The sequence below is a fragment of the Bufo gargarizans genome, unplaced genomic scaffold, assembly GCF_014858855.1.
Source record: "Bufo gargarizans isolate SCDJY-AF-19 unplaced genomic scaffold, ASM1485885v1 original_scaffold_820_pilon, whole genome shotgun sequence".
In the NCBI taxonomy this organism is placed as follows: Eukaryota; Metazoa; Chordata; class Amphibia; order Anura; family Bufonidae; genus Bufo; species Bufo gargarizans.
Window position 1 is genome coordinate 170624 of NW_025334710.1, and position 72089 is coordinate 242712.

The following is a 72089-nucleotide window of genomic DNA, read 5'->3' on the forward strand; positions in this document are numbered from 1 at the left end:
TCTCCCCTGCTATTCGTACTGGTTATGGAATCCTTGCTGCAGGCTATTAGGAGAGAGGGGGGAATTCAAGGGGTCCGGGTAGGAAGATTTGAGCACAAGGCCGCAGCCTTCGCTGATGACCTACTTATTATGTTTACAAACCCGGCCTCAGCCCTCCCCCACATATACCGTATAATTGAACAATTCGGTACCCTTTCAAATTTTTTAATTAATACAAAGAAAACCCATGCTCTTAATATTGGCTTTCCCTCATCAACGATACAAAAACTTAAGTCTAACTCCCCTTATAACTGGGATACCCGACATATTACGTATTTGGGAATTAAAAAATGTAAGATGGTGAAGGGGATACATAGTGGCTGTTGGTAAGCAAATCACCTAGATTTTTTGAGCGTCGCCATGTCACCTGGGGATAATCCTGAAAAGTTGCCCGCAGGTCACTATCCGAGAGCAGTATTGGCCAGTGTTTTGTTAGTATTTTGCGTATTTTTCGCCACTGCATGTTGAAAGGGGTAATAAAACGACAACCAGTATTGTCAATTTTAGATCTACTACTAATTAGGAGGGAGTCCCTATTTGCAGATTTGGCCCGTGTATAGCCTTTCTTGATGTCTGCCTGATTATAGGCCCTATTACGAAACCTCCTAGATAGCTCCCCAGATTGTGCCTCGAATTTTTGATCACTGGAACAAACTCGTCAGAGGCGCAAAAATTGTCCGACCGGAATGGCCCTCACTGTCTGCGGGTAGTGTGCAGATTTCGCATGTAGCAAGGTGTTGGTGGAGGTGGGCTTTCTGAATAGGTCCGTGGAGACCCGGCCGTCCCTCTCCCTGCAAATGAGAATGTCCAAAAATTCCATCTCATTTGCAGGGAGAGGGACGGCCGGGTCTCCACGGACCTATTCAGAAAGCCCACCTCCACCAACACCTTGCTACATGCGAAATCTGCACACTACCCGCAGACAGTGAGGGCCATTCCGGTCGGGCAATTTTTGCGCCTCCGACGAGTTTGTTCCAGTGATCAAAAATTCGAGGCACAATCTGGGGAGCTGTCTAGGAGGTTTCGTAATAGGGCCTATAATCAGGCAGACATCAAGAAAGGCTATACACGGGCCAAATCTGCAAATAGGGACTCCCTCCTAATTAGTAGTAGATCTAAAATTGACAATACTGGTTGTCGTTTTATTACCCCTTTCAACATGCAGTGGCGAAAAATGCGCAAAATACTAACAAAACACTGGCCAATACTGCTCTCGGATAGTGACCTGCGGGCAACTCTTCAGGATTATCCCCAGGTGACATGGCGACGCTCAAAAAATCTAGGTGATTTGCTTACCAACAGCCACTATGTATCCCCTTCACCATCTTACATTTTTGGCAGTAAAGGGCCAAAGTGGGGCTCCTATCCGTGTAATAATTGTCAGGCGTGTAGGTATATGATCCGGTCTTCTACATTTGGGGACTCCGAGGGCAGACGTGAATACCAAATTGTGCAACATATCACATGCAGGACTGCCTCTGTGATTTATCTTATCACCTGCCCTTGCAAGCTCCTGTATGTTGGGATGACCACCAGGGAGTTGCGTGTTAGGATTTTTGATCATGCAAGCAAAATGCGTCAGGCAGCCACTACTACACAGGAGGAGGGGAGCCAGTTCCAACCCATAGCCCTACATTTTAGGGATCACCACGAGGGGGACCCTCGTGGGCTACAATGTATGGGTATTGATAGGGTGTCTTTGGGCTGCCGTGGAGGGGATATCAAGAAACGCCTTTTGCAGCTGGATACCAAGTGGATTGTGTTGCTTAAGGCCTCATGCACACGACCTTTGTGTGCATCCGTGGCCGTTGTGCCGTTTTCAGTTTTTTTTCGCGGACCCATTGACTTTCAATGGGTCCGTGGAAAAATCGGAAAATGCACCGTTTTGCAGCCGAGACCGTGATCCGTGTATCCTGTCCGTCCAAAAAATATGACCTGTCCTATTTTTTTGACGGACAACGGTTCACGGACCCATTCAAGTCAATGGGTCCGTGAAAGAACACGGATGCACACAAGATTGGCATCCGTGTCCGTGATCCGTGGCCGTAGGTTACTTTCATACAGACGGATCCGAAGATCCGTCTGCATAAAAGCTTTTTCAGAGCTGAGTTTTCACTTGTGAAAACTCAGATCTGACAGTATATTCTAACACAGAGGCGTTCCCATGGTGATGGGGACGCTTCTAGTTAGAATATACAACGAACTGTGTACATGACTGCCCCCTGCTGCCTGGCAGGTGCTGCCAGGCAGCAGGGGGCAGACCCCCCCTCCCCCCCTGTAGTTAACACATTGGTGGCCAGTGCGGCCGGCCTCCCCCCCCTCCCTCCCCTGTAGTTAACTCATTGGTAGCCAGTGGGCCCCCCCTCCCTCCCCTGTAGTTAACTCGTTGGTAGCCAGTGGGCCCCACCCCTGTAGTTAACTCATTGGTTGCCAGTGGGCCTCCCTCCCCTGTAGTTAACTTGTTGGTAGCCAAACCCCCCCTACCTCCCCTGTAGTTAACTCAGTGGTGGCCAGTGGGCCCCCCACTCCCTCCCCTGTAGTTAACTCGTTGGTGGCCAGTGGGCCTTCTTCCCTCCCTCCCACTCCTAATTAAAATCTCCCCCTATCCTTGGTGGCAGTGGAGAGTACCGATCGGAGTCCCAGTTTAATCGCTGGGGCTCCGATTGGTAACCATGGCAACCGGGACGCTACTGCAGTCCCGGTTGCCATGGTTGCTTAGCAATTTGTAGAAGCATCATACTTACCTGCGAGCTGCGATGTCTGTGTCCGGCCGGGAGCTCCTCCTACTGGTAAGTGACAGGTCATTAGGCCATGCACCGCACAGACCTGTCACTTACCAGTAGGGCGTGTGGACTGCTGGGGGCGCACGAGACAACCAAACAAGGACCGTGTTTTAATTTCGGCAGTATTCCATTTATTCGTAAGACAACGCGTTTTGGGGTAAAGTCCCCTTTATCAAGTCTAAAAGAAAGGTTAAATAAAACAAAAACAGAGAAACATATATTTGAAGACATAAATTTTCCCCAACCACACCTCCCTATTGAGGCCTCTCCTCTGGACCCGGCCAGTCCCTTCCACCCACTCCCCTTTTCTTCAGCAGCGCGGGCACTGAAAAGGTCAGCGTTCTACACGTGCCTCTTCAGATGAGCCGTGACACTCTCCTAACCTTCCCGGCTCAGGTAAGATGCCCTAGGGCTTAAAGATTTGCTATATATTCCTCTTTTTAAAGCCATAGTAGTAACACTCCTGTTGGCTAATAGATAATATATACCCCCTAATTAACTGCCAGTAGACATTTTACATTTGCTAATTATATCTGATAGTGCCTGTGTATACATATAAACATATGAAATATCAGTAACTATACTTTAAAGCCTAACCCTGGATTCATTTTTAATCTGCCATTCTGTGGCCAATATAACACAAAATCTATTCTTACAATAGAAATAGTACTTTAAATATAGCAACATACAGTCATGTGAAAAAATTAGGACACCCTTTGAAAGCATGTGGTTTTTTGTAACATTTTTAATAAAAGGTTATTTCATCTCCGTTTCAACAATACAGAGAGATTAAAGTAATCCGACTAAACAAAGAAAACTGAAGAAAAGTCTTTTCAAGATCTTCTGTAAATGTCATTCTACAAAAATGCCTATTCTAACTGAGGAAAAAGATAGGACACCCTTGCCCCTAATAGCGAGTGTTACCTCCTTTGGCTGAAATAACTGCAGTGAGACGGTTCTTGTAGCCATCTACCAGTCTTCGACATCGGTCTGAGGAAATTTTACCCCACTCCTCAATGCAGAACTTTTTCAGCTGTGAGATGTTTGAGGGGTTTCTTGCACGTACAGCCCTTTTCAAGTCACCCCACAGCATCTAAATGGGATTCAAATCTGGACTTTGACTTGGCCATTCCAGGACTCTCCATTTCTTCTTTTTCAGCCAATCTTTGGTTGATTTACTAGTATGTTTTGGGTCATTGTCATGTTGCATGGTCCAGTTCCGCTTCAGCTTTAATTTTCTAACTGATGGTCTCACATGTTCTTCAAGCACCTTCTGATACACAGTAGAATTCATTGTGGATTCTATGATGGTGAGCTGACCAGGTCCTGCTGCAGCAAAGCAGCCCCAAACCATGACACTTCCACCTCCATGCTTCACAGTTGGTATGAGGTTCTTTTCTTGGAATGCTGTGTTTGGTTTACGCCAAACATGTCCTCTGCTGTTGTGTCCAAATAATTCAATTTTGGACTCATCTGTCCAAAGAACATTATTCCAGAAGTCCTGGTCTTTGTCAACTTTATCTCTGGCAAATGTCAGTCTGGCCTCGATGTTTCTCTTGGAAAGCAAAGGTTTCCTCCTTGCACACCTCCCATGCAAGTTAAACTTGTACAGTCTCTTTCTGATTGTAGAGGCATGTACTTCTACATCAACAGTAGCCAGAGCCTGCTGTAGTTCTCGAGATGACACTTTAGGGTTTTTGGAGACCTCTTTTAGCATCTTGCGGTCTGCTCTTGGGGTGAACTTGCTGGGGCGACCAGTCCTGGGCATGTTGGCAGTTGTTTTGAAAGCCCTCCACTTGTAGACTATCTTCCGGACAGTGGAATGGCTGATTTCAAAATCTTTTGAGATCTTTTTAAATCCCTTCCCAGACTCATAGGCTGCTACAATCTTTTTTCTGAAGTCCTCTGACAGCTCTTTTGCTCTCACCATGGTGCTCACTCTCACTTCAACAGTCAGGAGCACACCAAACTAAATGTCTGAGGTTTAAATAGGGCAAGCCTCATTCAACATGCAGAGTAACGATCTACTAATTATGTGCACCTGGTGTGATATACCTGTGTGAGATCTGAGCCAATTTAAGAGGGAATACATGTGAGGGTGTCCTATCTTTTTCCTCAGTTAGAATAGGCATTTTTGTAGAATGACATTTACAGAAGATCTTGAAAATACTTTTCTTCAGTTTTCTTTGTTTAGTTGGATTACTTTAATCTCTCTGTATTGTTGAAACGGAGATGAAATAAACTTTTATTAAAAATGTTACAAAAAACCACATGCTTTCAAAGGGTGTCCTAATTTTTTCACATGACTGTAGATACAATAACATTATTTTTAATCCGTACTCATTTTTACCGTTTATGATCATTACTACGAATTTGTTTTTGTATGTATATATATATATATATATATATATATATATATATATGTTTTGTAATCCCCTTCCTTTGTGTATTTTAGTGATACTTACCATTTTTATATGTTTTGGTACCTATATTTACAACTATATTCATCAATACCTATTTATTTATTTATTTATATATCCCTTTTTATACAGAATTATTATAGGGAAGCACAAAATTTATGTCTTCAAATATATGTTTCTCTGTTTTTGTTTTATTTAACCTTTCTTTTAGACTTGATAAAGGGGACTTTAGCACCCCGAAACGCGTTGTCTTACGAATAAATGGAACATTACTGAAACTAAAACACTGTCTTTGATCGGTTGTTTCGTGCGCCCCCAGCAGTCCACACACTCCACTTAAGGTTCAGCGTACTTCTCTTCATTTCTATTACCCTAGTGGCAAGGTGGCTCTTGCCCAAGGTGTTAGGACGAATCTTGGCTGCACCAACCATCTCTTATTTACACTCGATCTCCATTGCAGTTGCATCCAATTGATGCAACCGCAATAGGTGAGCAAACCATTTCTTTTATTAGAGATTTGTTTTGTTGAATTTACTTACCCTATGAGCGCCTTCTCTATCCCATTGGCCATTATCTGCTGTATATCCCTGAGTTCTTCAGGTAAAAGAGTTTAATTAACTCTGAGATACGGCGGCTCTAGGTACCTTCTTTGACGAATCCAACATCTGACAGAAAAATACACTGATGGAATATAGTCAGCATCGCCTCTCCGAACGGAAAAAACTCACACACATCTGGACAGAAAATGGAACCAACACCACCAATCGGAAATGAACTGGTTAATGATACGCCACCGAAAGAAACCATCGGAACGAAAGAACTAGCGAATCTATTCTTCAAACTAGAATCATCCCTGCAGAAGAGATCCAACATCATTTGGACTTGATATTACTTAGGGCCTACCTCAAGGAGGCTCTAGTTCCTCGTGGCCTACGATGGAAACTAGAGAGCCCATTCAAAAATGACTCTGCCTTTACCCAGGAGTGGAACAATTACACGCTGAAATGTGCCTAGGGGCCTGATGGAACTCCTCTGTAAGAAACGCGAATTGTTATGTCAGCATCTGAAAGAACAGATACAACAACAGACTAGCTACCTAACCACCTATAATACGCATACAGAATACAGAAAATTTGATAGACTTATCATAGGTCGACTACTCCAATTAGAGCGAGAAACTATCCACAAAAAAACTGGCAAACTCTGTAGGGATAGATCAGATTTCTAAACGGTAATATCTACTTTTGGTCCAAAAACAAACCCTCTCCTGAAAACACAAAAAATACCCATAGCAATAGGAATATAACTACTAATGTAAGTAGCATTCAGACAAATGAAATAAATCTATCACAAGCATCAAGATTAGGGGACACTAATGGCCTCAGACCCCATTCAAAACCCTCCATTCACAACACCCAAACATATACCAGATATCGCAGTAGACTGGCAAACCCCCCACCCAATAAGCCAACGAACACTGTGGCCCCACCCTCTCAAACCCACCATCATCCAATTAATATACAGACCTCTCAGCGACCATGCACGGGTCCTGACGCACGTACAACTACACACAGACATCCACAAACGCCTTTGTCCACAAATTTAGGCACATCGTCTAAGACCACTCAGCCCACCCCCTCCCTGCCCTCGTCTGACCTACCAGTATGGTTTACCCCACCCTCTATTCCACCATTATCGACCTTTCGCCCCCCCTTAAGTCCGCCCTTGGACCCTTCGCAAGGTTGCCCCCTCAATCTACCTCCCTACTTTCTTTTCTTCATTACCCTCATTATTGGATCCCACTGAGACTGAACCTTCGGTACTAGAGGACTCTTTAATTACTGTACATAATACAAGCATTCCAGATGACACACAGATCTCTCCCAATCATGCTGTGAACCGATCGGTCTCTTTTTTAGCGCTATCCCGGGCACTGACCCCGGAAGCAACGTATGTCCTAAAACGACCAGCAGGTGGGGCGAAGTTGATCCTGGATTTCTTCAAGCCCAAAACCAATCTCCCCCCAAAGGGCCTAAAAAGAAAAAATACAGGAGAGGACGAAGAGGAGGAATACGAGCTCCTAGAATCAGAAAAAACAACAAAAATGGAAGAAACAAAGCAGGACTCCCACAGCCCAAAGAGGAACAAAACCTCACTACGGTAAAGATATTCAATCTATCCAGGTTTGACCTCTCTGCGGCACAGACGTCAGTCCTCCAGAGAGGCTTGTCGTTCTGTCCAGCAGAAAAATATAATGAATTTCATCTATTTGTGGATCTAAACACATTCATCAGGAATGTCACACTCCAAAGGCATTTCACTATTAAGTCTAGATTGCCTGTAAAAAACAAGGAGGAGGAAACTACGGCAAATAAGGAAGAAGAAAAGGAAGAAGAAATAAGTACCCTCCACACTAACTTGAAACCAAAATCTACATTCAATCCTACATATCATAGAGGAAACCATATTAACACCTTTTATTCTTTAGTATCTAAAGAAGCAAGAGAAATTAATAAAACCATCAAGGTCAAGAACAACCTATCAAAAGAAGAAAAAGATGCTCTAACAGAACTAAATAATAATGACCTCCTTGTCATTAGGAGTGCGGACAAAGGAGGTGGAATAATCTTACAAAATAAGGAGGATTATATAATGGAAGCCAACAGGATACTGGATGACGCCTTTTATTATGAACTACTTACATCCAATCCACTTATAGAGGATCAAAAGACACTGAACATTATGTTGAAACAGGCTGAAGAGGACAATGTCATCACGAAGAAAGAAAGAGAGTACATAGTGGTCAAACACCCGAATATGGCACTATTTTATCACCTACCAAAAATCCATAAAGACCCTTTGAATCCACCAGGTAGACCGATCATCTCGGGAATTAACTCTCTCACCAGTAATTTGTCTCATTACGTTGATATATTCCTTCAAAATCATGTCAGAAATCTCCGATCCTATCTGAGAGATTCCACACAACTAATCAGTTTACTAACAGATCTCGAATGGGAACCGCATTTTTGTTGGCTGACATTGGATGTTGCTGCACTCTATTCCAACATCCCACATACAGCGGGCATTGAAACTACAAAACGTCTTTTAGCAACAGATGACCATCTTTCTGTCAAACATAGGGATTTTATATTGGATGCGATCCACTTTATTCTAACACACAATGTTTTTACCTTTGAGGGCAAGATCTATAAGCAACGAAACGGGACCGCAATGGGGACGCGCTTTGCGCCGAGTTTTGCCAATTTATATATGGGCTGTTTTGAGGATGATTTTATCTATTCAAGCCACTATTGGAAGAAAAACATCATATTCTACAGGCGTTACATAGATGACCTGATAGTGATTTGGAATGGTCCCAAGGAAGAGGCCGAATCATTCGTTAGCTACCTCAATAAAAATACATGGAATCTCTCGTTCACATCCAATATAACTACCTCATCCATCGAATACCTAGACCTACTCCTCTATTCAGAGAATAAGAACATTAAGTCCAAGACTCATTTTAAAACAGTCGACGGGAACAGCTACCTCGACTATAGGAGTGCTCACCACAAAAAGTGGAAAGATAATATACCGTACAGTCAATTCAAATGGATTAGACGGAACTGTACTGATGATGACGACTTCCTCATTCAAAGCGAGATACTATGCTCCAGATTCATGAAGAAAAAATACCCGAAAGGAATTGTAGATAATGCGTTCATGCGGGCAAAAAATCAGAGCCAAGAGGAATGCTTGAATGTAAGGGAGAAGAATTAACTAGCCGAAACACCAAAAAGCATGGACTACAAGACCTCTTTTATTACAACTTTTAACCCTAACCATGAAACCCTAAGAACGATTTTTATCAAAACATTGGCACATACTCAAATGTGATCCATATCTAAAAGACACCATACCTAAAAAACCGCGCATCATCTTTAGGAAAGCGAAATCCCTGAAGAACACGCTTGCACCAAGTAAATTGAAGAAAAAGAAGAAGAGCACTAACATAACTTTAACTGGTGCAACAGGCCATCTAAAAATCACAGGCACCTACAAATGTAATCATAAACTCTGCAAATGCTGTAATAATATCTCAAATCGGAGACAGTCATTTAAGAGCAATGTGACGGGGGAGGAATACCCAATTAAAAGCCTTCTAAATTGCTCATCTTCTTATGTTATCTATGTGATGGAGTGCGAGTGTGGTTTACAATATGTAGGCCGCACCATCCAGTCGCTTAGAGAAAGACTAAACAAACATCGCTGGAACATCTCACGGGGCTACCTTAAACACAGTGTGTCCCGCCATTTCCTCACTGCTCATAATAAAGACTCATCTGGATTGACAATTACACCCATCGAAATCATTGCAGAAACAACGTCGGATAGATTTAGGACCCTACAGAAGAGAGAGATGTTTTGGATTTTTAAATTACAAACCCTCGAACCCTATGGACTCAATGAGTCCCTAGAGAGCAAATGTTTCTGAACAATTCTCTGCCATGTATTTACAGAGATTCAAGGAAAAAGTGCTAAAAAAGGTTGTCCTCTGTTTCTCACACATTTTTTCGGCTACGGCCAGCAAGTATAGTATGGACACTTGTCTCCACTTGTGAGACCCCTCTCTTTCTTCTCTTATGGTTCTCTATAGTATTCATCCCACCCCCCCCTCTAATATTTCTGTCCCATCCACCTGTATCCTTTATATATTTCTTATATCTAATTGTCATTTTTTCGCTTTTTCATTTACAAGACAGCCATATTCTAGTCTTATTATCCGGATTCCCTGTTTTCCTCCCAAACACCAACATCCTTATATATATATATATATATATATATATATAGGCGACGTCCCCCATACCCCTAAAAGCAATTCATTTGCCTTTGCTATATTTTAGGCAAGAACATCCAATCATCAGTTACACTCATCCAAACATCACTTCCATGGGTCATATACAATTCCATATATAGTCACATATATTCAGCCCACTATCCTTCCCCTACATGCTGGCTGCAGTCCCCTAATTCCCCCACGTAATATAGTGCTCTTTCCATCCCTCCAACAGCTCCCAGTCCTCTCCCTCGGCGCTACACCTAACCACGCCCCCACATGAACCCACAGATCCAGGCCGGCACGCTGTCTCTCTGGCTCCGCCTCTCACCAGCGTTAGCCCCGCCCCTCGTGCGTTAGCCCGCCCCCCCTCCGATTTAGCCCTGCCCCGTTACCTCCCCTGACAGGCTCCAGTGCTCCGCCCAATCATGCCTCCACATGAGCTCCCTGCCTTTCACCTGGACAAGTCCCTCCTTTCACCGCCCACCTCAGGCCCCGCTCGTGTTCCCCAACCACACCTCCCTATTGAGGCCTCTCCTCTGGACCCGGCCAGTCCCTCCCACCCACTCCCCTTTTCTTCAGCAGCGCGGGCACTGAAAAGGTCAGCGTTCTACACGTGCCTCTTCAGATGAGCCGTGACACTCTCCTAACCTTCCCGGCTCAGGTAAGATGCCCTAGGGCTTAAAGATTTGCTATATATTCCTCTTTTTAAAGCCATAGTAGTAACACTCCTGTTGGCTAATAGATAATATATACCCCCTAATTAACTGCCAGTAGACATTTTACATTTGCTAATTATATCTGATAGTGCCTGTGTATACATATAAACATATGAAATATCAGTAACTATACTTTAAAGCCTAACCCTGGATTCATTTTTAATCTGCCATTCTGTGGCCAATATAACACAAAATCTATTCTTACAATAGAAATAGTACTTTAAATATAGCAAAATAGATACAATAACATTATTTTTAATCCGTACTCATTTTTACCGTTTATGATCATTACTACTAATTTGTTTTTGTATGTGTATATATATATATATATATATATATGTTTTGTAATCCCCTTCCTTTGTGTATTTTAGTGATACTTACCATTTTTATATGTTTTGGTACCTATATTTACAACTATATTTATCAATACCTATTTATTTATTTATATATCCCTTTTTATACAGAATTATTATAGGGAAGCACAAAATTTATGTCTTCAAATATATGTTTCTCTGTTTTTGTTTTATTTAACCTTTCTTTTAGACTTGATAAAGGGGACTTTACCCCGAAACGCGTTGTCTTACGAATAAATGGAATACTGCCGAAATTAAAACACGGTCCTTGTTTGGTTGTCTCGTGCGCCCCCAGCAGTCCACACGCTCCACTTAAGGTGTAGCGTACTTCTCTTCATTTCCATTACCCTAGTGGCAGGGTGGCCCCTGCCCAAGGTGTTAGGACGGATCTTGGCTGCACCAACCATCCCTTATCTATACTTGATCTCCATTGCAGTTGCATCCAATTGATGCAACCGCAGTAGGTTAGCAAACCATTTCTTTCATTAGAAATTTGTTTGTTTGAATTTACTTACCCTATGAGAGCCTTCTCTATCCCATTGGCCATCATTTGCTACTTACCGGTAGGAGGAGCTCCCGGCCGGTCACAGACATCGCAGCTCGCAGGTAAGTATGATGCTTCTACAAATTGCTAAGTAACCATGGCAACCGGGACTGCAGTAGCGTCCCGGTTGCCATGGTCACCGATCGGAGCCCCGGCGATTAAACTGGGACTCCGATCGGTACTCTCCACTGCCACCAATGATAGGGGGGAGATTTTAATTAGGAGGGGGATGTAGGGGAGAGGGCCCACTGGCCACCAACGAGTTAACTACAGGGGAGGGAGGGGGGGCCCACTGGCTACCAATGAGTTAACTACAGGGGAGGGAGGGGGGGCCCACTGGCTACCAATGAGTTAACTACAGGGGAGGGAGGGGGGCCCACTGGCTACCAATGAGTTAACTACAGGGGAGGGAGGGGGGCCGGTCGCACTGGCCACCAATGAGTTAACTACAGGGGGGAGGGGGGAGCGGCCGCACTGGCCACCAATGAGTTAACTACAGGGGGGAGGGGGGGGCGGCCGCACTGGCCACCAATGAGTTAAAAATAGGGGGGGGGGGTCTGCCCCCTGCTGCCTGGCAGCACCTGCCAGGCAGCAGGGGGCAGTCATGTACACAGTTTGTTAGTATATTCTAGCCTGAAGCGTCCCCATCACCATAGGAACGCCTCTGTGTTAGAATATACTGTCGGATCTGAGTTTCATGATGTAACTCATATCCGACAGTATATTCTAACATAGAGGCGTTCCCATGGTGATGGGGACGCTTCAAGTTAAAATATACCATCGGATTGGAGAAAACTCCAATCCGATGGTATAAAAGAACTCCAGACTTTACATTGAAAGTCAATGGGGGACGGATCCGTTTGAAATTGCACCATATTGTGTCAATGTCAAACGGATCCGTCCCCATTGACTTGCATTGTAATTCAGGACGGATCAGTTTGGCTCCGCACGGCCAGGCGGACACCAAAACGACTTTTTTTTTCATGTCCGTGGATCCTCCAAAAATCAAGGAAGACCCACGGACGAAAAAACGGTCACGGATCACGGACCTACGGACCCCGTTTTTGCGGACCGTGAAAAAAAACGGCCGTGTGCATGAGGCCTAAGAGTGAGATCCCTAAAGGTCTCAATGAGACGGCTAGCTTCAGGTCCTTTCTTTAAATCGTGCTTTTTATTTTACTATGTGTTCATTGTTTTTATCATGTATTCTGTACGTCGAGGTGCAGCTTTTGGTCACACGCTCTGGGTCCAGCATATCATGGGTAATACATGTTTTGTTGTTACATTTCTTTTTATATCTCTATTACCACCTGCACTTGGCACACTTGCCTCTGTCTGTATTGTACAGTTCAACGGCTATGTGCATACCTTATGCGGCCATCCCAGGTTTTTGTGTGGGCTAGTTTGCCTTGTGCTATTTGTACATTTTTTCATTTATCTTTCTGTGCATGCAACATACAGACCAGTACATGTTACTTTGAGTGAACCTACAGTTCTCACAATTTTCATGCTGATGTATACCTAGGGCTGTGACATCTTTTTCCCTGCCAGTTGGGTGTTTGGGAGAGAGGTTGTATCTGACCTCCTTACATGAGGTCCCCCCCTCCCGTACACTTGTGCCTTTTGTTTCATATATTGTTTGTTATGTGATCATGTCTCAATAAATTACATATATTTTATATGTGTGCCTCCCACTTTTCTTTGGGGTTATTGGTTCTGTTTTTGGGTTGGCTCAGTATATTATACTAGACCCCAGTGTAATCTATACATTATATGTGTGTTTTTCCTTATAGGTTGGCATCCCTTAATGACCACCATGTACCCATCCTCTGATGGCTACTTCCAGCAGGATAATGCACCATGTCACAAAGCTCGAATCATTTCAAATTGGTTTCTTGAACATGACTATGAGTTCACTGTACTAAAATGGCCCCACAGTCACCAGATCTCAACCCAATAGAGCATCTTTGGGATGTGGTGGAACGGGAGCTTCGTGCCCTGGATGTGCATCCCTCAAATCTCCATCAACTGCAAGATGCTATCCTATCAATATGGGCCAACATTTCTAAAGAATGCTATCAGCACCTTGTGGAATCAATGCCACGTAGAATTAAGGCAGTTCTGAAGGCAAAAGGGGGTCCAACACCGTATTAGTATGGTGTTCCTAATAATTCTTTAGGTGAGTGTATATTCTTAACGTTTTAATTAATTTTTACACTATTGAGACATAAAAAATGTGGTATACGGGGTGTTGTTAGGCTAAAACAGTCGGGGCCTGGGCCCCTGATGTTTTGTCCCAGGCCCCGAATGTACTGCCTGCCAGACAGATACAACTGTATTGCCGTTGTTCCGCCAGATTCCTATACCTGGCAGAATGCTATACCTGGAAGTGACGCAGCCGCACCGGAATCAGCTGGAGGAGGGTGTGTGTGGATCTGCACAAGCGCAGATCCACTAGATTTGTAAAAATAATTGCACTGCCGCGGGAGAATATCCTACTTCATTTGCATGTGCAAAACTGTAGACTGCGTGTGCGCACTCAGGGACCACGCCTGCGCACTCAGGGGTAGGTAGATTTTTAAGTGCAAAATGTTCCATCAGATCTCCCTACCCCTGAGTGCGCACGCGCGGACACATCATCTGGAGCAGTTTAGCCTCACCACATAGCAGAGGTGATTGTAGGATATTGGGGTGGTGGGGTCACAACATAGCAGAGCTGAGTGCGGCCCAAGAGTGTGCACGCGCGGTGTACGGTTTCGCACAGGCAAATGAAGTATGTGCTTCTCCCATGACGGTGCAATTATTTTTAAGAATCCAAGTGGATCTGCGCTTGCACAGATCCACACACACACTCTCCTCCAGCTGATTCCAATGCGGCTGCGTCACTTCCGGTGCGGCCACGTCACTTCCGGGTATAGCATTCTGCCGAGGTTAGGAATCTGGCAGAACACCCGCCTTAGGACGGCAATACAATTGAATATAATGCACTGCAAGATCTGAAGGACCTGTGATGACATCACAGGTCACGTGATCAGTGCAGCCGGCCATCATGTGGCCTTCATGTGGCCATCATGTGACCAGTGCAGGAGATGCCCACAGTGAAGAAGAGAAGTCCTGGGGAAGAAGCTGTGGTGATACATAAGGAGAGGTAAGTGAAGGGAGAGGCAGAGCAATGCTGGGGGTTGTGGTTATTTAACTGGGACTGTATGTTAGGGCTGAAGGGAGGGATGTTATCATGGGACTAAATGTTCAGGAGTGATGTTATTTACATGGGGCTGTAAATTGATGGTGGCTGGGGGAGGGAGTGATTAACATGGGACTGTATGTTGGATAAGGCTGGGGAGGGGGTGGTTATTTAACCACCTCCGGACCGCCTAACGCACATGTGCGTTCCGGAGGTGGCAGGGCTGCGCACAGTCACGCATATACGCGTCATCTCGCGATACGCGAGATTTCCTGTGAACGCGCGCACACAGGCGCGCGCGCTCACAGGAACTGAAGGTAAGCGAGTGGATCTCCAGCCTGCCAGCGGCGATCGCTCGCTGGCAGGCTGGAGATCCGAATTTTTTAACCCCTAACAGGTATATTAGACGCTGTTTTCATAACAGCGTCTAATATACCTCCTACCTGGTACTCTGGTGGTCCCTTTTGTTAGGATCGACCACCAGAGGACTCAGGTAGGTCAGTACAGTCGCACCAAACACCACACTACACTACACCCCCCCCCCCCGTCACTTATTAACCCCTTATAAACCCCTGATCACCCATGATCACCCCATATAAACTCCCTGATCACCCCCCTGTCATTGATCACCGCCCTGTCATTGATCACCCCCCTGTCAGGCTCCGTTCAGACGTCCGCATGATTTTTACGAATCCATGGATACATGGATCGGATCCGTAAAAATCATGCGGACGTCTGAATGGAGCCTGACAGGGGGGTGATCAGACGTCCGCATGATTTTTACGGATCCGATCCATGTATCCATGGATCCGTAAAAATCATGCGGACGTCTGAATGGAGCCTTACAGGGGGGGTGATCAGTGACAGGGGGGTGATCACCCTGATTACCCTGATCACCCCCTGTCATTGATAACCCCCCTGTAAGGCTCCATTCAGACGTCCGCATGCGTTCTGTGGATCCGATCCATGTATCCATGGATCCGTAAAAAATCATGCGGATGTCTGAATGGAGCCTTACAGGGGGGGGTGATCAGTGACAGGGGGGTGATCACCCTGATTACCCTGATCACCCCCTGTCATTGATAACCCCCCTGTAAGGCTCCATTCAGACGTCCGCATGCGTTCTGTGGATCCGATCCATGTATCCATGGATCCGTAAAAAATCATGCGGATGTCTGAATGGAGCCTTACAGGGGGGGTGATCAGTGACAGGGGGGTGATCACCCTGATTACCCTGATCACCCCCTGTCATTGATAACCCCCCTGTAAGGCTCCATTCAGACGTCCGCATGCGTTCTGTGGATCCGATACATGTATCCATGGATCCGTAAAAAATCATGCGGATGTCTGAATGGAGCCTTACAGGGGGGGTGATCAGTGACAGGGGGGTGATCACCCTGATTACCCTGATCACCCCCTGTCATTGATAACCCCCCTGTAAGGCTCCATTCAGACGTCCGCATGCGTTCTGTGGATCCGATACATGTATCCATGGATCCGTAAAAAATCATGCGGATGTCTGAATGGAGCCTTACAGGGGGGGTGATCAGTGACAGGGGGGTGATCAGGGAGTCTATATGGGTGATCACCCCCCTGTCATTGATCACTCCCCCCCTGGTAAGGCTCCATTCAGCCATTTTTTTGGGCACAAGTTAGTGGAAATTTTTTGTCTGTTTTTGTTTTCGTTTTTTCTTACTAAGTCTCATATTCCACTAACTTGTGTCAAAAAATAAAATCTCACATGGACGCACCATACCCCTCACGGAATCCAAATGCGTAAACATTTTTAGACATTTATATTCCAGACTTCTTCTCACGCTTTAGGGCCCCTAAAAAGCCAGGGCAGTATAAATACCCCACATGTGACCCCATTTCGGAAAGAAGACACCCCAAGGTATTCCGTGTGGGGCATATTGAGTCCATGAAAGATTGAAATTTTTGTCCTTAGTTAGCGGAAAGTGAGACTTTGTGAGAAAAAAAACAAAAAAAATCAATATCCGCTAACTTATGCAAAAAAAAAAAAATTCTATTAACTCGCCATGCCCCTCATTGAATACCTTGGGGTGTCTTCTTTCCAAAGTGGGGTCACATGTGGGGTATTTATACTGCCCTGGATTTTTAGGGGCCCTAAAGCGTGAGAAGAAGTCTGGGATCCAAATGTCTAAAAATGCCCTCCTAAAAGGAATTTGGGCCCCTTTGCGCATCTAGGCTGCAAAAAAGTGTCACACATCTGGTATCGCCGTACTCAGGAGAAGTTGGGCAATGTGTTTTGGGGTGTCATTTTACATATACCCATGCTGGGTGAGAAAAATATCTTGGTCAAATGCCAACTTTGTATAAAAAAATGGGAAAAGTTGTCTTTTGCCAAGATATTTCTCTCACCCAGCATGGTTATATGTAAAATGACACCCCAAAACACATTGCCCTACTTCTCCTGAGTACGGCGATACCAGATGTGTCACACTTTTTTGCAGCCAAGGTGGGCAAAGGGGCACATATTCCAAAGTGCACCTTTCAGATTTCGCAGGCCATTTTTTACACATTTTGATTTCAAGGTACTTCTTACACATTTGGGCCCCTAAATTGCCAGGGCAGTATAACTATGCCACAAGTGACCCCATTTTGGAAAGAAGACACCCCAAGGTATTCCGTGGGGGGCACGGCGAGTTCCTAGAATTTTTTATTTTTTGTCACAATTTAGCGGAAAATGCTGATTTTTCTTTTTTTTTCTTTTTTCCTTACAAAGTCTCATATTCCACTAACTTGCGACAAAAAAAAAAAATTCTAGGAACTCGCCATGCCCCTCACGGAATACCTTGGGGTGTCTTCTTTCCAAAATGGGGTCACTTGTGGGGTAGTTATACTGCCCTGGCAATTTAGGGGCCCAAATGTGTGAGAAGAACTTTGCAATCAAAATGTGTAAAAAATGCCCTGCAAAATCCGAAAGGTGCACTTTGGAATATGTGCCCCTTTGCCCACCTTGGCAGCAAAAAAGTGTGACACCTCTGGTATCACCGTACTCAGGAGAAGTTGGGCAATGTGTTTTGGGGTGTCATTTTACATATACCCATGCTGGGTGAGAAAAATATCTTGGTCAAATGCCAACTTTGTATAAAAAAATTGGAAAAGTTGTCTTTTGCCAAGATATTTCTCTCACCCAGCATGGGTATATGTAAAATGACAGCCCAAAACACATTCCCCAACTTCTCCTGAGTACGGAGATACCAGATGTGTGACACTTTTTTGATGCCAAGGTGGGCAAAGGGGCACATATTCCAAAGTGCACCTTTCGGATTTCACTGGTCATTTTTTACAGATTTTGATTGCAAAGTACTTCTCACACATTTGGGCCCCTAAATTGCCAGGGCAGTATAACTACGCCACAAGTGACCCCATTTTGGAAAGAAGACACCCCAAGGTATTCCGTGAGGGGCATGGCGAGTTCCTAGAATTTTTTATTTTTTGTCGCAAGTTAGTGGAATATGAGACTTTGTAAGGAAAAAAGAGAAAAAAAAAAAATCATCATTTTCCGCTAACTTGTGACAAAAAATAAAAAATTCTAGGAACTCGCAGTCCCCCTCACGGAATACCTTAGGGTGTCTTCTTTCCAAAATGGGGTCACTTGTGGCGTAGTTATACTGCCCTGGCAATTTAGGGGCCCAAATGTGTGAGAAGAACTTTGCAATCAAAATGTGTAAAAAATGCCCTGCAAAATCCGAAAGGTGCACTTTGGAATATGTGCCCCTTTGCCCACCTTGGCAGCAAAAAAGTGTGACACATCTGGTATCGCCGTACTCAGGAGAAGTTGGGGAATGTGTTTTGGGGTGTCATTTTACATATACCCATGCTGGGTGAGAAAAATATCTTGGTCAAATGCCAACTTTGTATAAAAAAATGGGAAAAGTTGTCTTTTGCCAAGATATTTCTCTCACCCAGCATGGGTATATGTAAAATGACACCCCAAAACACATTCCCCAACTTCTCCTGAGTACGGCGATACCACATGTGTGACACTTTTTTGCTGCCAAGGTGGGCAAAGGGGCACATATTCCAAAGTGCACCTTTCGGATTTCACCGGTCATTTCTTACACATTTTGATTGCAAAGTTCTTCTCACACATTTGGGCCCCTAAATTGCCAGGGCAGTATAACTACCCCACAAGTGACCCCATTTTGGAAAGAAGACACCCCAAGGTATTCTGTGAGGGGCATGGTGAGTTCCTAGAATTTTTTATTTTTTGTCGCAAGTTAGTGGAATATGAGACTTTGTAAGAAAAAATAAAAAAATAAAATCATCATCATTTTCCGCTAACTTGTGACAAAAAATAAAAAGTTCTATGAACTCACTATGCCCATCAGCGAATACCTTAGGGTGTCTACTTTCCGAAATGGGGTCATTTGTGGGGTTTTTCTACTGTTTGGGCATTGTAGAACCTCAGGAAACATGACAGGTGCTCAGAAAATCAGAGCCGTTTCAAAAAGCGGAAATTCACATTTTTGTACCATAGTTTGTAAATGCTATAACTTTTACCCAAACCATTTTTTTTTTGCCCAAACATTTTTTTTTTATCAAAGACATGTAGAACTATAAATTTAGCGAAAAATTTATATATGGATGTCGTTTTTTTTGCAAAATTTCACAGCTGAAAGTGAAAAATGTCATTTTTTTGCAAAAAAATCGTTACATTTTGATTAATAACAAAAAAAGTAAAAATGTCAGCAGCAATAAAATACCACCGAATGAAAGCTCTATTAGTGAGAAGAAAAGGAGGTAAAATTCATTTGGGTGGTAAGTTGCATGACCGAGCGATAAACGGTGAAAGTAGTGTAGTGCCGAAGTGTAAAAAGTGGCCTGGTCATGAAGGGGGTTTCACCTAGCGGGGCTGAAGTGGTTAAATGGGACTGTATATTGATGGTGGCTGGGGAAGAAAGTGATGTTAATTACATGGGACTGTATATTGATGGTGGCTGGGGGAGAGAGTGTTGTTATTTCTATGAGGCTGTATGTTGAAGGCGGCTGTGGGAGGGAGTGATGTTATTTACATGGGACTGTATATTAATGGTGGCTGGGGGAGAAGTGATGTTATTTACATGGGACTGTATATTGATGGTGGCTGTGGGAGGGAGTGATGTTTACATGGGACTGTATGTTGATGGTGGTTGTGGGAGGGAGTGATGTTATTTACATGGGACTGTATGTTGATGGCGGCTGTGGGAAGGAGTGATGTTATTTACATGGGACTGTATGTTGGAGGAGGCTGGGGAGGGGGCGATTTTATTTGCATGAGGCTGTATGTTGGAGGAGGCTGGAGAGGAGGTGGTGTTATTTACATAAGACTGTATGTTAAAGGGGGCTGTAGACAGAAAGGGATGGTATTTACGTGGGAGTGTACATTTGAGGGTTCTGTAGACATAGAGGGATGTTATTTACATGGGACTTTATATTGGAAGGGGCTGGGGAGATGGTATGATGTTATTTACACGGGACTGTATGTTGATGTGGCTGGAGAGGGGGTAGTGTTATTTACATGGGACTCTATGGCGGAGGGAAAAAGGGTTATTAATAGGGTTGAGCGAACCTGAACTGTAACTTTCGTACCGAACTTTACAGTGTTCGGCACTCGAACCCGAACATTTCAGTAAAAGTTCGGGTTCTGTGTTTGGGTAATATTAATATACCATCGGATCGGAATTTTCTCCAATCCGATGGTATATTTTAATTTCAAGCGTCCCCATCACAATGGGAACACCTCTATGTTAGAATATACCATCGGATTTGAGTTAGATCGTGGAAACTCAGATCCGACAGTATATTCTAACACAGAGGCGTTCCCATAGTGATGGGGACTCTTCAAGTTAGAACATACTGAGTACTGTGGACATAACAGCCCCCTGCTGCCTGGCAGCACCTGATCTCTTACAGGGGGTTGCCATCCGCACAATTAACCCCTCAGGTGCTGCACCTGAGGGGTTAATTGTGCGGATCACAGCCCCTTGTAAGAGATCAGTTGCTGCCAGGCAGCAGGGGGCCAGACCCCCCTCCCTCTTCAGTATTAAAATCATTGGTGGCCAGTGCGGTCCCCCCACCCCCACCCACCCCCTATTAAAATCATTGGTGGCTAGTGCGGCCTCCCCTCTCCCCCCCTAATTAAAATCATTGGTTAACAGCCCCCCTCACCATTGGTGGCAGAGGAGCGGCAGTTCTAATCAGAGTCCCAGTTTAATCGCTGGGGCTCCGATCGGTTAACATGTCAGCCAGGACACTACTGCTGTCCTGGCTGCCATGGTTACTTAGCACTTTTAGCAGCATTATACTTACATGTGCAGTGGCCAGCCGGCGCTCCTCCTACTGGTAAGTGAAAGGTCTGTGCCGCATTGCTTATAGCACAGCCACTGCCACCAATGATTTTAATAGGGTGGGGGTGGGGTGGGGATGGGTTGCACTGGCCACCAATGATTTTAATACTGGGGAGGGAGGGGGGGGGGCGCACTAGCCACCAATGCTTTTAATATTTGGGAGGGAGGTCTGGCCCCTGCTGCCTGGCAGCACCCGATCAGGGGGCTGAGATCCGCACAATTAACCCCTCAGGTGCGGCACCTGAGGGGTTAATTGTGCGGATCACAGCCCCCTGTAAGAGATCGGGTGCTGTCAGGCAGCAGGGGGCTGTTATGTACACAGTTCTTAGTATATTCTCACCATGGGAACGCCTCTGTGTTAGAATATACTGTCGGATCTGAGTTAGCTATTACTATTATTTTCCGTTATAACCATATTATAACGGAAAATAATAAAGTGAAGTTTGGGTCCCCATTGAATTCCACACTCTGCAGAGACGAGGTGGCTGAAAGAAGTTGTCTGTACCAAATGGAGAAGATGATGACAGAGAAGATCTACATCAGAGGAGACATCACCTGGAGGCCCTGGATGTGACAGGTATGTGCTGCTGTATAGCGAGTACAGCAAAATGCAGCATGAGCGGGGAGGGTCGACTTAGGGTACTTTCACACTAGAGGTAGCCTTCTCCGGCAAGCTGTTCTGGCTGGTGAGCAGCCTGCTGGATCCGTGCTACCACTAGTGCACCGTGCCGCTGGAAGCCCGCTCAGCCCCATTCCGGCCGCATTAAGGCAAATATGCCGAGAGGTGGGCTGAAAAAAACTAAAGCATGCTGCAGTTTTATTCAGCCGTCTCTCGGCATGTTTGCCGTGCTGCGGCCGGACCGCTGGCCCGCCCCATAATAGTGAATGGGGCCAGGGCGGACATCCAGAGGCACGGTGCAGTAGCGGTAGCACAGATCCGGCAGGCTGTTCCCCCACCAGAACAGTGTGAAAGTAGCATTAGGCCTCTTTCACACGGCCGTTGCGGAAACATGTGTGGGTGCGTTGCTTGAACACCCGTGATTTTTCCGCGCGAGTGCAAAACATTGTAATGTGTTTTTCACTCGCGGGAGAAAAATTGCGCGTGTTTGGTACCCAAACCCGAACTTCTTCACAGAAGTTCGGGCTTGGGATCGGTGTTCTGTAGATTGTATTATTTTCCCTTATAACATGGTTATAAGGGAAAATAATAGCATTCTGAATACAGAATGCATAGTATAATAGTGCTGGAGGGGTTAAAAAAAATAAAAAAATCATTTAACTCACCTTAGTCCACTTGCTCGCGTAGCCGGCATCTCCTTGTGTCTTTATCTTAGCTTTTTGTAGCAACAGGACCTGTGGTGACGTCACTCCGGTCATCACATGATCCATCACCATGGTAAAAGATCATGTGATGGATCATGTGATGACTGTGACGTCACCAAATGTCCTTGTTGCTACACAAAGCTAAGATCAAGACAGAAGGAGATGCCGGGCTGCGCAAGCAAGTGGATTAAGGTGAGTTAAATATTTTTTTATTTTTTTTTAACCCCTCCAGCGCTATTGTACTATGCATTCTGTATTCAGAATGCTATTATTTTACCTTATAACCTTATAATAATAATGATCGGGTCTCCATCCCGATCGTCTCCTAGCAACCGTGCGTGAAAATCGCACCGCATCCGCACTTGCTTGCGGATGCTTGTGATTTTCATGCAACCCCATTCACTTCTATAGGGCCTGCGTTGCGTGAACAACGCACAAAGAGGAGCATGCTGCGATTTTCACGCAACGCACAAGTGATGCGTGAAAATCATCGCTCATGTGAACAGCCCCATTGAAATGAATGGGTCCGGATTCAGTGCGGGTGCAATGCGTTCACTTCACGCATTGCACCCGCGCGGAATACTCGCTCGTGTGAAAGGGGCCTTAGAGAACTGGGTCATATTTATTGGGGCTTGGGCCCTGGATCCTTTGAGACCCTAGCAACGCCCCTGTGTGGTATCATTGTAATCCTACTGAACCAGAGAATGAAGTGCACAGGTCAGTTTTGCCACAAAAGGAACGCCATGGGGACAAAACCCGTAAAGGTGGAGGAATTGTGTTTTTTTCTAATTCTACCCCATTTTCCCGCTTCCCACTACAATGTATGCCACAATAAACGGTAGCATTAGAAAGTACAACTTGTCCTGGAAAAAATAGGCCCTCGCGTAGATACATAAATAGAGAAAAAAAAAAGTTATGGCTCAAGGAAGATAGGGAAGAAAAATTCAAACGCAAAAACAAAACCTCTGGTATTCTAAGAGTTAAAAAGCGTTGTTGCAGGGGGACCACGGGTCTGATCCATGCTTATCTCACATTAATAACGTATTTTGAGGATATGTAATTGTTATGTAACTACTTGATAACTACTTTTTTTTTTATTTAAATTTTTTTATTTTTCAACATAAAACAGGGGGTTACATGAATCAAGGTATCAAGGCATAGGCGTGCAAGCCTTTACATATCTGGGCATTTAAAGAGACAAATATTATGCAAATGCATGGGTGATACAGCAAGGATCCAGACAATACACATAGAGCATTTTATAACATCATCTAGGCGACACAGAGAGGTGAAGAAAAATGTTATGGGGACAAATGAAGCATTGCAAGACGAGTGGGTTCTTCTGGACAAGCAGGTCTTTGGCTCGGGAGCCAAGAGACCAGACAGTAGTGCTTACAACTCTCTAGTCTGGGTTTCTGAAGTTCCACCACGGTGACCATTTTTTGAGGAATTCCTTATGGGATCGCTTTTCCCAGGAGGAAAGTTCTTCAAACCTGTGGAGTTGGTCCACTTTTTGGATCCAATCCTCCAAGGTTGGGGCTTGGGCTTGAAGCCAGTAAGTGGGAAGCAATAGGCGAGCAGCTATTAACATTTGCATAAAGAGATAAGATGGTTGTACCTTCTGGTCTGCAGCACGAAGGGATAGGAGGGCAAGCTGTGGAGAAGGTGGGACACTTGACCCACAGATCTTATTAGATGATGCAAAGATCTCCATCCACCACCTGTGTATGTTGGGACAAGTCCACCAAATGTGTAGGAAAGTGCCTTTATCCCCACAGTGCCTCCAGCAAGCGTCCGAAGCGGTGTCAGAGTAGAGTGATGTTTTATCGGGCGTGTTATACCATCTGGTGAGAATTTTATAACAGTTTTCCTGGATTCGAACGCAGCGTGAGGCACCGTGGGGGTAACTAAAGAGACCATGTAAACTATCAAACGAGAAGACTATGTTGAGGTCCTTCTCCCAGCTACTCACGAATGAGGGTTTGGCAAGTAAAGGTGGCAAGCGTGCCAGTGAAATTAATTTCTTAGGTGTAGATTTTTGAGATATAATTGATTCGAACCAGACTATGGGTCGAGTTAAGTCTCCTATATTAATGTTTTGTTTCAAATAAGCTCTTAAATATGTTATGGTAATGATATCGCATGGATGCGGGTTTAAGATAGAATTGAGTGCTTGTAGCTCGATACATTTTCCGGAGGGGAGGGCCAGAGTGTTTATCTGGATGGGTGAAGATTTAAGAGCCTGGGAGGTTGCGGATTTTAATGGTAAGGGGGCTGTATCAACTATATCCCTTACCGTCAGGAGGGGAGAAGGGTATGGTATGGCGCAGTGTGAAGAGGAGAACCATTTCCAAGCTTCTAATGTAGTTTTTATTAATGGATAGTGGGAAAATTGCCCCGGGAAAACTGTCTGGTTACCAAGCATCAGTGCTTTAGGGGATTCCTGCAAGATATCTAACTCCATGTCTACTAGAAGGGAGGGCGTTGTGGGTCTCAACCAGGCCACTGCTCGAGTCAGGAGGATGGCCCTGCCATAGATTTCGGGATTAGGTAGCCCGATCCCCCCTGCGTGTCTAGGTTTGGTGAGTAAAGAGAATGGGAGTCTCGCTCTCTTGCCGTTCCAGATAAATGACCTGAATTTTTTAAAAACTTGGTCGTAGTAATGTTTGGGAACTGGGATAGGTAGCACCTGCTGGAGGTAGGTAAGGCGAGGAAGGATCAGGGAGGTAAGTAGGTTCTTGCGTCCAAACCACGAGAGGATCGGATTAGATCTAGCTAGATTATCAATAGCCTCAAAAATGGATTCCCTGAGAGGGGTATAGTTAAGAGAGAAGAGGTCATGTATGTTTGGACTCAATTTGACTCCTAGGTAAGTGATTGTTGTCGAGGACCAGTTAAATGGTGAATCTATCATAAGAAGATTCTTTGTGGGGTCGGGAATTCCCATGCACAAAACCAGAGATTTGCCAGCATTTATTTTAAAATCGGAGGCTAAGCCAAAACAGTTGAGATAGCTCTGAATCCGAGGTAAGGAAGTTTTGGGGTTAGTGGTCATCATTAGGACGTCGTCGGTGAATGCTGCCACTTTTTGTTCCCTGCCTCCCAAACACAGACCTGAAATCTCCCCGTCCAATCGTACGTTAGCAAGAAGTGGTTCGAGTGCCAGGATGAAAAGGAGGGGTGAAAGGGGACAACCTTGTCGAGTTTCCATTGACTTGCACCCTTGCTGACGCCTGTGCATACATGGCAAAAGTGGCTTGTACGAAGGGACCAGGTAGGCCAAACCTCACCAGGGTGTGTTTTAGATACTGCCAATTGACCCTATCGAATGCTTTCTCCGCATCAGTACTAAGGAGAAGCAGTGGGGAGGAAGTTCTTTTGGCGTGGCATATGATGTTGATCACCCTGGCTGTGTTATCTTTCCCCTCTCTGGTGCGGATGAAGCCAACCTGGTCCCCGTGTATGAGGGAGGGGAGGAGAAGGGCTAATCTATTAGCTAGCATTTTGGCCAGGAGTTTGAGGTCTGTGTTTAGGAGGGATATGGGTCTATAGTTAGAGCATTGTGCGGGATCCTTCCCTTCTTTTGGTATGAGGGAGATATGTGCCGTGGTCATGTCTCTGGAAAGGGGGTGGCCCAACAGTGACTGGTTACAGACATCTAGGAGGTAGGGGAGGAGAATCTCCCCGAAGGATTTGTAATATGAAAGGGGAAGGCCATCCGGGCCTGGGCTCTTTCCTGATGGAGTTTGTGACAAGGCAGTTTTGAGTTCTGTTATGGTAAAAGGGGCTTCCAGACTCAGTTTTTGATCGGAGGAAAGGTGAGGTATTTTGGATGAATCCAAGAAGCTCCCTATAGCCGACGTTCTCTCCTCGGGTATCTCAGGAGGGGGGGGAGATTGTAGAGGGTGTTATAAAAGTTCCGAAACTGGTCAGTGATCTGGGATAGGGAGAAAATCGGTTTACCATCCGGTGTGGCTAGTTGGTGGATATAGTTGGAGGACCGTCTCCCTTTAATCCTGCTCATCAGAAATTTTGTAGCTTTGTCACCATGAGCAAAAAACTTGTGCTTAGTGCTCATATAGTATTTGGCTGCCTTGGAGGAAAGGAGGGATTTTAGTTTCGCCCTATTTTCTGATAGCTCTTTAAAATGAGGGTCTGAGGCGGAGAGTTTATGGCTAGCTTCAAGACACTGAATTTTTTTGAGGGTTTCATCTATGGCTTTGTCATGAAGTTTCTTTTTGTAGGATCCAATGCTTATGAAATGGCCTCTGACGACCGGTTTGTGGGCGTCCCAGAGAGTGTTGGCAGAAACCTCTGAGCTTTTGTTGAGAGAGAAGTAGTCTATTAAATGCTTGGAGATCTGTTCTGTTGAGTCCTGGAAGCCTAATAAAGACTCATTTAGGCGCCAGCTAAAACAGGAGGGGCTTTTTGTAGGAGCTAGTATCTGGATAAAAATAGGGGAATGGTCCGATAAGTGTATAGAGCCTATCGTGGATGTACTACATAAATGAAGGTGTTCTTTGGAGATAAATAAGTAATCCAACCTATGGTAGGTGGCATGGGTGGAAGAGTAGAATGTGTAGTCAAGAGTATCAGGATGATGGGCACGCCAGCAGTCAACCAGGTTTAAGCTCCAAATGTTACTTCTAATGGATTTAAGGGCTCTGCCTGAGAGGGATGTCTTGTGGGATGAGGCGTCTAATTGTGGGAAAAGTGCAACATTTAGGTCTCCTCCTAATACCACTATGCCCTCTTTAAAAGGGGTAATAATTGGGATTAAGCTAGACAACCACTGGGATTGGTTGGAGTTGGGGGCGTATAAATTTGCAAAGGTGTATATTTGCTGGCCAATTGAGCCTTTTATGAGGATAAACCTTCCGTCTGGGTCGAGTTTTTGGTCAATGAGTTTAAATGGAACTTTTTTGTGGAACCCTATGCTAACCCCACAAGATGCAGACGAGTTGCCTCCACAGTGAAACCAGTCTGAGAAGTAGGAGAAATGCATATTGGGGTAGTGATTAAAGCGGTAGTGGGTCTCCTGGAGGAGCACAACCTCTACTTTGGCTTTTCTTAGAATGGTAAAGACTTGGCTCCTTTTTGATGGGGAGTGGAAGCCCTTAACATTGTAAGATGCAATGTGTAGATCAGCCATTTGATGAGGTGTGAGTGGAGATACCTCTGAGTTGGAAGTGCCTCCTCCAAGAGAGATAGCAGGAAGTGTGCGGACTTGTCTCCAGGTGCACAATCCGGATCAGGGCGGTGTTGGGGTCTCTTATAGCCAGTTTGGGTACGACATACCTTGAGGGAAGAACAGGGTAAGAACGTAGAACAAAACATAAAAGTACAAACAAACAATAAATCAGCATTAATGAACATGCTGCATACATGTGGGGGGATAGAATGGTCTAGAGACCAGTGAGGAGGTCGAGTAACACCTCAAGTGAGGCCAATGGACTATTGGGGAGAATGGGTCTGTCTAAACGACAAAGCAGACGTCTTTACACCGGTGGGAATCCAGCGTTATGACAGATTGATCGCACGGAATTAGCAGACTAGATCAAGTTAGGGAGTTCAAACAGTTATAACGATAGAAGGGAAAGAGTTCCTATGGTTTACTTAATGTTCCTGAGAGAGGCTTCTAGGAGTTAGTTGCAGGCTTCTCTTCTTGGATCTGGAGGACTTCGGGGTACGAGGGACTTCAAACGGAACCAACTTGGGGAGGTCCGGAAGATCTCGCAGGTCCTGGAAAAGTTCCCAATTCTCGATCGGCAAGGGGTCTACTTTCAGCAGGCTGTAGGTGGCTTGGAGGTCAGTGAAGGACTTGATGAAGAACTTGTTCCCTGCAGCCGAAAACGCAAGTCCAAAAGGGTAGGACCAACGATATGGTATTTTATTGGATCGGAGCCAGTCGGTCAGGGGTTTGAGCGCCCTGCGTTTCTTTAAGGTAGAAGGCGCCAGGTCTTGGTAGATCTCTAACCGTGAATCTTCATAAGACAGGTCGGCTTTGTTGCGGGCAGCTTCTAAGATGGCGGATTTCGTCGGGAAGTGTAGGAACTTGCATATAACATCCCTGGGCGGGTCGGAGGGCTTGGGTTTAGGGCGGAGGGCTCTATGGGCCCGTTCTATGACCACATCTTGCGGGAAGTCGGGGCCTAGTAGCGAGCTGCAAATAGCAAGAACAGCCGCCGGTATATCTCCGGGCAAAACCGCCTCCGGGATCCCACGGAACCGTAGGTTGTTCCGGCGCCCTCTATTTTCTTGATCTTCAATAGTGCTGTGCATCTCGTTGAGATAATTTGAGCAGCGGCGGAAGGCGTCCGACACAGCTGAATGATGATTCAGGGACGCTGCCTGGTGTAGTTCTAGGGTCTCTACCCTGTCTCCTATTTGCCGCACCTCCTGCCTGAAGGCTGAGAGCTCGGAGAGGATGGGCTCCATAACCCTATGTAGGGCACGATCCAGGTATTTCCTCGTTAGAGGTAGATCGGTGCTAACCTGAGCATCCTCCGTTTCGCTCTCGTCGTCTGAGAGGGTAGGGGCCCGCTTCGGCGCCTTAGGATGTGCTGCCGGCGCCATCTTTGTTTCCCTCGCTGCGACTGTAGCTGCAGCCTTTTTAAGGAATTTCTCCATATCGCCGGGAGGAATCTGACCCTTAGAGTTAGCGGGGTGATCTCCTTGTTTCTGGTTGCCAATTTTCACCATTCTCGTCCGAGTGTGCTGCTGTAGGCTGGTGTTATAGTCGATTCTCCTAGGAGAGCAGCGGACTATGCAACCATCACGATTCGGCGCTAGCTCCGCCCCCCCTTGATAACTACTTTAAGGCTATGGCCACACGGTGACATAGTGTAAGTCGTGCAACTCTTCTGCAACACATGTCGCCTTGTTGCCCTAGCCTAATGCTTGAGGGGGAGGGGGTGGTTTCAAAAGTATACCATGGGACACAGCCTTTCCTTGTTATGTCCCTGATTTTTTTATTATGGCCAAAAAACAATATTTCTGCATTTTTTTATTTTATTTATTTATCTTTTGGTCAATGCAATTTTGATATAGGCTGTATTATTATTATTATTTTTTTTATTTTTATTTTTTTACTTCAGCCTGTGCCGATTGTCACTCCTAATCCTTTTATAAATGAGCAGGTGCTCCTTTTTATATTTTCTTCTTCATTGGCCAACTGGTTTTGTGACTTTCCAGTTTCCAGTTATAGAAATGTTCTTATCAGGTGGTTCTATGAAAACTCATAAGATAGGTGATAATTTTTTCTTAAAGTCTCAGCAAGGTGTGTAATGCGACAATTTTATGGCATGTCCTGGTTGGCGTTGATTTGTGCATTATTAAGCTGCAATTTAGAAAGGCGCATGTAATAAATGTGCAAAAACAATATGCCCTAAATACAATGCCACCATGTTCCTCGCCAACTCAGAAGAAGACATGGACCGTGAAAAATAGCTTTATATAGACGGAAGTGGCTTGGTAAATGAGGTGAAATATTTTTAGCATACAAAAGGCACAATTTAAGATAAACATCAGATGAAACTGCAATGATAACTGCCCCTTATATGTGTAATGCCACTGGTATAAAAATCCTTTCGCTATAATGCTATAAAAATTATGTAGTTGCTCATCGTTTGCAGCAGAATGCAGTTGGGTTGCTGTGCTGGCAATAAGCCTATGTAGAAACCTGTCTATATACAGAATAGATGCATGTTAAATATAATGTACAAAAATAATGAATATGAAGAATCACAGCTTCCCTAGTATTGTGTAGATACATTACTCATTACATTTACTTAATTATTGCTGAGGAAATCTTGGTTTGTAACTTATTAGTTTATTCAAAAAAAATAATGTAAATATCAATAGATTCGGTTTGTAAAACAAAAGTAAAATTACAACAAAATGAAACACAGTAGATGCAGAAGACAATTTTTTAAATTACTTGTGCACATTGATATTTTCTAGCCAAGGTTTAAAATATTCTATACTGAACACATTTTTTGCTTCCATTGGCTTCATTCATCCAAAGATCCTTAATCCCTGTTAGAAGAACAGTTTCAGCAGTAGAAGTCACACAATGGCCGGAGCCAGGACGATGTTATGGACACTAAGACCACCGCTGGTGCAGATAAACTTAACATCGGTTGTCACTCCCCCAGCGCTTACGGACTGGCTGCCGATGTCACAGATGGACTTTGTTGCGCACCCTCGAATGGCTGCTGAAGCTGACGCTGATCCTGAAAAAGACACAATTTCATTTAACACAACATTAAAGCTGGGTTCACCTCATGTTCTATGCCTGTGGTTGACGTATACGTTAGAAAAATAAATAAAATCATAAAACGCAGCACACCATGTTCTTGTATCCTGCAAAGTACTGGAAGAAAAAAAAATACCTTTTTTTTTTTTTTTACACAATGGAACTCTATAGTGAACAGATGCCATGTCTGAATCCTCCGTTTAACGTATACTTTTTTTTTTTGTATGTGTAAGACTACTTTCACACTAGCGGCACGGACCTCCGGCAGGCTGTTCCGTCAGATCCATCCTGCCGCTAGTGAACGTGTGCCCCCGGACTGCCAATCCGTCCCTATGGACTATAATGGGAGTGGGGACAGAGTTCCGACTGAGGCACGGCAGCGCATGGTGAGAGGCTGCCGGAATAAAACTACGACATGTCTGACATTTATTCCGGCAGCCTCTCGCCGTGGGCTGCCATGCCTCCACCGGAACTCTGCCCCACCCTCATTATAGTCAATGGGGAGCAGCAGTTTAGGGGCACACGTTCACTAACATCAGCATGAATGCGACAGGCTATTCACCTGACAGAACAGCCTGCCAGAGGTCCTTGCCGCTAGTGTGAAAGTAGCCTTAAATGGATGGCAAAAACATGAAAAATAAAATAAAATAAAGTGAAGCATATACACTCACCTAAAGAATTATTAGGAACACCATACTAATACGGTGTTGGACCCCCTTTTGCCTTCCCCTGCCTTAATTCTACGTGGCATTGATTCAACAAGGTGCTGATAGCATTCTTTAGAAATGTTGGCCCATTTTGATAGGATGGCATCTTGCAGTTGATGGAGATTTGAGGGATGCACATCCAGGGCACGAAGCTCCCGCTCCACCACATCCCAAAGATGCTCTATTGGGTTGAAATCTGGTGACTGTGGGGCCATTTTAGTACAGTGAACTCATTGTCATGTTCAAGAAACCAATTTGAAATGATTCGAGCTTTGTGTCATGGTGCATTATCCTGCTGGAAGTAGCCATCAGAGGATGGGTACATGGTGGTCATTAAGGGATGGACATGGTCAGAAACAATGCTCAGGTAGCCCGTGGCATTTAAACGATGGCCAATTGGCACTAAGGGACCTAAAGTGTGCCCAGAAAACATCTCCCACACCATTACACCACCACCACCAGCCTGCACAGTGGCAACAAGGCATGATGGATACATGTTCTCATTCTGTTTACGCCAAATTCGGACTCTACCATTTGAATGTCTTAACAGAAATTGAAACTCATCAGACCAGGCAACATTTGTCTAGTCTTCAACAGTCCAATTTTGGTGAGCTCGTGCAAATTGTAGCCTCTTTTTCCTATTTGTAGTGGAGATGAGTGGTACCCGGTGGGGTCTTCTGCTGTTGTAGCCCATCCACCTCAAGGTTGTGCGTGTTGTGGCTTCACAAATGCTTTGCTGCATACCTTGATTGTAACGAGTGGTTATTTCAGTCAATGTTGCTCTTCTATCAGCTTGAATCAGTCGGCCCATTCTCCTCTGACCTCTAGCATCAACAAGGCATTTTCGCCCACAGGACTGCCGCAGACTGGATGTTTTTCCCTTTTCACACCATTCTTTGTAAACACTAGAAATGGTTGTGCGTGAAAATCCCAGTAACTGAGCAGATTGTGAAATTCTCAGACCGGCCCGCCTGGCACCAACAACCATGCCACGCTCAAAATTGCTTAAATCACCTTTCTTTCCCATTCTGACATTTAGATTGGAGTTCAGGAGATTGTCTTGACCAGGACCACAACCCTACATGCATTGAAGCAACTGCCATGTGATTGGTTGACTAGATAATCGCATTAATGAGAAATAGAACAGGTGTTCCTAATAATTCTTGAGGTGAGTGTATATGAAGATTCCTTAACCTGAGCATTTTTTATTTAGTTTTCTCATTTTTCTATAAAACTATTTTAAAAAATGAGGTTTATTTAGGATATTTTTTATATCAGTCTTCAAGCTTTTTTTTTTACCCACAGCAAAGACCTAGATAATTTGGCAGGAAAATCATTTTTTCCCTACTACTGTTAGCCTCATGCACACAACCGTTCCTTTTTTTGCCGTCTACAAACCCCGCAATTTGCGAAACGGAACGGGCGGCCTTTAATATACCTGCCCATTCTTGTCTGCAAAGCGTGGACAAGAATAGGACAGGTTATATTTTTTTTTGGGGCCATGGAACAGAGAAACGGATGTGTGCTGTCCGCATCTTTTGTGGCCCCATTGAAGTGAATGGTTCCGCATCCGAGCCACCAAAAATGCGGATCGGATGCAGACCAAAACAACGGCTGTGTGCATGAGGCCTAATCCCGAGATGTGTGATGCCAGACGGAAAAGAATAAATTTTTGTACCTGACACTTGAGTTGTCATAAGAAGACACCTATTCTGATCCCCAGTGCATTGTACTGTATCATCGGTGTTACACGAGGTAGAGTCAGCGGAGATGCAGGATCGGCAGACCAGTCCATTGGGGGTAGAACTTGTTGTTGGAACTAGAAGAAAACAGGTGAAAGAGAGAAATATAAAGAACATTGGTTTCTTTAACATTTACATGACAATGTTTTTCCATGTATGAACCACAGGTATTACTAGAAGAACCACATATGAACCTCCATATTTCCCATCAGGACACAGGGAAAGTGGTCATTCATCACATGTATTAAGAAATTATTAAGCAAGAGTGTAAGAGCAAGTTCCTGAACTCTGTGTAAACGCTGCATGTGGTTCAACCCATTATCCTGCAATGATCTCATGGAAGACAAATACTGTACCCACCATGAAGCAAAACAGATGTTCCTTATCATAGGAAAAATTTAATAATCTTTCCTGACTTCAAACATCGCAATAAGAATAAACTTCTGGACCAACATCCCACCTCTAGTCATTTAGTACAAAATCTTTACAATTAAGGGGGTTACATAGGTATCAAGTCACACGTTCAAGCTCTTACCACCTCCTGCCACCTCCAAATCCTTCCTTAACCTTGAGTCAACTAAAATGCTAGTGCATATATCAGCAACCCCCGCACTCTAGGTGTTCTGAAACTACAACTCCCAAAGTGGTCTATTCACTTCTATGGGAGTTAGAACAGCCAAGAATGTTTGCATACTGGAAGTTGTAGTTTCACAGCAGCTGGTCCGTGTGTTAGTGCATACTCTCATCATCTCCTACCTGGACTTCTGCAACATCCTCCTCTGTGGCCTCCCAGCTAACGTTCTTGCACCCTTCTAATCAATCTCCAATTCTGCTGCCAATACATCTCTCCCCTTGTTTCTCCTCTGTCTCTCCCCTCTTCCAATCCCCTCACTAGCTCCCAAATTCCCAGTGAATTCAGTTCAGAACGCTAACAACAACATATAAGGCCATCCACAATCTGCCCCATCCTTACATCTCTGACCTACTCTTCCGATATATCTCCACACATAATCTTGGATCCTCAGATGGCCTCTTTCTTTGTTCTCCTCTTGTCTGTTCCTTGTACAATCATCTACAAGATTTCTTACATATCTCCCATACTCTGGAACCCACTACCCCAGCAGATCAGACCCTCCCCTACCTTTCAAACCTTCAAAAGCAACTTGAGATCCCAACTTTTCAAAGAATCCTACAATTTACAATAACCCTTCAGCCACTAAACAGCCACCTGAGCAGCATCTGCCCTCAGACACTGGGCTCTCTCCTCCTCTGTACCAGTCTGTTGATACTGTAAGTTCACTCTAAGGGCTCTTTCACACTTGCGTTCTTGTCTTCCAGCATAGAGTTTCGTCGTCGGGGCTCTATGCCGGAAGAATCCTGATCAGTTTTATCCTAATGCATTCTGAATGGAGAGAAATCCATTCAGGATGCATCAGGATGTCTTCAGTTCCGGAACGGAACGTTTTTTGGACGGAGAAAATACCGCAGCATGCTGCGCTTTTTGCTCCGGCCAAAAATCCTGAAGACTTGCCGCAAGGCCGGATCCGGAATGAATGCCCATTGAAAGGCATTGATCCGGATCCGGCCTTAAGCTAAACGTCGTTTCGGCGCATTGCCGGATCCGACGTTTAGCTTTTTCTGAATGGTTACCATAGCTGCCGGGATGCTAAAGTCCTGGCAGCCATGGTAAAGTGTAGTGGGGAGCGGGGGAGCCATGGTAAAGCGCATGGATCAGGTGATCGCATGGCACGTCATCCATGCGCATTGGGCGCTCTGATGTCATTCTGGAGCGTCCCGGGAGCCGCACGGACTGTAAGTATACCGCTCCCCCGCTCCCCACTACTACTATGGCAACCAGGACTTTAATAGCGTCCTGGCTGCCATAGTAACACTGAAAGCATTTTGAAGACGGATCCGTCTTCAAATGCTTTCAGTTCACTTGCGTTTTTCCGCATCCGGCGTGTAATTCCGGCAAGTGGAGTACACGCCGGATCCGGACAACGCAAGTGTGAAAGAGGCCTTACTGTGCTTGTTTTGTTTTATATGTATGTATGTTATACCCCTTTTTTAGATTTAGATAAATAATAAATAAAGTTTTTTTTTTTTTTGGAGGTGTGGTCCTAAACTTTTGATCAGCTGAAAAACTTATTTGTTGTTTTTATTAAATTGAATGCTCAAAAAATGTTTTGTCTCACTCCCATTTCTTCTTGTTGCATGTTGAAGCTCTACTTGGAACCTTGTTAAGATCCAGCCATGCTAAATAGGATTTTTTGCAATTTTTCAAGTGGTCTTAAACTTTTGATCAGGACTGTAATATCAAGAAATATTAATATCAGATCTACATAGCAAACCTAATGCTACAGAGGGGATGAAGTAACATACCCACTCAAAGGGTTAACCATCCCGAAGCCAATTTAGGACCAGGAGAAACATAAGGAAAAAGAAAAAAAACTAATAAACTAGGTCAGAACAATAACCAACCTGTGGACATGTTTGTGGGAGCGTACTTGAATGGAGCATGACCTTCCATGGCTGTCAGATTTACCAAAGTTTGGCGACAATTACAATACAAATCTACCCCGGCCAATCGCTCACGTACAGTAGATTTGTTATTCTGGTGCACAAACTGACAGAAGATGGAACAGTTTTATTAAGAGGCCAGTACCTCTTAAAAAATTTTACCCATCTTAGGGCACTTTCACACTTGTGTTGTTTGATTCCTGCAGGCGGTTCCGTTGCCTGAACTTGCTGCCTGATCAGGCAAACTGTATGCAAACGCATGTCATTTTTTCTGACTGTTTAGGCATTTGTCAGACTTATCAGGATCCTGATCAGTCTGAAAAATGCATTGCAATACCAGATACGTTTTTCCGGTATTTATTTTCTCCCCATTTTTAAAGGTCTGCGCATGCAAGACTACCGGATCCGTCAATGCGGTATTTTGAATGCCGGATCCAGCACTAATATATTTCTATGGAAAAAAAATGCTGGATCCGGCATTCAGGCAAGTGTTCAGTTTTTTTGGCCGGAGATAAAACCGCAGCATGAAAAAGTACTGAAAAGTCATAAAGACTGAACTGAAGACATCCTGAACGGATTGCTCTCCATTAAGAATGCATTAGGATAAAACTGATCATTTTTTTTTCCGGTATTGAGCCCCTAGGACGGAACTCAGTGCCGGAAAAGAAAAACGCTAGTATGAAAGTACCCTTACTTCTGAGAATTTTTCTAAAACTGGCACATGTAACGCCCTTCATAATAAATCCCCCCTCAGTGTTTTATTTTTATTTTTTATACTTTAACGCAATATTGGCAAAGAGAAGCAGAAATAGACGACTTACATGTGGGAGGACCAGGAGTGCAGTTGTCAGTGTTGCAGCATGAAGTGCTCATCCTCATATGTCCTTGTTGTATGCCCACACTGCCCTTTAAGCCACATTGAGATGAAGGTGCGCATGATCTGGTCAAAGACATAGACTTCGCTCCAACTAAAAATAAACAAAGCAAACATTTTCTTTCTCACTGAAATAGGAAATTATATATATATATATATATATATATATATATATATACACACACACCGGTAAATAGTATGTACAGTTGTGGCCAAAAGTTTTGAGAATTATATAAATATTGGAAATTCGAAAAGTTGCTGCTTAAGTTTTTATAATAGCAATTTGCATATACTCCAGAATGTTATGAAGAGTGATCAGATGAATTGCATAGTCCTTCTTTGCCATGAAAATTTACTTAATCCCCCAAAAACTTTCCACTGCATTTCATTGCTGTCATTAAAGGACCTGCTGAGATCATTTTAGTAATCGTCTTGTTAACTCAGGTGAGAATGTTGACGAGCACAAGGCTGGAGATCATTATGTCAGGCTGATTGGGTTAAAATGGCAGACTTGACCTGTTAAAAGGCGGGTGATGCTTGAAATCATTGTTCTTCCATTGTTAACCATGGTGACCTGCAAAGAAACGCGTGCAGCCATCATTGCGTTGCATAAAAATGGCTTCACAGGCAAGGATATTGTGGCTACTAAGATTGCACCTCAATCAACAATTTATAGGATCATCAAGAACTTCAAAGAAAGAGGTTCAATTCTTGTTAAGAAGGCTTCAGGGCGTCCAAGAAAGTCCAGCAAGTGCCAGGATCGTCTCCTAAAGAGGATTCAGCTGCGGGATCGGAGTGCCACCAGTGCAGAGCTTGCTCAGGAATGGCAGCAGGCAGGTGTGAGCGCATCTGCACGCACAGTGAGGCGAAGACTTTTGGAAGATGGCCTGGTGTCAAGAAGGGCAGCAAAGAAGCCACTTCCATTAAAAAAAACAAAACTATAGGGAATGGTGAATGGACTGCTGAGGACTGGGGCAAAGTCATATTCTCCGATGAAGCCTATTTCCAATTGTTTGGGGCATCAGGAAAAAGGCTTGTCCGGAGAAGAAAAGGTGAGCGCTACCATCAGTCCTGTGTCATGCCAACAGTAAAGCATCCTGAGACCATTCATGTGTGGGGTTGCGTCTCATCCAAGGGAGTGGGCTCACTCACAATTTTGCCCCAAAACACAGCCATGAATAAAGAATGGCACCAAAACACCCTCCAACAGCAACTTCTTCCAACAATCCAACAACAGTTTGGTGAAGAACAATGCATTTTCCAGCAGGATGGAGCACCATGCCATAAAGCAAAAGTGATAACTAAGTGGCTCGGGGACCAAAACGTTGAGATTTTGGGTCCATGGCCTGGAAACTCCCCAGATCTTAATCCCATTGAGAACTTGTGGTCAATCCTCAAGAGGCGGGTGGACAAACAAAAACCCACTAATTCTGACAAACTCCAAGAAGTGATTATGAAAGAATGGGTTGCTATCAGTCAGGAATTGGCCCAGAAGTTGATTGAGAGCATGCCCAGTCGAATTGCAGAGGTCCTGAAAAAGAAGGGCCAACACTGCAAATACTGACTCTTTGCATAAATGTCATGTAATTGTCGATAAAAGCCTTTGAAACGTATGAAGTGCGTGTAATTATATTTCACTACATCACAGAAACAACTGAAACAAAGATCTAAAAGCAGTTTAGCAGCAAACTTTGTGAAAACTAATATTTGTGTCATTCTCAAAACTTTTGGCCACGACTGTATAATGAATATATCCTGCCCTTCCATATTCTCTGTGATCCAAACATACGGAGGAGCGCAGATTGTGAACACTGGTCACTTGTTATGCACAAATGTCTATTCTTACAACAGGTCACATTCCTTCATAATTTATTTAAGAACAAGAGCTCATTTAACCCTTACACATACAGAGTTGCTGTCTCGAGCAGGCGCAGACGTTGCCCTACTCTCCCCTGTGTGAACTGGGAAAATTGCTCAGTGAGCTGTCCAGAATTGCAAGAGTTAGGCTGAGTTCAGACGGGAGAGTATTCCACGCGGGTGCAATGCGGGAGGTGAATGCATTGCACCCGCACTGAATCTGGACCCATTTATTTCTATGGGGCTGTGCACATGAGTGGTGATTTTCACACATCACTTATGCGTTGCGTGAAAATCACAGCATGCTGTATATTGTGTGTTTATCCCGCAACGCAGGCCCCATAGAAATGAATGGGGCTGCGTGAAAATCTCAAGCATCCGCAAGCACGTGCGGATGCGGTGCGATTTTTACGCACGGTTGCTAGGAGACGATTGGGATGCGGACCCGATCATTATTATTTTCTCTTATAACGTGGTTATAAGGGAAAATAATAGCATTCTGGATACAGAATGCATAGTACAATAGCGCTGGAGGGGTTAAAAAATTAAAAATTATTTAACTCACATTAATCCACTTGCTCGCGCAGCCGGCATCTTTTCTGTCTTCTTTTTTGCTGTGTGCAGGAAAAGGACCTGTGGTGACGTCACTCCGGTCATCACATGGTCCGTCACATGATGTTTTACCATGGTGATGGATCATGTGATGGATCATGTGATGACCGGAGTGATGTCACCACAGGTCCTTTTCCTGCACACAGCAAAAAAGAAGACAGAAGAGATGCCGGCTGCGCGAGCAAGTGGATTAAGGAGAGTTGAATTATTTACTTTTTTAACCCCTCCAGCGCTATTATACTATTAATTCTGTATTCAGAATGCTATTATTTTCCCATATAACCATGTTATAAGGGAAAATATTACAATCTACCCAGCACCTAACCCAAACCCGAACTTCTGTTTTTTTGATTTTTCTTAAGCGAATGCAAAATGCATTACAATGTTTTACATTTGCGCGGAAAAATCGTGCATGTTACCGCAACGCACCCGCACCTTTTCCCGCAACGCCCGTGTGAACTAAGCCTTAATCCTTTTCTTGTCCTCTCAGCCCAGCTGTTGATTAAGGAGCTGATCAACCTTCCTATTTAGCTGTGGATCCACTTCCTCACCTGAGCTTTAACCCATAGGATACCAGCGCCGTATATGTACAGCGCTGGAAACTGGGTCTGAAATCCCAGTGTCATACATCTACGGCGCTCTAAGTGGTCATCGGAGCTGCGCCCGCACGATCAGCTGCAAGGGTCTGGCAGTCACTGATAGCTGGACCCCCTGCTGTATGCGCTAGCATCAGTGAAAACACAGATGCCGGCGCATTAACCTTCGCACTGCCACGGTCAGTGCTGACCGCGGCATGTGCGGGATCCTTCCGGGTGCAGGAGGGTCATCGGGCAGGGAAGGCAAGCCCGATGCTGTAAGTTTATTACACTGGTAATACACTTCCAGCCTATGCATTACAATACAGAAGTATGGCTCTCATATCGTTAAATGTAAAAAATAAAATAAAAAAGTAGGCATATTAGGTATCGCCACATCCGTAACAACCTGCTCTAAAAAAATACCACATGATCTAACCCCTCAGATGAACACCGTAAATAAATAAAAAATAAAAACATTTTTTGTCACCTTACACCAGAAAAAGTGTAATAGCAAGCGATCAAAAAGTCATATGCACCCCAAAATAGTGGCAATCAAACCGTCATTTCATCCCGCAAAAATGATATCCTAGCTAAGAGAATCGCCCAAAAAATTGAAAAAAAATATGGCTCTCAGACTTTGAAGACACTAATGCCCCTTTCACACGGGTGAGAATTCCGTGCGGGTGCAATGCGTGAGGTGAATGCATTGCACCCACACTGAATCCTGACCCATTCACTCCAATGGGGCTGTGCACATGAGTGGTGATTTTCACGCATCACTTGTGCGTTGCGTGAAAATCGCAGCATGCTCTATAGTGTGCGTTTTTCACACAATGCAGGCCCTATAGAAGTGAATGGGGCTTATGTGAAAATCGCAAGCATCCGCAAGCAAGTGCGAATGCGGTGCGATTTTCACTCATGGTTGCTAGGTGATGGACCATGTGATGAGCGCAGTGACTTCACCAAAGGTCCTTTTCCTTCCAGGTCCTCAAAGAAGAAAAAAGAAGATGAGAAGGACTGCACGAACAAGTGGATGAGGTGAGCTTAATTATTATTTTTTTTATTTCCTAACCCCTCCATCCCTAATTTACTTAACATTCTCTATTAAGCGTTCGGGTCTGGGTACCAAACATGCAGATTTGTCTCACATGCATGCAAAACGCATTAACATGCTTTGCCCTCGTGCAAAAAGATCATGCATTTTCCTGCAATGCCCATGTTAAAGAGGCCTAAGGGCTGTTTCACACGAGCGGATGCCATGCGGGCAATCCGCTGCATGAAAGAGGGCCAAGCCCCATTCCGGACAGCAGAGACACGGGCATTAACTTGATTGTAACCTTTTTTGCCTCTCTGTAACCTTTTTACTACAAAATCATAGTGACAACTTTATCTCACTGTGATTTTGTAGTAAAAAGATCAGAGAGGCATAGAGCATTATCAATAATGTTAATGCTCTGTGTCTCTGCAAACTGGAGCGCGGCTTGGCTCTTTCACGCAGTGGATTACCTGCACGGCATCCGCTCATGTGAAATAGCCCTAAAACATGATAATTTTTTTTGTTTCAAAAGTGTTTTTATTGTGTTAAATGTAAAAAAAAATAAACTAAAAAAAAGTATATATATTAGGTATTGCCACATCTGTAATGACCTGCTCTATAAAAATATCACATAACCTAACCTCTCAGGTGAACGCCATAAAAAATAAAAATAAAACTTACATCGCAAAAAGTGTAATACCAAGATGGTGCCTAAAAACCATGCTAGTGAAATCTGCCTCCAAAATCCATATGGTGCTCCTTTCCTTCTGACCACTGCCACGTGCCCATAGATCAGTTTACAGCCACATTTGGGTCTTTTCTGTAAACTGCAGAATCAGAGCAATATATATATATATTGATTTTGGAATGTATTCACACTATGTTTTTTGCCTGTGTCCTTGGTACTTTGCATCGGTGTCTCTGACCCCCATGGGTCAGCAGCCAACTACACCAGCACTACTCTAGGAGGTAGCAGCCTGGTTGTTTCCTGCGCCGAAGTTCAGATGCTTGTATTACCCTGGGTTCACACCTGAGCGTTTTACAGCGCGTTCAAACGCGCTGTAAAACGCTCAAGACATGAAATCCAATGCTTCCCTATGGGAATGGTTCACACCTGGGCGTTTTACAGCGCGTACGAACGCGCTGTAAAACGCCCGACGCTCAAACAAGTACTTGAGCTTCTTTGGGGCGTTTTGACACGCGTTTGTGGCCATAGGACACTGCAGTCAATGACACAAACGCGCGTCAAACGCGCGTTCACTATTACAAAAACGCGCGTCAGAAACGCGCGTCAAAAAAGCGCGTTTGACGCGCGTTTGGGAAACGCTCAGGTGTGAACCCAGGGTAAGGGTTAAGGGGAGTCACCAAGATAACACCCTTAGGTTTAGCCCAAAGTCAAACTGGTTAGTTGGCACATTGGGTCCACACCTGCTGACGGTTACAGTTGTAAGACTGTTGGTGGTAGCAAGAGACTTGAGAGGCAGACGATTCTGCAGTCTATATATTGCCCCCTCACCCTCATTGGATTCTTGCCACTGGCTTAACCTGTTCCAGCGCTGCATGATGTGAAGCCAAAAAAGATGTGAACAGATTAGAAGAAAATCAATATTTGTGATTCTCTGCAAACCTTTTCTTTTTAATATTTACTCTGTTGAATATATAGTATGCAAATTTAAATATACAAAATACAACAAACTAAGGGGTTAATATTAGAAAAAAATTGATTTGTGTAGACAATCCTCTGTGAAGCTTCATGCACACGCCCATTGCCCGGCCGTGGCCGTATTGCAGCCCGCAAACATCAGGTCCACAATATGCGGGCACTGGCCATGTGCTCCCCACATCATGGATGTGGACCCATTCACATGAATGGGTTCACAAATCGAAACTCCGGTGCGGAACAGAGGCACGGAACCCCACTGAAGCACTACGGAATGTTCTATTTTTTTACGATGCGGACGGATAACAAACCCATTCAAGTTGAATGGGTCTCGATCAGTCCCTGCCGCCGCATGGATGTTGTCCGCGCATAGGGGCCCGCAAATTGCAGTGCCCATTGCACGGAACGGCCACACAACAGCCGTATGCATGAGGCCTGAGTCTGTCCTGATTTTCTTTGTTTATTTTTAGATTTTATTACAATGTATCACTGCAGGTAAAATGTATTAACCCCTTGAGGACCCATGACGTACATGTACGTCATATCTGCCTGTGACTGAAGGACCATTGACGTACATGTACTGGTGCATGGGTACAGGTCCCTGCTGCATACACCGGCATCGGTGAAAACACAGATGCCAGCGCATTAAATCTTGCACTGCCGTAGTCAGCACTGACCGCGGCATGTGCAGTATCCTGCCGGGTGCGGGGTGGCCATCGGGTCGCCAGGCTGCACACCCGATTGCAGGGAAGGCAAGCCCGATGCCTTCCTTAGGCATCGTGGCTGCCTTCTGTGACAGACTGTGAGATCCAGCCCCCTGAATCTTACAGGCAGGAAGTTGTAAGTGTATTACACTGTGTAATTCACTTACAGCCAAGGCATTACAATACAGAAGTATTGTAATGCATTGTAAAGGGGATGAGACCCCCAAAAGTTGAAGTCCCAGGGTGGGACAAAAAAAAAGTGAAAAAAGAAGTTAAAAAAATTTAAAGTTTCAAGTAAAAAAAAAAAAAAAAAGCGTCTTTCCCAAAATAAAAAAAAATTGCACAGAATAGGGAAAAAAAGAAAAGTAGACATATTAGGTGTCACTGCATCCGTATAGACTAGCTCTATAAAAATATCACATGACCTAACCCCTCTAGTGAACACCGTCAAAAAATAAAATAAAAACTGTTCTACAAAAAACGAAAACTTTTTTTGTCACCTTACATCACTAAAATTGCAACACCAAGCGATCAAAAAGGCGTATGCCCCCCAAAATACTACCAATCTAACCTTCACCTTACCCCGCAAAAAATGAGCCCCTACCTAAAACAATCACCCAAGAAATAAAAAAACTATGGCTCTCAGAATATGGAGACACTGAAATATGATTTTTTTTTTGTTTAAAAAATGCTTTTATTGTGTTAAATGTAAAAAAAGAAAGTATACATATTAGATATCGCCACATCCGTAAAATCCTGGCTCTATAAAAATATCACATGAGCTAACTCCTCAGGTGAATACTGTAAAAAAATATATATAAACACGGTGTCAAAAAAGCTATTTTTTGTCACCTTACATCACAAAAAGTGTAATAGCAAGCAGTCAAAAAGTCATACACACCCCAATATCATGCCAATCAAACCGCTATCTTATCCCACAAAAAATGAGACCCTACATAAGATAATCGCCTAAAAAAAAAAAAAAAAAATGACTCTCAGAATATGGAGACACTAAAAACATGATTTTTTTGTTTAAAAAATGCTGTTATTGTGTAAAACTTAAATAAATAAATAAAGTATACATATTAGATATCGCCACATCCTTAAGAACCTGCTGTATAAAAATATCACATGAACTAACCCCTTAGGTGAACACCGTAAAAATAATAATAAAACGGTGTTACCTTAAATCGCAAAAAGTGTAATACCAAGCGATCAAAAAGTCATATACACCCTAAAATAGTACCAATCAAACCATCATCTCATACCGAAAAAACTGAGACCCTACATAAGACAGTCGCCCAAAAAAATAAAAATAAAATATGGCTTTCAGTATATGGAGACACAAAAAAATTAAATTTTCTTTTCAAAAATGCTTTATTATGTAAAACTGAAACAAACAACCCAAATAAAGTTGTCATATTTGTAACAACCTGCTCTACAAAAATACCGCATTATCTAACCTGTCAGATGAACATTGTAAATAGCAAAAAATAAAGACAGTGCCAAAACAGCTATTTTTTTGTTACCGTGCCTCACACAAAGTGTAATATATAGTGTAATCTAATATGTAAGCCTCACAAAGTGACTTCAAATCTGAACTGGTCCTTAAAAAGTGGGTTTTGGAAATTTGCTTCTAAACTTCTAAGCCTTCCCCAAAAACATCAACATCCCCAGAAAAAAAAAAAAAATATGATTTACAAATGATCCAAACATGAAGTGGACATATGGGAAATGTAAAGTAATAACTATTTTAGGAGTTATTACTATCTGTTTTAAAAGCTAATTGATAATTTTTCAACATTTTTGGTAAATTTGACTCAAATTTACCACTGTCATGAAGTACAATATGTGATGAGAAAACAATCTCAGAATGGCTTGGATATGTAAAAGCGTTTTAAAGTTATCACCACATAAAGTGACAAATGTCAGATTTGCAAAAAATGGCCTGATCCTTAAGGTGAAAAATTGCAGAATTCTGAAGGGGTTAATCTTGACTCCAGAGTGTTTAAGTCACAGAGGATTGTCTAGACCAGAGACACTTGTAGGACTGTGATATTTCTTAGGTTTCGATGGGTTTTCAGTAGAGTTGAGCGAACACCTGGATGTTCGGGTTCGAGAAGTTCGGCCGAACATCCCGGAAATGTTCGGGTTCGGGATCCGAACCCGATCCGAACTTCGTCCCGAACCCGAACCCCATTGAAGTCAATGGGGACCCGAACTTTTCGGCACTAAAAAGGCTGTAAAACAGCCCAGGAAAGAGCTAGAGGGCTGCAAAAGGCAGCAACATGTAGGTAAATCCCCTGCAAACAAATGTGGATAGGGAAATGAATTAAAATAAAAATTAAATAAATAAAAATTAACCAAAATCAATTGGAGAGAGGTTCCATAGCAGAGAATCTGGCTTCCCGTCACCCACCACTGGAACAGTCCATTCTCAGATATTTAGGCCCCGGCACCCAGGCAGAGGAGAGAGGTCCCGTAACAGAGAATCTGTCTTCATGTCAGCAGAGAATTAGTCTGCATGTCATAGCAGAGAATGAGGCTTCACGTCAGCCACCACTGCAACAGTCCATTGGCATATATTTAGGCCCAGCACCCAGGCAGAGGAGGGAGGTCCCGTAACAGAGAATCTGTCTTCATGTCAGCAGAGAATTAGTCTGCATGTCATAGCAGAGAATGAGGCTTCACGTCAGCCACCACTGCAACAGTCCATTGGCATATATTTAGGCCCAGCACCCAGGCAGAGGAGGGAGGTCCCGTAACAGAGAATCTGTCTTCATGTCAGCAGAGAATTAGTCTGCATGTCATAGCAGAGAATGAGGCTTCACGTCAGCCACCACTGCAACAGTCCATTGGCATATATTTAGGCCCAGCACACACACAGGCAGAGGAGAGAGGTCCCGTAACAGAGAATCTGGCTTCATGTCAGCAGAGAATCAGTCTGCATGTCATAGCAGAGAATGAGGCTTCACGTCAGCCACCACTGCAACAGTCCATTGGCATATATTTAGGCCCAGCACCCAGGCAGAGGAGGGAGGTCCCGTAACAGAGAATCTGTCTTCATGTCAGCAGAGAATTAGTCTGCATGTCATAGCAGAGAATGAGGCTTCACGTCAGCCACCACTGCAACAGTCCATTGGCATATATTTAGGCCCAGCACACACACAGGCAGAGGAGAGAGGTCCCGTAACAGAGAATCTGGCTTCATGTCAGCAGAGAATCAGTCTGCATGTCATAGCAGAGAATGAGGCTTCACGTCAGCCACCACTGCAACAGTCCATTGGCATATATTTAGGCCCAGCACACACACAGGCAGAGGAGAGAGGTCCCGTAACAGAGAATCTGGCTTCATGTCAGCAGAGAATCAGTCTGCATGTCATAGCAGAGAATGAGGCTTCACGTCAGCCACCACTGCAACAGTCCATTGGCATATATTTAGGCCCAGCACCCAGGCAGAGGAGGGAGGTCCCGTAACAGAGAATCTGTCTTCATGTCAGCAGAGAATTAGTCTGCATGTCATAGCAGAGAATGAGGCTTCACGTCAGCCACCACTGCAACAGTCCATTGGCATATATTTAGGCCCAGCACACACACAGGCAGAGGAGAGAGGTCCCGTAACAGAGAATCTGGCTTCATGTCAGCAGAGAATCAGTCTGCATGTCATAGCAGAGAATGAGGCTTCACGTCAGCCACCACTGCAACAGTCCATTGGCATATATTTAGGCCCAGCACACACACAGGCAGAGGAGAGAGGTCCCGTAACAGAGAATCTGGCTTCATGTCAGCAGAGAATCAGTCTGCATGTCATAGCAGAGAATGAGGCTTCACGTCAGCCACCACTGCAACAGTCCATTGGCATATATTTAGGCCCAGCACCCAGGCAGAGGAGGGAGGTCCCGTAACAGAGAATCTGTCTTCATGTCAGCAGAGAATTAGTCTGCATGTCATAGCAGAGAATGAGGCTTCACGTCAGCCACCACTGCAACAGTCCATTGGCATATATTTAGGCCCAGCACCCAGGCAGAGGAGGGAGGTCCCGTAACAGAGAATCTGTCTTCATGTCAGCAGAGAATTAGTCTGCATGTCATAGCAGAGAATGAGGCTTCACGTCAGCCACCACTGGAACAGTCCATTCTCAGATATTTAGGCCCCGGCACCCAGGCAGAGGAGAGAGGTCCCGTAACAGAGAATCTGTCTTCATGTCAGCAGAGAATTAGTCTGCATGTCATAGCAGAGAATGAGGCTTCACGTCAGCCACCACTGCAACAGTCCATTGGCATATATTTAGGCCCAGCACCCAGGCAGAGGAGAGAGGTCCCGTAACAGACAATCTGGCTTCATGTCAGCAGAGAATCAGTCTTCATATCATAGCAGAGAATCAGGCTTCACGTCACCCACCACTGTAAGAGTCAATTTTCATAAATTTAGGCCCAGAACCCAGGCAGAGGAGAAAGGTCCCGTAACAGACAATCTGGCTTCATGTCAGCAGAGAATCAGTCTTCATATCATAGCAGAGAATCAGGCTTCACGTCACCCACCACTGTAAGAGTCAATTTTCATAAATTTAGGCCCAGAACCCAGGCAGAGGAGAAAGGTCCCGTAACAGACAATCTGGCTTCATGTCAGCAGAGAATCAGTCTTCATATCATAGCAGAGAATCAGGCTTCACGTCACCCACCACTGTAAGAGTCAATTTTCATAAATTTAGGCCCAGAACCCAGGCAGAGGAGAAAGGTCCCGTAACAGACAATCTGGCTTCATGTCAGCAGAGAATCAGTCTTCATATCATAGCAGAGAATCAGGCTTCACGTCACCCACCACTGTAAGAGTCAATTTTCATAAATTTAGGCCCAGAACCCAGGCAGAGGAGAAAGGTCCCGTAACAGACAATCTGGCTTCATGTCAGCAGAGAATCAGTCTTCATATCATAGCAGAGAATCAGGCTTCACGTCACCCACCACTGTAAGAGTCAATTTTCATAAATTTAGGCCCAGAACCCAGGCAGAGGAGAAAGGTCCCGTAACAGACAATCTGGCTTCATGTCAGCAGAGAATCAGTCTTCATATCATAGCAGAGAATCAGGCTTCACGTCACCCACCACTGTAAGAGTCAATTTTCATAAATTTAGGCCCAGAACCCAGGTAGAGGAGAAAGGTCCCGTAACAGACAATCTGGCTTCATGACAGCAGAGAATCAGTCTGCATGTCATAGCAGAGAATCAGGCTTCACGTCAGCCACCACTGCAACAGTCCATTGTCATAAATTTAGGCCCAGCACCCAGGCAGAGGAGAGAGGTCCCGTAACAGACAATCTGGCTTCATGTCAGCAGAGAATTAGTCTGCATGTCATAGCAGAGAATCAGGCTTCATGTCAGCCACCACTGCAACAGTCCATTGGCATATATTTAGGCCTAGCACACAGGCAGAGGAGAGGTTCATTCAACTTTGGGTAGCATCGCAATATAATGGTAAAATGAAAATAAAAATAGGATTGAATGAGGAAGTGCCCTGGAGTCCAATAATATATGGTTATGGGGAGGTAGTTAATGTCTAATCTGGACAAGGGACGGACAGGTCCTGTGGGATCCATGCCTGGTTCATTTTTATGAACGTCAGCTTGTCCACATTGGCTGTAGACAGGCGGCTGCGTTTGTCTGTAATGACGCCCCCTGCCGTGCTGAATACACGTTCAGACAAAACGCTGGCTGCCGGGCAGGCCAGCACCTCCAAGGCATAAAAGGCTAGCTCTGGCCACGTGGACAATTTAGAGACCCAGAAGTTGAATGGGGCCGAACCATCAGTCAGTACGTGGAGGGGTGTGCACACGTACTGTTCCACCATGTTAGTAAAATGTTGCCTCCTGCTAACACGTTGCGTATCAGGTGGTGGTGCAGTTAGCTGTGGCGTGTTGACAAAAGTTTTCCACATCTCTGCCATGCTAACCCTGCCCTCAGAGGAGCTGGCCGTGACACAGCTGCCTTGGCGACCTCTTGCTCCTCCTCTGCCTTGGCCTTGGGCTTCCACTTGTTCCCCTGTGACATTTGGGAATGCTCTCAGTAGCGCGTCTACCAACGTGCGCTTGTACTCGCGCATCTTCCTATCACGCTCCAGTGCAGGAAGTAAGGTGGGCACATTGTCTTTGTAGCGTGGATCCAGCAGGGTGGCAACCCAGTAGTCCGCACAGGTTAAAATGTGGGCAACTCTGCTGTCGTTGCGCAGGCACTGCAGCATGTAGTCGCTCATGTGTGCCAGGCTGCCCAGGGGTAAGGACAAGCTGTCCTCTGTGGGAGGCGTATCGTCATCGTCCTGCCTTTCCCCCCAGCCACGCACCAGTGATGGACCCGAGCTGCGTTGGGTGCCACCCCGCTGTGACCATGCTTCATCCTCATCCTCCTCCACCTCCTCCTCATCCTCGTCCTCCTCGTCCTCCAGTAGTGGGCCCTGGCTGGCCACATTTGTACCTGGCCTCTGCTGTTGCAAAAAACCTCCCTCTGAGTCACTTCGAAGAGACTGGCCTGAAAGTGCTAAAAATGACCCCTCTTCCTCATCCTCCTCCTCCTCCTCCTGGGCCACCTCCTGTTCCATCATCGCCCTAAGTGTTTTCTCAAGGAGACATAGAAGTGGTATTGTAACGCTGATAACGGTGTCATCGCCACTGGCCATGTTGGTGGAGTACTCGAAACAGCGCAACAGGGCACACAGGTCTCGCATGGAGGCCCAGTCATTGGTGGTGAAGTGGTGCTGTTCTGTAGTGCGACTGACCCGTGCGTGCTGCAGCTGAAACTCCACTATGGCCTGCTGCTGCTCGCACAGTCTGTCCAGCATGTGCAAGGTGGAGTTCCACCTGGTGGGCACGTCGCATATGAGGCGGTGAGCGGGAAGGCCGAAGTTACGCTGTAGCGCAGACAGGCGAGCAGCAGCAGGATGTGAACGCCGGAAGCGCGAACAGACGGCCCGCACTTTATGCAGCAGCTCTGACATGTCGGGGTAGTTGTGAATGAACTTCTGCACCACCAAATTCAGCACATGCGCCAAGCAAGGGATGTGCGTCAAATTGGCTAGTCCCAGAGCTGCAACGAGATTTCGCCCATTATCACACACCACCAGGCCGGGCTTGAGGCTCACCGGCAGCAACCACTCGTCGGTCTGTTGTTCTATACCCCGCCACAACTCCTGTGCGGTGTGGGGCCTGTCCCCCAAACATATGAGTTTCAGAATGGCCTGCTGACGTTTACCCCGGGCTGTGCTGAAGTTGGTGGTGAAGGTGTGTGGCTGACTGGATGAGCAGGTGGAAGAAGAGGAGGAGGAAGCCGAGAAGGAGGAGGTGGCAACAGGAGGCAAAGAATGTTGCCCTGCGATCCTTGGCGGCGGAAGGACGTGCGCCAAACAGCTCTCCGCCTGGGGCCCAGCTGCCACTACATTTACCCAGTGTGCAGTTAGGGAGATATAGCGTCCCTGGCCGTGCTTACTGGTCCACGTATCTGTGGTTAGGTGGACCTTGCCACAGATGGCGTTGCGCAGTGCACACTTGATTTTATCGGATACTTGGTTGTGCAGGGAAGGCACGGCTCTCTTGGAGAAGTAGTGCCGGCTGGGAACAACATACTGTGGGACAGCAAGCGACATGAGCTGTTTGAAGCTGTCTGTGTCCACCAGCCTAAATGACAGCATTTCATAGGCCAGTAGTTTAGAAATGCTGGCATTCAGGGCCAGGGATCGAGGGTGGCTAGGTGGGAATTTACGCTTTCTATCAAATGTTTGTGAGATGGAGAGCTGAACGCTGGCGTGTGACATGGTTGAGACGCTTGGTGACGGAGGTGGTGGTGGTGGTGTTGGTGGTACATCCCCTGTTTGCTGGGCGGCAGGTGCCAACGTTCCTCCAGAGGCGGAGGAAGAGGCCGAGGCGGCAGCAGCAGAATAGGCCGAGGCGGCAGCAGCAGAAGAGGTAGCAGGGGGAGCCTGAGTGACTTCCTTGGTTTTAAGGTGTTTACTCCACTGCAGTTCATGCTTTGCATGCAGGTGCCTGGTCATGCAGGTTGTGCTCAGGTTCAGAACGTTAATGCCTCGCTTCAGGCTCTGATGGCACAGCGTGCAAACCACTCGGGTCTTGTCGTCAGCACATTGTTTGAAGAAGTGCCATGCCAGGGAACTCCTTGAAGCTGCCTTTGGGGTGCTCGGTCCCAGATGGCGGCGGTCAGTAGCAGGCGGAGTCTCTTGGCGGCGGGTGTTCTGCTTTTGCCCACTGCTCCCTCTTTTGCTACGCTGTTGGCTCGGTCTCACCACTGCCTCTTCCTCCGAACTGTGAAAGTCAGTGGCACGACCTTCATTCCATGTGGGGTCTAGGACCTCATCGTCCCCTGCATCGTCTTCCACCCAGTCTTGATCCCTGACCTCCTGTTCAGTCTGCACACTGCAGAAAGACGCAGCAGTTGGCACCTGTGTTTCGTCATCATCAGAGACATGCTGAGGTGGTATTCCCATGTCCTCATCATCAGGAAACATAAGTGGTTGTGCGTCAGTGCATTCTATGTCTTTCACCGCTGGGGAAGGGCTAGGTGGATGCCCTTGGGAAACCCTGCCAGCGGAGTCTTCAAACAGCATAAGAGACTGCTGCATAACTTGAGGCTGAGACAGTTTCCCTGGTATGCATGGGGGTGATGTGACAGACTGATGGGGTTGGTTTTCAGGCGCCATCTGTGCGCTTTCTGCAGAAGACTGGGTGGGAGATAATGTGAACGTGCTGGATCCACTGTCGGCCACCCAATTGACTAATGCCTGTACCTGCTCAGGCCTTACCATCCTTAGAACGGCATTGGGCCCCACCATATATCGCTGTAAATTCTGGCGGCTACTGGGACCTGAAGTAGTTGGTACACTAGGACGTGTGGATGTGGCAGAACGGCCACGTCCTCTCCCAGCACCAGAGGGTCCACTAACACCACCACGACCATGTCCACGTCCGCGTCCCTTACTAGATGTTTTTCTCATTGTTATGGTTCACCACAACAACAAATATATTATTTGGCCCAATGTATTGTATTCAAATTCAGCGGGATATAAATTTGAGGCCTAGTATTTAGGCGCTGGGTGACCGGTATGGATTTAGTGACAGAATTAGACTTGGAAATGCACAGAAGCGTGTGTGTGTGAAGTTATTCTGAATGACCCAATGTGCACCTTGAATATTATATACCCTTTTAGGGATAGATTTCAAATAGCTCTGATATAGCAGAAACCACTAAATTATGAAATTGCTAAATTGGGAATTGTACTTCAACCCAGAACAAAAAATGTGCTTTGACGGACACTAAATATCTTGCCCAGCAACAACAGTACAACGGTGGGTAACGAGAGATTTAGAGGGAATTAAATTTGAGGCCTAGTATTTAGGCGCTGGGTCACCGGTATGGATTTAGTGACAGAATTAGACTTGGAAATACACAGTAGCGGGTGTGTGTGAAGTTATTCTGAATGACCCTATGTGCACCTTCAATATTATATACCCTTTTAGGGATAGATTTCAAATAGCTCTGATATAGCAGAAACCACTAAATTATGAAATTGCTAAATTGGGAATTGTACTTCAACCCAGAACAAAAAATGTGCTTTGACGGACACTAAATATCTTGCCCAGCAACAACAGTACAGCGGTGGGTAACGAGAGATTTAGAGGGAATTAAATTTGAGGCCTAGTATTTAGGCGCTGGGTCACCGGTATGGATTTAGTGACAGAATTAGACTTGGAAATGCACAGAAGCGTGTGTGTGAAGTTATTCTGAATGACCCAATGTGCACCTTCAATATTATATACCCTTTTTGGGATAGATTTCAAATAGCTCTGATATAGCAGGAACCACTAAATTATGAAATTGCTAAATTGGGAATTGTACTTCAACCCAGAACAAAAAATGTGCTTTGACGGACACTAAATATCTTGCCCAGCAACAACAGTACAGCGGTGGGTAACGAGAGATTTAGAGGGAATTAAATTTGAGGCCTAGTATTTAGGCGCTGGGTCACCGGTATGGATTTAGTGACAGAATTAGACTTGGAAATACACAGTAGCGGGTGTGTGTGAAGTTACTCTGAATGACCCTATGTGCACCTTCAATATTATATACCCTTTTGGGATAGATTTCAAATAGCTCTGATATAGCAGGAACCACTAAATTATGAAATTGCTAAATTGGGAATTGTACTTCAACCCAGAACAAAAAATGTGCTTTGACGGACACTAAATATCTTGCCCAGCAACAACAGTACAGCGGTGGGTAACGAGAGATTTAGAGGGAATTAAATTTGAGGCCTAGTATTTAGGCGCTGGGTCACCGGTATGGATTTAGTGACAGAATTAGACTTGGAAATACACAGTAGCGGGTGTGTGTGAAGTTATTCTGAATGACCCTATGTGCACCTTCAATATTATATACCCTTTTAGGGATAGATTTCAAATAGCTCTGATATAGCAGAAACCACTAAATTATGAAATTGCTAAATTGGGAATTGTACTTCAACCCAGAACAAAAAATGTGCTTTGACGGACACTAAATATCTTGCCCAGCAACAACAGTACAGCGGTGGGTAACGAGAGATTTAGAGGGAATTAAATTTGAGGCCTAGTATTTAGGCGCTGGGTCACCGGTATGGATTTAGTGACAGAATTAGACTTGGAAATGCACAGAAGCGTGTGTGTGAAGTTATTCTGAATGACCCAATGTGCACCTTCAATATTATATACCCTTTTTGGGATAGATTTCAAATAGCTCTGATATAGCAGGAACCACTAAATTATGAAATTGCTAAATTGGGAATTGTACTTCAACCCAGAACAAAAAATGTGCTTTGACGGACACTAAATATCTTGCCCAGCAACAACAGTACAGCGGTGGGTAACGAGAGATTTAGAGGGAATTAAATTTGAGGCCTAGTATTTAGGCGCTGGGTCACCGGTATGGATTTAGTGACAGAATTAGACTTGGAAATACACAGTAGCGGGTGTGTGTGAAGTTACTCTGAATGACCCTATGTGCACCTTCAATATTATATACCCTTTTTGGGATAGATTTCAAAGAGCTCTGATATAGCAGGAACCACTAAATTATGAAATTGCTAAATTGGGAATTGTATTTCAACCCAGAACAAGAAATGTGCTTGAACGGACACTAAATAACTCGCCCAGCTACAGCACTAGGGACAGATTTAGCTGGATATAAATTTGAGGCCTAGTATTTAGGCGCTGGGTGACAGGTATGGGTTTAGTGACAGAATTAGACTTGGAAATACACAGTAGCGGGTGTGTGTGAAGTTATTCTGAATGACCCTATGTGCACCTTCAATATTATATACCCTTTTTGGGATAGATTTCAAATAGCTCTGATATAGCAGAAACCACTAAATTATGAAATTGCTAAATTGGGAATTGTACTTCAACCCAGAACAAAAAATGTGCTTTGACGGACACTAAATATCTTGCCCAGCAACAACAGTACACCGGTGGGTAACGAGAGATTTAGAGGGAATTAAATTTGAGGCCTAGTATTTAGGCGCTGGGTCACCGGTATGGATTTAGTGACAGAATTAGACTTGGAAATACACAGTAGCGGGTGTGTGTGAAGTTATTCTGAATGACCCTATGTGCACCTTCAATATTATATACCCTTTTTGGGATAGATTTCAAATAGCTCTGATATAGCAGGAACCACTAAATTATGAAATTGCTAAATTGGGAATTGTACTTCAACCCAGAACAAAAAATGTGCTTTGACGGGCACTAAATAACTTTCCCAGCTACAACAGGACAACGGTAACGAGAGATTTAGAGGGATTTAAATTTGAGGCCTAGTATTTAGGCGCTGGGTGACAGGTATGGGTTTAGTGACAGAATTAGACTTGGAAATACACAGTAGCGGGTGTGTGTGAAGTTATTCTGAATGACCCTATGTGCACCTTCAATATTATATACCCTTTTTGGGATAGATTTCAAATAGCTCTGATATAGCAGAAACCACTAAATTATGAAATTGCTAAATTGGGAATTGTACTTCAACCCAGAACAAAAAATGTGCTTTGACGGACACTAAATATCTTGCCCAGCAACAACAGTACAGCGGTGGGTAACGAGAGATTTAGAGGGAATTAAATTTGAGGCCTAGTATTTAGGCGCTGGGTCACCGGTATGGATTTAGTGACAGAATTAGACTTGGAAATACACAGTAGCGGGTGTGTGTGAAGTTACTCTGAATGACCCTATGTGCACCTTCAATATTATATACCCTTTTTGGGATAGATTTCAAATAGCTCTGATATAGCAGGAACCACTAAATTATGAAATTGCTAAATTGGGAATTGTATTTCAACCCAGAACAAGAAATGTGCTTGAACGGACACTAAATAACTCGCCCAGCTACAGCACTAGGGACAGATTTAGCTGGATATAAATTTGAGGCCTAGTATTTAGGCGCTGGGTGACCGGTATGGATTTAGTGACAGAATTAGACTGGGATATGGCCAAAAAATGAACAGACTATTGCTGGTTAAATGCACTTGGTGTGACAGCTTCACCCTGATGTAGGCTTTAGCCAAAAAACAACCACACCATTGAGGGTTAAATGCACTTGGTGACAGGCGCAGCTTGCCCCTGATTTTGTATATGGCCAAAAAATGAACAGACTATTGCTGGTTAAATGCACTTGGTGTGACAGCTTCACCCTGATGTAGGCTTTAGCCAAAAAACAACCACACCATTGAGGGTTAAATGCACTTGGTGACAGGCGCAGCTTGCCCCTGATTTTGTATATGGCCAAAAAATGAACAGACTATTGCTGGTTAAATGCACTTGGTGTGACAGCTTCACCCTGATGTAGGCTTTAGCCAAAAAACAACCACACCATTGAGGGTTAAATGCACTTGGTGACAGGCGCAGCTTGCCCCTGATTTTGTATATGGCCAATAAATGAACAGACTATTGCTGGTTAAATGCACTTGGTGTCACAGCTTCACCCTGATGTAGGCTTTAGCCAAAAAACAACCACACCATTGAGGGTTAAATGCACTTGGTCGCAGCTTGTGCTGGCGCACCACAAGACACAAAATGGCCGCCGATCACCCCAGAAAAATGAGACTGACAAACGGTCTGTGCAGCCTAAAAACAGTGAGCAATTGAGGATCAGCAGCTCAATGATCCACAGCTGCAGATCGATCAGTTAATCAAGTCCTTTGGAGGAGTTAATCTGCCTAATCTCGCCCTACTGTCGCAGCCGCAACCTCTCCCTACGCTAATCAGAGCAGAGTGACGGGCGGCGCTATGTGACTCCAGCTTAAATAGAGGCTGGGTCACATGGTGCTCTGGCCAATCACAGCCATGCCAATAGTAGGCATGGCTGTGATGGCCTCTTGGGGCAAGTAGTATGACGCTTGTTGATTGGCTGCTTTGCAGCCTTTCAAAAAGCGCCAAGAAAGCGTCACAAAAGCGCGAAGAAAGCGACGAACACCGAACCCGAACCCGGACTTTTACGAAAATGTCCGGGTTCGGGTCCGTGTCACGGACACCCCAAAATTCGGTACGAACCCGAACTATACAGTTCGAGTTCGCTCATCCCTAGTTTTCAGCCCATGGATGTAAACAGGAATGTACCATAGGTCCCCATTCACAGACAGCAAACAGGGATATTAAAAATATTTAAAGTCTATTGGAAAGTTACAAAACTTTATACAAAGAATAAGCTTGAGTTACAATAGAGTCTAACCCCTCCAAACCACTAGAAAAGATTGAACTTAATCAGACAACTCACCAATAGTGGTTTCTGTGTATGCAGATCCGCACTGATTTCCTGAAGGACAGGTTATGCTGGGACCCGAGCATGTCGCTCCGCTAGAAATACACTGTGTACACGAAAGAGCATAGCCTAAAGAAATGGGACACAATCAGGACATTTATTACCTATTAGTTATTTGGCAGCACATTTTTTCTGATGCAACGGTCTGAGAACAATGTTTAATAGCTTATGTAGCACTATGGACAGGATCAGAAGTAAAATCTTACCAGTCATTGGGGGGTTAAATGTTAGTTTATGTTATTATTATTATTGTTAGTTTTATTATTTCTTCTTCTTCTTCTTCTTTTTTCTTCTTCTTCTTCTTCTTCTTCTTCTTATTAGTAGTAGTAGTATTGTTATTTAATAATATTGTTATTATTTTTAAGACTATTATGAACAAATCCATAAACATAAATAAATAAATAATAAAGCAAATATAAAACAAAGGATGATTCAGGTCTTATAATGTTTCCTGAAAACTTACTTGTCGCTGCAAGAGCCGAGAGGAGGCTGAGAATTCCGATCAGGGAGCTCATGGTTCAGTTCTTGAAGACAGAATGTAATGTGAGATGACAATCTCGAGGATCGAGGTTCCTAATTTATTATTTTTAGGGTGGAACTTGAGAGACAAAACAAACATTACCTCTTCTTACGTAACTGTGATTTTGTAATTTTGTGAAACACCTTAGGTTTGTGAAATAATTGTGTAAAAAAATTCAGAATTTTAATGCTAAATGTTAACCCTGCACATACATAAGAGGTATCAGGCTCACATCGTCTATCTTTCTATCCCCTTTCCCCCTAAATCAGTAGGGGAGAGATGAATGAATATCTTAAAATTTGGTTTTGGGTCCGATTCATCTAAAACCACCTTTGTGATTTGATTCAGGTCCAAATAATTTCTAACCAAATCCCTCTCATCCCCAGAATCAAATCACTTCAAATTTGATTATGTTAGAATAAAGAGTTTTTTTCTTTACTAGTAGGAAGGTTATGCCAATAGTCTTCCAAAGATTATCCCTTAATCCTTACATGGACGGCGCTGGGAAGGTCTTTAAACATGGAGCCCACTCGCACGTGCAGCTGGCGCCATAACCGGCGGGTCTCTGTTGTTTCAAACAGCAAAGGCCTGTTTGAAATATATATTATTATTTATTTATTTTTAATTATAATAAAAAAATAATTAAAATTTTAATCACACCCCTTGGAACAAAAAAAAAAAATACATAAATAATAAAAAATATAAACATGGGCATTGCCACCTCTGAAAATGCCCATACTATTAAAATATAAAAATATTTTTCTAATAGCAATAAAAAGCGTAACAGAAAAAAGTACCAAAATGGCTGATTTGCCAATTTTTCATTGCCTCTCTTATTCACATTTTTTAAAATAAAATATGATCAAAAAGTCACTGGGACTGTTGTGTACTGAAGCCCTTTGAAGAAACCACAAAATTTGCCAGTAGGGACAACTCCAGCATAAACTTTGTCATCTCTCTGATATTTATCTTAGAAAAGATTCTCATGCAGACGCAACAAGGGATGGCAGAAATTGAAAAGCTAATGCATCTTGCTGCCTGACCTGTAACTGTTGAGGGCCAACAAGGAGCAAGACCTATGGAGTTGGAGTATAAGGATCTGTCACTGGTAGAGGATCAGGAGGATGATGACACCTGTCACAATGACCATTCATCTCAATGGTGGAGCCAGAAAGAATTGGGTCCTTGGACTAACACTGCCCAGACGGGTAAGCTGTATGTATGCTTGCTTGCTTACATACTGACAGTATCATTCACAAGAAGGAGTCTGATCATTACTGGATCACCATGCTTTTAGACCCTCGCTATCAAAGAAAAATGGGAGGCCAAATTATGCTATTACCAATAAACACTGTATGCAGCTTACCAGAGCTTTCGGTGGTTCTGACCGGGGGCCCCTTTCCACCCCCTGCAGAGTTACCCATCTCCCCCATCTCTGCTACCACAAGCAGCAGAAGCCACAGCAGCAGCAGCCAAATCAGTACCATCAACATGATGGAGCAATTCGTTCATGTTCTTTGCCAGACTGATGCAAATCAGCAGATGGAGATGTACCACCTCAGCATCCAGGTCCAATCCTACCTGGACTCTGGTTTTTCTCCAGAGAATACTGTTTACTGATCCCATGGACTTTTGGTTAGTTAGATTGGAACAGTGGGCCAAACTGTGCCAGTGAGCTCTCTCTCTGTTCTCTCTTCCCCAGCCTCCAATGTTATCTCAAAGAGGATTGTCAGCACAACAGGAGACTTTGTGACACCCAAACAGACCAAGTTGTCCTCTGCCAGTGTACAAAACATCACTTTTGTCAAAATGAACAAGTTATGGATCAGTGAGGATTTTCACACTCCTCTGACTGGGGTCAATGTATAGATCTGCCCTTGCTGATTGTCACTGATCAGCGGATGTGAACCCACCTTGCCACTATCTAGCAATACTCTGGGGGGAATAACTAAGCAACTACCCATATTTCACTAGAGCCTCAGATGGTGAGGATAGGCTTGACCGTCGGTAATTGCCAAGGGCTACTCCAGAAAATAAACCAGTCAGTGGCAGTTGGTCCAGGCAGACCAGGAGGTACCTGAGAAGGTACCGACAGTAGAAACGTGGTCAGACAGGCAGGGTTGTTACCAGGAGCAAAAATACAGGAACCGGAGGAAGAGGCAGAGACGTAGTCAACAAGCAATGGGTCAGGGCAGGTGGCACAGGAACAAGGTCATAAAATCCAGGTCGCAAGCAGGCAGGGATCAGACAAGAAACAAAGTCCAGGAACGAAGTATGATGTCAGGAACACGAGTGGTAAGCAAGCTCTTAAGTACAAGATAAGGACCTTGACTCTGAGGCATCTGGGTAAAGGGCTGAGCCACTTAAATACCTGCAGGAGAGCCTGTATGTTTAAACACTGATAAGACATTATTTTTGAAATGTTTCTAGTAGGAAAAACATAACACATGGGATGGTGCAGTCAAACATGCATTTACCCATAACTACAGTATATATATATATGTCAGTGTCACTGAGGGGAGAGTGGAGGAGAGGAAGAGCAAACATTCTTAAAAAACAAAATACTTTTTTTATTTTTGTATTTCTAGGAGATTAGACGGTGTTATATACCAATTTTCAGGGCAACTGAAAAAACTTTGACTTGTGACTAATTGGTTCTGAACTGAACCTTTTGAAAAATTTGCTGACACAAAGGGAATCTCAATATGTTTGCTCATCTGTAATTCATACATATATTCATATAATTCATTTATAAATATACCGTATTTTTTGCCCTATAAGACGCACCGGCCCATAAGACGCACCTAGGTTTTTGAGGAGGAAAATAAGAAACTATTACACTATTATGGGGGATCTGTTGAGAACACTGTTATGGGGGATCTGTGGGTGACACTGTTATGGGGATCTGTGGGTGACACTGTTATGGGGGATCTGTGGGTGACACTGTTATGGGGAATCTGTGGGTGACACTGTTATGGGGAATCTGTGGGTGACACTGTTATGGGGGATCTGTGGGTGACACTGTTAAGGGGGATCTGTGGATGACACTGTTATGGGGGATCTGTGGATGACACTGTTATGGGGGATCTGTGGGTGACACTGTTATGGGGGATCTGTGGATGACACTGTTATGGGGGATCTGTGGATGACACTGTTATGGGGGATCTGTGGGTGACACTGTTATGGAGATCTCTGGATGGCTCTTATTGGGGTATCTGAATGGCACTGTTATTGGAATCTGTGGATGAGACTATTATGGGGGGATCTGTGGATGACACATATATAGCATCTTATGCTATGTGTCTTTCACAGATCCCCTCCATAACAGTGTCCCTCTAGTATGAATGGCCTGCGCCGGCCACTTTATGAAGGAAGGAGGCGGCTTGGGCGCATGACGTAGTGACTCACGCTGCAAGCGCCCATCCTCCTGGCCTGCCTCCTCACTCCTCTCTGCTACCGAGCGCTTGTAAGTAATACAGGCGCTGATTACCCAGAATTTGTATACATTAACAATGCCTACAATTACAGATACGATTATATACAGTGAGCGGGGCCCGTGTAGTAGAATACAGTCACTGCACGGGCCCCGCTGTCATTATAAAACCAGCCCCTCCTCCCTCTTAGTTGATACACCCGCCGCAGGGCATCGCGTATCATTGAAAATTTGGCAACATTTTCCCCACTTTTTGGGCGGAAAAAGTGTGACTTATATAGCGAAAAAATACGGTCATCTACACATAAATATCTAGAAATATATGTAATGTTTAGTTCTGGATGTAAATAAATATAATTATATACCTACACGACAGTTTATATACACTCCTCAACTTTGAAATTACAACACCAAGAAGGCCAAATAACCATAGCCACTTAAAACTAGAAAAAAAATTAATCAAGTGTATGATGATTGTTTGATGCCAACAGTTTTTTACGAATAAAAAAAAATGGGACCATAGCATCTGAGAGCTCAAAACCCGGAAGCACTGCACTTTCTGGCCTGGAACGGCATCCCCGCAGCAATCAGGGAAGCCATTGATTGCCTGTGAAAGGCCAGGGCCTGCTGAGGCTCCGATGCCTTTAACAGGTATATTCCATTGTAGGCCTGCGGGTGGTAAGCACTACATTGCACTATACATAATCTTCTACTTGTCCATGGATTTATTTCCATTGATATGTAGAAGTGGGAAACTAAGGATTGCATGATGTTACGCCCTTGAAAAGAAATCTATTTGCATAAACTGGTTTATGGGAAACACATGCAAATTAGCAGACTTAGCCAGTTTTTTTCAGCTGATACACTAATATGCATGTCTTTCCCGTCTGCCCGATTTTATGCAAATTAGTTTACATGACAAAACAGTAAAGATAGGTTATTGTATATAATGTTAGGACAATTTGAAAACTGAACATTTTAGCTGGCATCCAAAAAGGAGTTTACAATTTTTGTCACCCTAATGATAAAGAGCAAAGGCTGCAAAATTAACTTTTTTGCCCAAAATGGGTGTTAGTTTAATAACTGAATATGACAGCAGTATATAACCCTTGAATTTCACACGTGCTGATGCTGCAAAGGCTGTAAAATAGTGTATTTTGTTTTTAAAAACCCAGAAAATTATGGCTGTATTTCTTGCTACAATTGCACACTGAATAATCCTGTAAAGGCACCAGATGTTGGATATTGCCAAAAAAGTGTGTTTTTTAGTAACAGAATATGAAAGCTGTATATAATGCTTGAATTTCACATGTGCAGATGCAACAAGGGCTGTAAAATAGTGTATTTTGCAAAAAAAAGGGTGTTTGTAAAAACCCAGAAAATTATGGTTGCATTTCTAGCTTAAATTGCACACTGACTAATCCCGCACATGCACCAGATGTAGGATATTGCCAAAAGGTGTTTTTTTTTAAACCAGATTATTAGGGGCATGGCCTAACCAGATCAGGGGCATGTCCTTTTTAACAGCTCACTCTTAGACAGCCGCACTTATACAGCTGCAGGGAGAAACTCACCGTCCCTCCCACCTCTGCAGCTGATAGAAGTTGATTTTTAACTTCATTTTTTCAATCCCTGTTGGCTGAGGAGTGGAAGGGGGCATGGCCTAACTGGATCGGGGGAGTGGCTTAATGGGACCTAGAAGTTGATTTTTAACTTCATTTTTTCAATCCTTGTTAGCTGAGGAGTGTGAGGGGTGTGGCCTAACCAGATCGGAGGCGTGGCTTAGTGGGACCTAGGGGCAGGGTTTTAAGTCCTTCTTTTGAGGGCGGCCTGAATAGACATCCTACCTGCCCCCTGAACTTTGACCTCCACAGCACTCTGCTCCCTTAAAAAAAATGGCTGGGTTGTTATGGAAACCTGGTGTAAAACTGAGTGTATGTTAAGGACCTGTGAGCTTCTATTGGCTGATAAGGGACATGTGACCGTCTGTACGGCAGTTGGCATATGAAGTTGGGATCTGAAGAGAGAGACCTACAGGATTCTATTGGCTAATTTAGGTCATGTGATGTGCCATATTTGCAATTTTTGGGAATATCTCAGGAACAGTATGTGCTAGAGAGCTGGGACCCGGTCTAAAACCTTCCCGGACACCTGATGTACCTCTGTGCCAAATTTTGTGATTTTAAATGCGACCGTGCGGATTCCTTTAGCAGACATACATACTAGGGATCGACCGATTATCGGTTTTACCGATATTATCGGCCGATATTCAGGATTTTGAACGTTAACGGTATCTATTTTGTCGATATACCGATAACGTGTCGGGAACAGGGATCGCGCTGTTGACAGCGCTCTCCGTGTTCCCTCAGCAGCACAGGGGAGAAGGAAGCAGTGTCTCCCTCCCCCCCTGTGTCGCTGCTGCAGCTGCAACCAATCAGAGGAGGGTGGACAAGAGAAGGGGAGGGGCTATGGCCACTGCGCCACCAATGAAGATAACTCTCTCATTAATTCATATACAGGAGGCGGGTGCTGGCTGCAGAATCACATACCCGGCTGCCGACCTCTATGACAAGTAGCTGCGATCTGCGGTAGTTAACCCCGGTAGGGAGCCGGCTATGTAATTCTGCAGCCAGCACCTGCCTCCTGTATATGAATTAATGAGAGAGTTATCTTTATTGGTGGCGCAGTGCGCCCCCCACCCCAACCCCAGCATTAGACATTGGTGGCGCAGTGCACCCCCCCACCCAAGCCACCCCAGTATTAATCATTGGTGGTGCAATGTGCCCCCCCCAACCCCAGTATTAATCATTGGTGGCACGGTGCACCCCCACCCAAGCCCCCCCAGTATTAATCATTGGTGGTGCAGTGCGTCCCCCCCACCCAAGTCCCACAGTAATAATCATTGGTGGCAGTGGCCACAGAGTCCCCTCACCTCCTCTCATTGGTGGTGCAGTGGCAGCTTCTGATCGGAGCCCCAGCAGTGTAATCCTGGGGCTTCGATCAGTTACCATGGCAGCCAGGACGCTACTGAAGCCCTGACTGCCATGGTAAGCTCCATGCTGCTGTGTGCACAGAGCACAGGGCAGCAGGGAGAGTGTGTAAGCCTGGGTCCAGGGAGAATAGGACAAGGGCTCTAGTCCCTAAGGCGGCTAATAGTAAAAAAAAAAAATAATAATAATGAAAAGAAAAACACACACCAAAATATAAATTATAAATGATAAAAATATATTTACAAAAAAAAAACAACTACACGTTAACAATAAACATATTCATTTTCAGCAGATTTGTGTAGGATTTTTTTTTTCCAAAAATGAAAATTCACAGGATATCGGTATAAATTTTCGGCTATCGGCCTGAAAGTTCATAGATTATCGGTATCGGCCCTAAAAAAAATCTATATCGTTTGATCCCTAATACATACACACATACACTCAGCTTTATATATTAGATTTTAAAGCGCCATTAATTCCATGTGGCGCTGTACATCCAACCGGGGTTACCCAGAAATAAAAATCACAGTAAATAAGAAACTATTAACAGACTGGCACAGAGGGGTAGAGGACCCTGCCCGCAAGAGCTTACAATCTATAAGGAAAAGGGGAGACACAGTAGGTGAGGGTATAGGCTGCTATTGTGGCTGTGTGGTGGCAGCAGGCTCATTGCAGATGATAGGATTTCCTGAAAAGGTGGATTTTCAGGTTACTCTTAAAGCTTTGGATGTTGAGGGAGAGCCTGATGTGTTGGAGTAGTGAGTTTCAGAGTAGGGGAGAGGCACGTGAGAAATCTTGTAGTCGATTGTGTGAGGAACAGATGCGAGGAGAATTGAGGAGGAGGTCTTGTGAGGATCTGAGATTGCGTGTGGGGATGTATTGAGAAAGCATGGCAGAGAGTTAAGGAGGGGCCTTTATGTAGTTGTAAGTATTTTAAACTGAATTTGCTTGGCAATGGGGAGCCAGTGAAGGGATTGCAGAGGGGGAAGGCAGAGGAGAAACAAGGGAAGAGGTGAGCAGAGTTGAGAATAAATTAGAGGGGAGCGAGAGTGCTTGACGGGAGGACACACAAGAGTATGTTATAGTAGTCCAGGCAGGAGATGACGAGAGCATGTGCTAGTATTTTAGTTGACTCAGGGGTGAGGAAGACACAAATATGAGAGATGTTCTTAAGTTGGAAACGGCTGTGGAGGTGAGGGTTTTGATGTGTGGCTTAAAGGATAGGGTAGAATCCAATGTTACCCCCAGGCAGTGGACCTGCGAGACTGGAGAAAGTGTTGTGCTATAACTGTGACAGACAGGTCAGGTAGGAGGGCTGAGTGACATAGGGGAAAGACAATACATTCAGTGTTCTCCATGTTGAGATTTAGGAAGTGGGAAGAGAAGGATGAAGATATTGCTGACAGACACGCTAGGATTCTGGATAGGAGGGAAGCAACATCTGGGCCAGAGAGGTAGATTTGGGTGTTATCAGCATAGATCTGGTATTGGAAGCCATGGGACTGTATGAGTTGTCCCAGACCAAATGTATAAGTGGAGAAAAGCAGGGGACCCAGGACAGAGCCTTGAGGGACAAAAAACAGAAAGGGGGAATGATGAGGAGGTAGTGTATGAATGGGAAACCCTAAAGGTTCTGTTGGTGAGGTACGAGGAGATCCAGGAGAGAGCTAGGTCTTTGATGTCAAGGGAAGAGAGGATTTGTAGGAGGAGAAAGTGGTCAACAGTGTCAAAGGCAGGGGAAAGGTCAAAAAGGAGGAGCACAGAGTAGTGATGCTTAGCTTTGGCAGCTAGCAGATCGTTGATGACTTTGGTTAGGGCAGTTTCAGTGCAGTGATTTGGTCTGAAGCCAGATTGCATTTGATTAAAAAGAGAGTGGGATGAAAGGTGAGAGGACAATTTGAGATAGACATGAGGTTGTAGGAGTTCAGATGCAAATTGAAGTAGTGAAATGGGACGATAGCTGGATAAAGAGGATGTGTCCAGGGAACGTTTAATCAGTATGGGTGTAACAATTGCATGTTTAAAAGAAGAAGGGAAGATGCTAATGGTTAGCGATAGGTTGAAGAGGTGGGTTAGGGCAGGGATAACTATAGTGGTGAGGTTAGGGATGAGGTGGGATGGGATTGTGTCAAGGGCACAAGTGGTGAGGTGTGACTTGGAGACTAAGTTGGTTAGTATTACTGCGTCTTTTTTTTGGTCTATAAAATCAGTTTTAATAATATGCAAAGTACCTCAATAAGGAGCCCAAGGGGACATCCCTCCGGCAGTTGGAGCCCAGCCGCACCCATTACTTCGAAGCCCAACACCGCCCCACTGCTAATTTATTCACTGCTAATTGACAGCGTAATGTTTGTTCAGCGCCCGTCATCCCGCGCATGCTCCCTGGATACACATGTCAGCGCCCACACAGTGTCCTGGCATCGGCCTCACAGAACTCATTGCGCATGCTCCAGCTGCACAAAGAGGCGCTGCACAAACATTGGTTGAAAGGAAGGAAATTTGACACTTAAAATTCATGAAGTCGTAGGTTCCTTTATTTGGTCATGCGATATATCAGGTACAGAATGATTTATAACCAGTGATGCCCTTGTCAGTCTACACATTTCAAACAACAACAGTCTTATTCATGCACGAACATTACGTCGCCAATGAGCAGTGAATACATTGGCAGTGGGGCGGTGCTGGGCCCCTAAGTAATGGGCTCAGCTGGGCTCCAACTGCCGGAGGGACGTCCCCTTGGGCTCCTTATTGAGGTACTTTGCATATTAATAAAACCGATTTTATAGACCAAATAAAAGACACAGGGCGGTAATACTAGTATATTTTAATGTAAATTGTGGAGACTGATGTGGTGATGTTATTAGCTCAGTAAGTAAAATCCAGGTGACAGTGTCCCTTTAAAGCTTTCATGGAATATATAAATTTTATCTCTGAAATATGGGACAAAGTCTTCAGCTGAGATGAGGGGAGTGGGAGTTGGAACGGGGGATGTAGTAGAGAGTTGAAGGTATTAAACAGTTGTTTGGGGTTACAGGAGAAAGATGATATGACAGTAGAAAAGTTGTCCTGTTTAGAAGAGGCAAGTGCAGACTTGAATGTGAGAACAGCTTCTTTGTACCACATAAAGTCCTCCTTGGAGTGGGTTTTCTTCCAGTGCCGTTCTGTGACTCTGGAAACTTGTCTCAGTTTTTTTGTCTGATTAGTGTTCCAGGGATATTGACTGATTTGCGGGGTTCTGATGTGTGTGAGAGGGGCGACTGAGTCAAGGGCTGAAATAATTGTGGTGTTGAAGTGTCACGGCTGAGGATGGGGAAAACCCTCAGCCGTGCGATGCCAGAAGATGTTATTGGCTGCTCGGCCAGGACAACAGAATTAGGGAGCAGGTCACCTCCTATCGCGTCCGTAACACTGACCCTGACTCCTAGCCGTATGAACCAACCCTGATGGTAGGAGGGCTCATACACCGGAACCTAATAGTCCCTGCTAGCCCTCAGGGTTGGCTCATACGGCTAGGAGTCAGGGTCAGTGTTAGGGACGCGATAGGAGGTGACCTGCTCCCTAATTCTGTCGTCCTGGTCGAGCAGCCAATAACATCTTCTGGCATTGCACGGCTGAGGGTTTTCCCGATCCTCAGCCGTGACAGTATGACCACAAGGGTGGCTCTCACTGGCAGATGGTATTAGAGACCAGGAGGGTGCCTCCAGCTTACTACAAGGCTGGAGTACCCCTCAGACATCAGGTCTCAACTGAGGTTAAATAGCCCATGTAGCCACACCCACACAGACACACCCAGTGTTCACACACACAGAAGGGAATTAACCCTTCTCAAACCAGGGAAGGGAAGACAGCCATTTAAAGGAGAAAGTGCACACATAACTAAAACCCTGTGCACACCAGACATACAAAAGACACACCTAACAAAGATAGATTGCCAGGTGCAACTGCATGCACATTGCAGCAAGCTGCTTAGCACCAGCTCAGGCTGCTAAACTGCAAAATAACTACATGTTGCCAGCGGCAACCACAAGTGAGGAAACATACTAGCGGCCCTCACTTGTGGTTGAACAACCAAACTAGACCGCAGGCAACAGCATGCGGATACAGGAGTCACGACCATGACCATGTTCGTGACATGAAAAAAGTAGTGTCTGTGTCAGTGTCATGAAGGAAATATATGGTGGATAATGGCGAGAGAGAGTCTGAGAGTGTGTGTGGGGAGAGGTGTTTGAGATTTCTGCAAGGGTGTGGTAGTTTATGGACTGGATGAGCAGTTGAGAAGAGAGTGGATGAAAATGAAAGAAGATTGTGATCTGAGAGGGGGAGAGGAGAGTTTTAGAAATTAGATAGGGAGCAGAGGCAGGTAAAGACAAGGTCTAGTGTGTGTCCGTCTCTGTGGAGAGAAAGAGGTCGTGGATGTAGGAAAGTTTGTTACAAGTTGAACGCAAGTTCCATAATGCTCCAGATAGAGTGGGGAAGCAGGGGTCAGGTGAATGGGTATGAGGTTAGAGGAATGAGTGGAGTTAGTGGCAGGGGCTTTGTAATGGCGGGGAGATAAAATGCTGGCGACAAAGCCTGTGTTAGGAGTTATGTCTCCAGCAATAAGGAGAAGTAGAGCGAGGTTAGAAAGTGAGTGTAAGATAAAGCAAGAGCTGACCATGTTTAGATGAGAAGATCTGAGTGTGTAGGAGGAGTTGAGCAGAAGTGATTCTTTCTACATACACTTTCTATTTGTTAACCAATTTTTACTTTAATATTCTTCTGCTATCTATCATCAACTTTAATATTCTTCTGCTATCTATCATCAATAACTTCTCTCTATGGTTATTATGGTACGAGTCATCTATAGCTTTTTGCTATAGTTGTTTTATTATCTATTATTAATAGTTTCCCCCTATATCTGCTTTCCTACCTGTTACTAATAACCCATGCTTGCCTATAACACAGAATAAACAGACAATAACACAAAGCTATGAGCCAAAAGCTGTTACTAATAACCCATGCTTGCCTATAACACAGAATAAACAGACAATAACACAAAGCTATGAGCCAAGCTCCGAGACATTCGGTCTGTGAGTGGGCCATATGTCCCGGAGCAGCATTGATCGTGCCCATAGGGAGTTGTGGGGTTTCACTCTGGTAGATAGGGTAAGCAGACGCAGTACAGAGGCAAAAGACAAGTTCTTTACGCAAAACTTCATTGTTTATTCACACTGGAGGCAAATGCACAAAACAATGTGTTACTTTGCAGTCTTGGTGTTTACTTTACACAAAATGGAAAGTACATCTTGGTGTTACTTCACACAAATTGGAAAGTTCATATAAGACATGTCACCTTGATGTCAGTTCTGCCTCCAGCAGTCCACGGCAGGCTTTAGGGGGCCTGTTTCATCTGCCCATAGGTCTCAGCCCTCCAACCTTGCCTCAGATCCCAACACAGAGATCCTGCTGCCAAGCCCAGCTGCCTATTTAAAGACAGCCAGGTGCAGCCTAAAACCCGGACCAGCAAGTAAAATCCAGTCTGGTATTTGACCCCATCTGGGTGCAAATCAGCCCAGCAGCACAAGGTGGGAGGAAAATACCTGTTTTCCCAGACTATTCCCCTCACTGTGTCACATTCCCCCCTCCCCTTGTTCAACTCTGAGGGGGCTGAACACTCGCCAGACAATGTACTCGGGACAGGGCATCCGCATTTCCCTGCAACCGGCCTGCTATAAATTTAACGTTCTTTAGGGAAAGGAACCATATGGTGACCCGGGCATTTCTGTCTTTGGCCGGGCTCATCCACTTGAGAGGGGAGTGGTCGGTCACCAGGCGGAATTTTCTCCTCAACAAATACGGAGAGACTTGAGTGCCCACTTGGTAGCCAGGCACTCTCTCTCCACTATACTGTACCTAGTCTCGGCTGGGGTGAGCTTACGGCTGAGGAAGACAATGGGATGCTCCTCCTCGTTGACTTCCTGAGACAGTACAGCACCGAGGCCTACTTCGAAAGGCATCGGTCTGTACTTCAAAGCGGAGAAAGCCTCTTCCACCTGACCATTCCAGAGAACTATCACTGACTTGCGCCCCTTCAAGAGCCCTGTTAATGTCATGGCCAATGTAGCAAACCTCATGTAATAGCCGACCATTCCCAAGAATGACTTTACTTGCCTAATAGTAACAGGTCAGGGCCAATTCAGTATTACCTCTATTTTGTTCACTTGGGGTTTGATGACCCCCACACCCAATGGCATACCTCAGGTATTTAGTCTCCTCTAGCCCTATTGCACATATTTTTGGGTTGGCGGTTAGTCCAGCCTTCCGAAGGAAGTCCACTATAGCCTGCACTTTGGGTAGGTGATTTTCTTAGTCGGTACTGTGGATGACAATATTTTCCAGGTAAGCCAAAGTGTACCGACGATGTGGACGAACCACAATGTCCATAAGTTGTTGAAAACTGGCAGGGGCGCCATGCAGACAAAAGGTTAACACCTTATATTGGTACAGCCCTTCAGGGGTAATGAACACAGTTTTCTCTTTGTCAGCCTCTGTTAAGGGGACCTGCCAGTACCCTTTGGTGAGGTCCAAAACAGAAAAATACCGGGCTTGTCCTAACCTCTCGATAAGCTCATCCACCCGGGGCATGGGATACGCATCAAATTTGGAAATATTGTTTATTTTTGGAAAATTGGTACAGAACCGTAATGTCCTGTCCAGTTTGGGTATTAAAACTATAGGACTGGCCCACTCACTTTTAGACTCATCAATAACATCTAGGCGCACTTCCTCCGAGATGGCTTGTTGCCAAGCCTCGTGTATCTGGTATGGTTTTAACCAGACTTTTGCCTGAGGCTCAGTGACAATGTCACGCTGAATTGTGGAAGTGCGTCCAGGGAGAGCCGAGAAAACATCCATGTTCCTGCTGACAAACTCCCTGGCCTCCTGAGGCTGTTTAGAGGAGAGGCTGTCAACAATCTTCACTGTGGCAACTGCTTCCCTTGCACCAGACTGAGGGGCAGGAACCTCTTCCCCTAGAAAGCTCGGCCACAGGCTGACGTCAGTACCGGTCTCCCTATATTTCCAAGGTTTGAGTAAATTCACATGGTACACATGCTCCGGCTTTCGATGCCCTAGCTGGTGTACCTTGTAGTTTACCTCTCCAACATTTTCGATTACTTTGTAGGGTCCCTGCCACCTAGCCAGGAACTTACTGTCCATGGTTGGTACCAGAACAAAACCCGATCTCCAGGGTTAAAGATCCGGACCCGAGCCTGCCAATTATAGACTCGACTTTGAGCTCGCTGAGCTGCCTCCATATGCTCTCTTACAAGAGGCAACACTGTTTCCATATGTTACTGCATCTGGGTGACATATTCAATAATACTTTTATATGGTGTGGGTTGTTGCTCCCATGCCTTTTTGACTATGTTCAACAGACCACGAGGATGTCTGCCATATAGCAGTTCGAAGCGCGAGAACCCATTAGAGGCCTGGGGAACCTCTCGTACTGAGAACATAAGATAGGGCAGAAAGTGGTCCAGGTCCTTCCCATCCTTAGACACCACTCTTTTTAACATGTTTTTTAATGTTTGGTCAAACCTTTCTATCATTTTGCGAATGATAAACGGATGTCCGTAGATTATTGATGTGCAGCAACTTACAGAGTTCCCTCATGACCTTGGACATAAAAGGGGCCCCCTGGTCAGTCAGAACCTCTTTAGGTAGCCCCACTCGGAAAAACATCTCCATTAACTCTTCAGATATAAGTTTGGCCGATGTATGTCGCAGTGGCACCGCCTCCGGATACCGAGTGGCGTAATCTAGGATGACCAAGATGTGTTGGTGTCCTCTAGCGGACTTCAGTACTGGGCCTATGAGGTCCGTAGTGATTCACTCAAACGGCACCTCGATGATCAGTAGAGTCACTAAGGGACTGCGGAAATGGTGCTGGGGGCTAGTTGTTTGGCGGGTTGGGCAAGACTTGCAAAATGCATCCACCTCTCTAAACACACTGGGCCAGTAAAACCGTTGTAAAATCCGGTCCTGTTTTTTCTGCATTCCCAGAGGACCCCCGAGAACATGTTGTTGGGCTAACTCTAACACGAGTTTGCAATAAGCCTGGGGCAACACCAACTGTTCAATATGTTCACCCTGCAGCTGGTTTACCCGATACAACATATCCTGATGAACCACAAAACAGGGAAACCTCGGCTCGGCCCCAG

The 72089-nt window shown here is 44.7% G+C and overlaps 1 protein-coding gene across 1 annotated transcript; it reads right to left on the minus strand.

Moving 5' to 3' along the window:
• Nucleotides 1-30395: 30395 nt before the first annotated feature.
• On the minus strand, nt 30396-57512 carry LOC122924116 (phospholipase A2 inhibitor and Ly6/PLAUR domain-containing protein-like). The gene is made up of 5 exons (XM_044275043.1): nt 57409-57512; nt 56901-57014; nt 36609-36755; nt 33204-33344; nt 30396-30795 (listed from the first exon to the last, which is right to left on the minus strand). The coding sequence occupies exons 1-5, from the start codon at nt 57458-57460 to the stop codon at nt 30629-30631; spliced, it is 621 nt and encodes a 206-aa protein (XP_044130978.1). The 5' UTR covers nt 57461-57512; the 3' UTR covers nt 30396-30628.
• Between the last annotated feature and the right edge of the window lie 14577 nt (nt 57513-72089).

What these genes read in the sequence shown, in the direction of transcription:
- LOC122924116 (XM_044275043.1), bottom strand. Translation starts at nt 57,460, where the DNA reads ATGAGCTCCCTGATCGGAATTCTCAGCCTCCTCTCGGCTCTTGCAGCG. An exon ending in CTCGGCTCTTGCAGCGACAA is followed by an intron (nt 57,015 to 57,408) that starts GTAAGTTTTCAG and finishes CCATTTCTTTAG; the next exon opens with GCTATGCTCTTTCGTGTACA. An exon ending in CACTCCTGGTCCTCCCACAT is followed by an intron (nt 33,345 to 36,608) that starts GTAAGTCGTCTA and finishes GTTTTCTTCTAG; the next exon opens with TTCCAACAACAAGTTCTACC.